General features: G+C 46.6%; 17 non-coding genes across 17 annotated transcripts; 7 read left to right on the top strand and 10 right to left on the bottom strand.

Moving 5' to 3' along the window:
- The first annotated feature begins 13,941 nt into the window (after positions 1-13,941).
- LOC135037386 (U1 spliceosomal RNA) lies at positions 13,942-14,105 on the top strand. Its single transcript, XR_010231941.1, has one exon. It is a non-coding gene; the product is annotated as a U1 spliceosomal RNA (small nuclear RNA).
- Positions 14,106-14,257: 152 nt separating this feature from the next.
- Positions 14,258-14,420, top strand: LOC135037413 (U1 spliceosomal RNA). The gene has a single exon (XR_010231967.1). It is a non-coding gene; the product is annotated as a U1 spliceosomal RNA (small nuclear RNA).
- Positions 14,421-15,094: 674 nt separating this feature from the next.
- Positions 15,095-15,258, top strand: LOC135037395 (U1 spliceosomal RNA). Its single transcript, XR_010231950.1, has one exon. It is a non-coding gene; the product is annotated as a U1 spliceosomal RNA (small nuclear RNA).
- A 152-nt stretch (positions 15,259-15,410) lies between these two features.
- On the top strand, positions 15,411-15,573 carry LOC135037409 (U1 spliceosomal RNA). Its single transcript, XR_010231963.1, has one exon. It is a non-coding gene; the product is annotated as a U1 spliceosomal RNA (small nuclear RNA).
- A 675-nt stretch (positions 15,574-16,248) lies between these two features.
- LOC135037394 (U1 spliceosomal RNA) lies at positions 16,249-16,412 on the top strand. Its single transcript, XR_010231949.1, has one exon. It is a non-coding gene; the product is annotated as a U1 spliceosomal RNA (small nuclear RNA).
- A 152-nt stretch (positions 16,413-16,564) lies between these two features.
- On the top strand, positions 16,565-16,727 carry LOC135037408 (U1 spliceosomal RNA). Its single transcript, XR_010231962.1, has one exon. It is a non-coding gene; the product is annotated as a U1 spliceosomal RNA (small nuclear RNA).
- Positions 16,728-17,402: 675 nt separating this feature from the next.
- LOC135037388 (U1 spliceosomal RNA) lies at positions 17,403-17,566 on the top strand. Its single transcript, XR_010231943.1, has one exon. It is a non-coding gene; the product is annotated as a U1 spliceosomal RNA (small nuclear RNA).
- A 357-nt stretch (positions 17,567-17,923) lies between these two features.
- Positions 17,924-18,086, bottom strand: LOC135037415 (U1 spliceosomal RNA). The gene has a single exon (XR_010231969.1). It is a non-coding gene; the product is annotated as a U1 spliceosomal RNA (small nuclear RNA).
- A 152-nt stretch (positions 18,087-18,238) lies between these two features.
- LOC135037389 (U1 spliceosomal RNA) lies at positions 18,239-18,402 on the bottom strand. The gene has a single exon (XR_010231944.1). It is a non-coding gene; the product is annotated as a U1 spliceosomal RNA (small nuclear RNA).
- Positions 18,403-19,073: 671 nt separating this feature from the next.
- On the bottom strand, positions 19,074-19,236 carry LOC135037412 (U1 spliceosomal RNA). The gene has a single exon (XR_010231966.1). It is a non-coding gene; the product is annotated as a U1 spliceosomal RNA (small nuclear RNA).
- Positions 19,237-19,388: 152 nt separating this feature from the next.
- LOC135037397 (U1 spliceosomal RNA) lies at positions 19,389-19,552 on the bottom strand. Its single transcript, XR_010231952.1, has one exon. It is a non-coding gene; the product is annotated as a U1 spliceosomal RNA (small nuclear RNA).
- A 670-nt stretch (positions 19,553-20,222) lies between these two features.
- Positions 20,223-20,385, bottom strand: LOC135037404 (U1 spliceosomal RNA). Its single transcript, XR_010231958.1, has one exon. It is a non-coding gene; the product is annotated as a U1 spliceosomal RNA (small nuclear RNA).
- A 152-nt stretch (positions 20,386-20,537) lies between these two features.
- On the bottom strand, positions 20,538-20,701 carry LOC135037392 (U1 spliceosomal RNA). The gene has a single exon (XR_010231947.1). It is a non-coding gene; the product is annotated as a U1 spliceosomal RNA (small nuclear RNA).
- Positions 20,702-21,376: 675 nt separating this feature from the next.
- LOC135037403 (U1 spliceosomal RNA) lies at positions 21,377-21,539 on the bottom strand. The gene has a single exon (XR_010231957.1). It is a non-coding gene; the product is annotated as a U1 spliceosomal RNA (small nuclear RNA).
- A 152-nt stretch (positions 21,540-21,691) lies between these two features.
- On the bottom strand, positions 21,692-21,855 carry LOC135037393 (U1 spliceosomal RNA). Its single transcript, XR_010231948.1, has one exon. It is a non-coding gene; the product is annotated as a U1 spliceosomal RNA (small nuclear RNA).
- Positions 21,856-22,529: 674 nt separating this feature from the next.
- Positions 22,530-22,692, bottom strand: LOC135037411 (U1 spliceosomal RNA). The gene has a single exon (XR_010231965.1). It is a non-coding gene; the product is annotated as a U1 spliceosomal RNA (small nuclear RNA).
- Positions 22,693-22,844: 152 nt separating this feature from the next.
- Positions 22,845-23,008, bottom strand: LOC135037385 (U1 spliceosomal RNA). Its single transcript, XR_010231940.1, has one exon. It is a non-coding gene; the product is annotated as a U1 spliceosomal RNA (small nuclear RNA).
- Positions 23,009-54,550: the final 31,542 nt, after the last annotated feature.

Raw genomic sequence — 54,550 nt, 5'->3', positions numbered from 1 at the left:
TGGACTTCAGGGTAATCTCCTGTTTGCAGTCAGCACACTCTTTGAGGGTAGCCGTATCCTGGGACGGAAGGGCTACCTTCTTGGATAAGCGTGTTAATGCTTTGTCCACCCTAGGGGAGGATTCCCATCGTAACCTATCCGTTGATGGGAAAGGATACGCCATAAGAATCCTTTTGGAAATCTGCAGTCTTTTATCTGGAGATTTCCAAGCTTTTTCACATAACTCGTTCAGCTCGTGTGAGGGGGGAAAGGTTACCTCAGGCTTCTTTCCCTTGTACAAATGTACCCTCTTGTCAGCGACAGGGGGTTACTCTGTGATGTGCAAAACATTTTTTATTGCCATAATCATAAATCGAATGGATTTTGCCAATTTTGGCTGTAACTTTGCATCATCGTAATCGACACTGGAGTCAGAATCCGTGTCGGTATCTGTGTCAACAAACTGGGATAGTGGGCGCTTATGAGACCCTGACAGTCCCTGCAACATAGGATCAGGCATGGGTTGAGACCCTGACTGTCCCAAAGCTTCTGCCTTGTCTAATCTTTTGTGCAATGAGTTTACACTAGCATTTAAAACATTCCACATATCCATCCAATCAGCTGTCGGCGGAGACACCACATTCATTTGCTCCCGCTCCTCTCTAATATAGCCTTCTTCCTCAGACATGTCGACACGCGTGTACCGACACACCACACACACAGGGAATGCTTTTTCTGAAGACAGTTTCCCCACAAGGCCCTTTGGAGAGACAGAGAGGGAGTATGCCAGCACACACCCCAGCGCTATATAACCCAGGAATAAAACAGTAACTTAATGTTTGCCCAGTAGTGCTGCTGTATGTAATTTGCGAATTATGTGCCTCCCCCCCCCTCTTTTCAACCCTCTTGTCTAACGTGGTATAAGCAGGGTAGAGTCCGGGGAGCTTCCTCTCAGCGGTGCTGTGGAGAAAAAATGGCGCTGGTGAGTGCTGAGGGAGAAGCCCCGCCCCCTCGGAGGCGGGCTTCTGTCCCGCTTAAACTGTAAAATTGGTGGGGGCTCCTACATATATACAGTGCCCAGCTGTATATATGTTATATTTTTGCGAAAGAGGTTTATATTGCTGCCCAGGGCGCCCCCCCTGCGCCCTGCACCCTTACAGTGACCGGAGTATGTGAGGTGTATGGGAGCAAAGGCACACAGCTGCAGTGCTGTGCGTTACCTCAGTGAAGATCATGAAGTCTTCTGCCGCCTCTGAAGTCTTCTTTTCTTCTCATACTCACCCGGCTTCTATCTTCCGGCTCTGCGAGGGGGACGGAGGCGCGGCTCTGGGACGGACGGCGAGGGTGAGATCCTGCGAACCAATCCCTCTGGAGCTAATGGTGTCCAGTAGCCTAAGAAGCAGGACCTTGCAACTCAGAGAGTAGGGCTGCTTCTCTCCCCTCAGTCCCTCGATGAGGGAGTCTGTTGCCAGCAGTGCTCCCTGAAAATTAAAAACCTAACAAAATACTTTCTGTCAGAAAGCTCAGGAGAGCTCCTGAAAAGCACCCAGTCTCCACTGGGCACAGTATCAAACTGAGGTCTGGAGGAGGGGCATAGAGGGAGGAGCCAGTGCACACCCAGAACTAAAGTCTTTCTTAAAGTGCCCATGTCTCCTGCGGAGCCTGTCTATCCCCATGGTCCTTACGGAGTCCCCAGCATCCTCTAGGACTTTAGAGAAAATAGGATTTTAATACCTACTGGTAAATCCTTTTCTCTTAGTCCGTAGAGGATGCTGGGCACCCGTCCCAGTGCGTACTGTGTCTGCAGTTATTAAATGGCCCTTAACTCCAGAACATTTATGTGGAGACAACTTTCCTGACTTGACCATCTTCCTTGGATGTTTTCCCCCTGTGTGACCGCTCCCCAGCCTCGGAGGGTTGCATCCGTGGTCCCTAGGATCCCGTCCTGGATCCCAAACCATCGCCCCTCTAGGTGGTGAGAACTGTGCAGCCACCAATGGAGTGAGATTCTGGTCTTGGAAGACAGTATTATCCTCCGGTGCATGTGTAGGTGGGATCCGGACCACTTGTCCAACAGGTCCCACTGGAACACTCTGGCATGGAGCCTGCCAAACTGAATGGCCTCGTAGGCCGCAACCATCTTCCCCAGCAACCAAATGCATTGATGGATTAACACTCTTGCTGGTTTCAGAATTAGTTTGACCAGACTCTGGATCTCCAGAGCCATTCCACTAGAAGAAAACCTCTTCTGTGTCCAGTATCACTCCCAAAAACAATAACCGCGTCATTAGGACCAACTGCGATTTTGGCAAGTTTAGGAGCCAACCATGTTGTTAAAGAACTGTCAGGGAGAGTAGATGTTTTGCACCAACTGGTACCTGGATCTCGCCTTTATCAGGAGATCATCCAAGTACGGGATAATTGTGACTCCTTGCTTGCGAAGGAGAACCATCATTTCCGCCATCACCCTGGTGAAAATCCTCGGAGCCGTGGACAGACCAAACGGCAACGTCTGAAATTGGTAATGACAATCCTGAATTGCAAACCTCAGGTAGCTTGATGCAGTGGCTAAATGGGAACATGTAAGTAGGCATCCTTTATGTCTACCAAAACCAGGAAATCTCCTTTATCCCCCGGACTGGAGATCACTACCCTGAGAGATTCCATCTTGAAATTGAATTTCTTTAGGTAGAAATTAAGGGATTTCAGATTTAAGATTGGTCTGACTGAGCCGTCCGGCTTCGGGACCACGAAGAGGCTTGAATAAAAACCTTCTCCCTGCTGACTAAGGCTGATTTGAACAATCGGTGAGGGGGAACTTCTTGAAACCCCAGTTTGTACCCTTGGGACACTATTTGTAAAACCCACGAGTCCAGGTCCGAATGAATCCAGAACTGACTGAAGAGTTTTAGACGTGCCCCCCAGTGGTGGAACTAGCGAGCAGTGGGCCCATGTGCGACAAAATGGCTTGGCCCCCCCCCCCCCATCCCTTCCCATCCAAGTCCACCCCCTCACCCCTGGAGAGGATCTGGTGAGGGGGGCCTGCTCAGGGAAGTGGATACCTAGCAACAGTGCCGTAACTAGACATTTTAGCAGTGTGTGCAAGAAACGGCATTGGAGCCCCACCCCTGCATGCAAAACAGGGGCAGTGCGCGCTGTAGGCGCGCGCAAAAAAACATAGTGGCGTGGCTTCGTGGTTAAGGGGTGTGGCCACAAAATAATACCAATTCATAAAACGGTGCACAGTAGTCTCCATTATTCGAATTACGCCGCACAGTAGCACCACTACACCAGGTAGAGACCCTTTTACACCTTACGGCGGACAGATTCCTCTTTTTACACATTACAGCAGACAGCGTCCTCTTTTTACACATTACAGCAGACAGCGTCCCCTTTTTACACATTACGGCAGACAGCATCCCCCTTTTTTACAAAACGGCAGACAGCGTGCCCTTGTTACACATAGCGGCAGACAGCGTACATTTTTTTCACATAACGGCAGACAGCCTGCCCTTGTTAAACATAGCGGCAGACAGCGTACACTTTTTACACATAACGGCAGACAGCCTGCCCTTGTTAAACATAGCGGCAGACAGCGTACACTTTTTTCACATAACAGCAGTCAGCCTGCCCTTGTTACACATAATGGCAGACATCGTACACTTTTTACACATTACAGCAGACAGCTTGCCCTTGTTACACATTACAGCAGACAGCTTGCCCTTGTTACACATTATGGCAGACAGCGTGCCCTTGTTACACATTACGGCAGACAGCATCCCCCTTGTTACACATTACGGCAGGCAGATTCCCCCTTGTTACACATTGCGGCAAGCAGATTCCCCCTTTTTACACATTGCGGCAAGCAGCTTCCCCCTTTTTACACATTGCGGCAGGCAGATTCCCCCTTTTTACACATTGCGGCAGGCAGTCCCCCTTTTTACACATAGCTGCAGGCAGATTCCCCCTTTTTACACATAGCGGCAGGCAGATTCCCCCTTTTTACACATTGCGGCAGGCAGTCCCCCTTTTTACACATAGCTGCAGGCAGATTCCCCCTTTTAACACATAGCTGCAGGCAGATTCCCCCCTTTTACACATAGCTGCAGGCAGATTCCCCCTTTTTACACATAGCGGCAGGCAGATTCCCCCTTTTTACACATAGCGGCAGGCAGATTCCCCCTTTTTACACATAGCGGCAGGCAGTCCCAAGAAAGAAAGAGAAGAAAGAAAGAAAGAAAGAAAGAAAGAAAGAAAGAAAGAAAGAAAGAAAGAAAGAAAGAAAGAAAGAAAGAAAGAAAGAAAGAAAGAAAGAAAGAAAGAAAGAAGAATTATACTTACCCTCTCCGCTGGCTCAGGCTCCTCGTGCAGCTTGACGATTCCCGGGCAGTAGAGAAGGAGGAGGAGGGAGGTGGAGGAGGGAGCCGCAGCAGCGCTGTCTTATTGGTGGAGGCGCTGCTGCTGCTGCCCCTCTGCTTCACTATAGGCTGTTCTCGGAAGACAGCCTATAGTGAAGCAGAGGGGCAGCAGCGCCTCCACCAGTAACAAAGCGCTGCTGCAGCTCATTCCTTCACCTCCCTCCTCCTCCTCCTCCCCCCCGTGCCGCTGCTCCTCTCATCTCCAAGCGACCCTCCTCCCTCTTCGTGTGTTACAGAGGCGGCAGCGTGTCTGGTGCTGCGGCTGCTGCCCGTAGTGCCCTGGCCTGATCTGTTCGTTACGACGGGCGGGCGGCGGGAGTCGCAGGACGCAGACCTGACGGGAGCGCTGGTGTGCGGCTGCGGCATGATACAATGAGTCATTGTGACTCATTGTAATGCCGGCGGCTGTGGGCCCTTGAGTGCGGCGGGGCCCCAGTGCAATGCACTGCCTGCCCTGCCAGTAGTTTCGCCCCTGGTGCCCCCCACTGGTGTGGGCTCCTGCAAGAGAGCCCCAGCGTCATGCAGTGGATTTGGCAGAAGCAGAGGACTCTGCTCCTGCGATCTTGAAGAGTCAGCATCAGCATTCCCTTGGTGAATCCACAATGCCCTCCTATCCGAGACTGCCATGAAATTGGCCCGTGAGCACTTGTGCCCGGTGTAGGATTTTTAAATATGTGTAGTTTACTGTATGCAAGGGTTTAAAACCTTTTAGGAACTGAGATCTAAGGTGTATTACATGTAGTTTAAAAAAAACAAAAAAGGTTTATTTTATGGCAGTAGTTTCCAAACTGGGGTTCTTGCACTGGTAGCATAGTTTGGTGGTCCAGGACCAATTAAAATTATTTATACTTTATTAAATTGGCAAAACCATTCCCTCACAACATAACTGAACCTGAGGATGACATGCTATAAACACAATTTACTTAATTTTACATTTTTTTCTGAATTTCTCAAAAAAAAAAACTTTGGCCTAGGGGTGCCGTGAAACAAATTTTGATACTATTTATTTATATAGTGCTCTTTCTCCAACAGGACTTGATATATGGCTTCTGGAACTGAACACAGGATTCTAAATGTGGCTGTACCAAGGACCTATACAGTGGCATTACAGGTTGAGTATCCCTTATCCAAAATGCTTGGGACCAGAGGAATTTTGGATATCGGATTTTTCTGTATTTTGGAATAATTGCATACCATAACGAGATATTATGGTGATGGGACCTAAATCTAAGCACAGAATGCATTTATGTTTCATATATACCATATACACACAGCCTGAAGGTCATTTTAGCCAATATTTTTTATAACTTTGTGCATTAAACAAAGTGTGTGTACATTCACAGAATTCATTTATGTGTCATATACACCTTATACACACAGTCTGAAGTTCATTTAATACAATATTTTTAATAACTTTGAGTATTAAACAAAGTTTGTGTACACTGAGCCATCAAAAAACAAAGGTTTCACTATCTCAGTCTCACTCAAAAAAGTCCGTATTTCGAAATATTCCGTATTTCGGAATATTTGGATATGGGATACTCAACCTGTATTACTTTTTTCTGCTACTGGTTCTTTACCTATGCAAACAAGCATCTGACTTGCCTTTCCTATTGCTTTGTTACATTGCTCACCTGAAATAGTAATACTTAGATAGCTTTCCTCTTGCCATTATAATGCCCTTAATATTATAGTTAGCCTTTGTATTTTTGAGACGTGTATGATTTTGCATTTTTTGGCATTAAATGTTGCCATGTTCTTGACCATTCCTCTAGTCCAGGGGCGGAACTGCCAGAGACAACGGAGTCAGTTGCCGCCGGGCTCCAGCCCTAAAGGGGCTTCCTCCATTGCCCTCCGGCTGTTACGTGCCCTTCCTACTAAATAGACAAAGGCGCTACCAGCAGGGTCTCGCAGTTTGTACATTCCATGCCGTAACACCCTTCTTTCCACCTTTTTCAAGACCCAGCCCAGCAGCCTCGCCGCTGCCACCACCGCTAGCTGCAGCACTGCCAGCGGTGGGGTGCCCCTGCTTCTTCTCACACCACAGATAGCTGGGCAGCACTGCAACTGCCTGCCTGATTGCTCCGCCCCCTTCCGGCTCCCAAGCACCTCTGCTGCCCAGTGATCCAGGAGCCTGCTGCTAGGAAGAAGTGGCCGAGCTTCAGCAAGCGAGTCTGGACACTGGCGGAGGAAGCCATGATAACCAGATAATGGGGAGTGGAGAGCCAGTTCCAAGGTAATACTTTATACAGCTGGTTGAGATCCTGGTCGGTGGATATGGATTCCAAGAAAACCCTGGAGGTGCTTCCTTTCAAGGGAGACACTCTCTTTGGAGAAGACCTCAATAAGATTGTAGCTGATCTGGCTACTGCTAAAACAGCTTGCCTACCTAGTATGACTCCTACCACGCAGAAGGCTAAAAGTACTTTCCCTTGGCCCTTTCATCCTCAAGGTAAAGCGTACCCAAGGTCAGGCATACCCAAAGCAAGCTCATGCTTCCAGACCTGCCAAGCCCAGACTGAAGCAAGCCTGGGCTGCCCATCAGCCTGCTTCCAAAACGGACAAGCCTGCCGCATGACGGTGCAGGCCTCCCTCTGGGGGATCCCAGGGTGGGGGGCCCGACTTCTAGGTTTGGCATAATTCTAAGCTAGAGAATTCTGTTTGGAGCTCACCTTGTACTTTGTGAAGAAATAATCAGCATTGTGGCTGAGCAGATACATGTAGTGTGTGGCTGCAAACTGCATGGATCTCCTGCGTTGTAATGCTGATACTTTTTTTTTCAAAGTACCAATAGCTTCATATAATGTTCACAATTTTTATGCAGGATCAAATAGCTCAATAGGTAGGGTGTTTGATTAGAATTCAACAGGTTATAGGTTTGAATCCTGGGTATGGTAGTTTGAGATGTGTTATTTAATAAAGTATGTTGTTCTGACTGCCGGCATCCTATCACCTGGGATATCATACTAAATAAATGGAGTTGATCAATTTTTTTTTATTTTTTTTTTAAACTAGGGACAATTTCCAGATACTTTTCTTTATAACTGAGATTGCCCCCTGGAACTTCACATCAGTTGACAACTATGCATGAGTGGGCAGTGCTTGCTCTGGATCTGCCCACCCATTTATGTGCCGTCATAAAAGAAAGCACAACTGACAGTTATCCTGGGCGTACACTACACAATTATCTGTCAGGCTATCTATCAAGTCTGGATGGATGGAATGAAAATCTGGTAATGTATAGGAGCAAATGTCAATTAACCATTTGCTCCCAAACACTAGAAAAGTGGTCAAAAATGGTCATTACACAAATTGGTTAAACCCAAAATTTAACCAATTTGTTTAGGGGACCATTTTTGTCCATTTTCTAGTGTTTGAGAGTAAATCGTTGATGGTCATTTGCTCACATAGATAACCGGATTTCTATTCCAACCAGCCAGTGTTGGAGATATGGTCTGCCAGATTACATAATGCATACCAGAGCCATAACTAGACTTTTTGGTGCCCTGTGACAGATAATTATATGCCCCCCCCCCCCCCCCATTTTTGCAATATGGACAAAAGGCGCATGCCTTGTGGGGAAGGGGCATAACAAGATTGGTCTCAGAGAAAGCACATGAGATATGAAGATATATCTAGTATACTTGACACTCAATGGTTTGTGGTATTGCCGGGGTGCCCTCCTTAAATGCATATACAGTCACACATGGCGTGTTTGTGCAAATGGCATATCAGCAGTCAGCACTAACTGGTGACATGCCATTTGTACAAGTAAGCCATGTGTGACTAATATATAAACATACTTTATTAAATAACACCTCAAACTATCATACTTAGGATTCAAACCTATAACCTGTTGAATTCTAATCAAATACCCTACCCATTGAGCTACTTGATCCTGCATCTATTCTAACCTCCAAAAACAGATTCAGTTGCATTTTCCAGCGTGTTTTGTTTGCGCCTTTGCAAATGTCTTACATCGACAAACTTATTTAGTACTATTTTGCAAATAGGGTTACATTGTCGCAACATTGTGTTCCCTAATTGCTTGATTTTTTTAAATGCAACAATTGATAAAGACACCTGATAATTGCTCTGTGGAGTCTTATTTTGTGTCTACTTCTTATCTACATTTAATTCCCTACCTCTAATCAAGGCATTTTTAAATGCTGGGGGCTGCCAGGACGTGAGGCCTACCTAGACTTTAGATCTGAATTTGAATGTACTTGTGAACTAACTTAATTTCCTACTTCTAAATTCATTCCTAAATTCACTACTTACATTAATCCTGTAGTTGGGCATTTTGAGCCTTCAATTGTGGGCATTGTTTTGTGTCCAGACCAGCAGCTGGTGGTGTGCATTTGCTGGAAAGGCATCGAAGACCTCCGATATGCTGCATCTCCTGATGTGTGTCTCCCTCAAGTGGCTGTCAGCAAATGCATGCTAGACACCCCATTCCAAGCTGATTGTGACATCACGGAACATGCATCATAGAACAGGCATGCTAGAATATGGGTCTTCAACCTGCGACCCTCCAGCTGCTGTGGAACTACATATACCAGCATGCCCTGCCTCAGTTTTAGCATACCTTAATAGCAAAACTGTGGCAGGGCATGCTGGGATGTGTAGTTTCACAGCAGCTGGAGAGCCACAGGATGAAGACCCATGTGCTAGAGCCAAGCCGCAGGTACATTGAATGCTAGCAAGCTGATGTTTAAATCATTTTTGTTCCGCAGCATTCCAATGCGGAAGATTCCATGGAACCAGAGATTATTCCATTGAGAAGGACATGCTGCCTGGATGACTGCACTGTGCAAATTAAATCACGGAGCCAGTTGGCTTGTGGGTGGCTCTGGTGACTGGGTGGTTGGGTGGGCGGTGTGTCGGAGGTGGAGCACATGCAAATGAATGTGTATCATCCAGCTAGTGAGAGTGAAAACTCATGCAGGAGTGTGCCTGCTTGTCAGTGGGTTATGCACCTTGCCAGGCGTCAAATCTACATGGAGCAGCTGGAGGGGACAAGAGCAGGTTTGCAAAATATAGATAGAAGAGCATATATGCTGGCGCATTCTCCATGATTGTGTCAGCTTATGTTTTGGTGCACTGCACTTTCCTTCACTAAGTTTTAGCCATTTTGGTTAAACGCAAGTGTAGTTGCTTCTCGCCCTTTTGGCTGTGATCTTGTATCGTGGTTGAAGAGTCTGCTGGAGGGATTGTTTTCTTCATTGGCGAGAGACTGAAGATATTCCAGGATGGAAGGCTTGGGAACACTATCCGTTTTTCAGTTGTGGAAGAGTTGAAAGACCGGATTGGACTACATTCTATAGTAAAGGATATCTTTGTATTTATTAATCCTCTCTTTATATGTGTCTGTCTTTCAATAAAGCTTCGGGCTTGTGATTCCTTCACCCTCTTACACTCCACACCCATAGCCTTATTAACTGTTGTATTATTGTATTGTTTAAATGTATAGTGCAGTTCATGATTTATAGTGTAGGCTGGCCTGTGCTGTAGTTCTTGAACTGTACTATACCGACAGCATTTGTATTGTGTTTTGGCTGTGCTGCAACACAGTACTTATGTGCGTAATGTTTATGTATGTTTTTTTGCTTCTTTATGTCAATAAAGACTGCTTTTTCAATCCAATATCTGAAAACAATCAATGTTTATCTTTGATGGCAATAGAAGTGGTATGATATTTGATGCTTTTGAATGGCAATATCTGATATGTCCCCTATCTGGGAACCATATATTAAATGGCTTTTCAGAAAAGGGAGATGGGAGAAGAGCTTTCAGTACTTGTAGGACCGATGCTCATTTCCTATTCTAGCCTCCAAAAACAGATTCAGTTGCATTTTCCAGCGTGTTTTGGATGCGCCTTTGCAAATGTCTTACATCGACAAACTTATTTAGTACTATTTTGCAAATAGGGTTACATTGTTGCAACATTGTGTTCCCTAATTGCTTGATTTTTTAAATGCAACAATTGATAAAGACACCTGATAACTGCTCTGTGGAGTCTTATTTTGTGTCTACTTCTTATCTACATTTAATTCTCTACCTCTAATCAAGGCATTTTTAAATGCCGGGGGCTGCCTGGACGTGAGGCCTACCTAGACTTTAGATCTGAATTTGAATGTACTTGTGAACTAACTTAATTTCCTACTTCTAAATTCATTCCTAAATTCACTACTTACATGAATCCTGTAGTTGGGCATTTTGGGACTTCGATTGTGGGCAATGTTTTGTGTCCAGACCAGCAGCAGGTGGTGTGCATTTGCTGGAAAGGCATCGAAGACCTCCGATATGCTGCATCTCCTGATGTGTGTCTCCCTCAAGTGGCTGTCAGCAAATGCCTGCTAGACACCCCATTCCAAGCTGATTGTGACATCACGGTACATGCATCATAGAACAGGCATGCTAGAACATGGGTCTTCAACCTGCGACCCTCCAGCTGCTGTGGAACTACACATCCCAGCATGCCCTGCCTCAGTTTTAGCATACCTTAATAGCAAAACTGTGGCAGGGCATGCTGGGATGTGTAGTTTCACAGCAGCTGGAGGGCCACAGGATGAAGACCCATGTGCTAGAGCCAAGCCGCAGGTACATTGAATGCTAGCAAGCTGAATATTTAAATCCTTTTTGTTCCGCAGCATTCCAATGTGGAAGATTCCATGGAACCAGAGATCCTTCCATTGAGAAGGACATGCTGCCTGGATGACTACACTGTGCAAATTAAATCACGGAGCCAGTTGGTTTGTGGGTGGCTCTGGTGACTGGGTGGTTGGGTGGGTGGTGTGTCGGAGGTGGAGCACATGCAAATGATTGTGTATCATCCAGCTAGTGAGAGCGAAAACACATGCAGGAGTGTGCCTGCTTGTCAGTGGGTTATGCACCTTGCCAGACGTCAAATCTACATAGAGCAGCTGGAGGGGACAAGAGCAGGTTTGCAAAATATAGATAGAAGAGCATATATGCTGGCACATTCTCCATGATTGTGTCAGCTTATGTTTTGGTGCACTGCACTTTCCTCCACTAAGTTTTAGCCATTTTTGTTAAGCTCAAGTGTAGTTGCATCTCGGCCTTTTGGCTGTGATCTTGTATCGTGGTTGAAGGGTCTGCTGGAGGGAGGGATTGTTTTCTTCATTGGCGAAAGACCACAGATATTCCAGGATGGAAGGCTTGGGAACACTATCCGTTTTTCAGTTGTGGAAGAGCACAGAGGTCGGATTAGACTACATTCTATAGTAAAGGATACCTTTCTATTTATTGCCCCTCCCCTTATATGTGTCTGTGTTACAATAAAGCTTCGGTCTTGTGATTCCCTCACCCTCTTACACTCCACACACATAGCCTTATTAACTGTTGTATTATTGTATAGTTTAAATGTATAGTGCAGTTCATGATTTATAGTGTAGGCTGGCCTGTGCTGTAGTTCTTGAACTGTACTATACCGACAGCATTTGTATTGTGTTTTGGCTGTGCTGCAACACAGTACTTATGTGTGTAATGTTTATGTATGTTTTTTTGCTTCTTTATGTCAATAAAGACTGCTTTTTCAATCCAATATCTGAAAACAATCAATGTTTATCTTTGATGGCAATAGAAGTGGTATGATATTTGCTGCTTTTGAAAGGCAATATCTGATATGTCCCCTATCTGGGAACCATATATTAAATGGCTTTTCAGAAAAGGGAGATGGTAGAAGAGCTTTCAGTACTTGTAGGACCGATGCACATTTCCTATTCTAGCCTCCAAAAACAGATTCAGTTGCATTTTCCAGCGTGTTTTGGATGCGCCTTTGCAAATGTCTTACATCGACAAACTTATTTAGTACTATTTTGCAAATAGGGTTACATTGTTGCAACATTGTGTTCCCTAATTGCTTGATTTTTTAAATGCAACAATTGATAAAGACACCTGATAACTGCTCTGTGGAGTCTTATTTTGTGTCTACTTTTTATCTACATTTAATTCTCTACCTCTAATCAAGGCATTTTTAAGTGCTGGGGGCTGCCAGGACGTGAGGCCTACCTAGACTTTAGATCTGAATTTGAATGTACTTGTGAACTAACTTAATTTCCTACTTCTAAATTCATTCCTAAATTCACTACTTACATGAATCCTGTAGTTGGGCATTTTGGGACTTCGATTGTGGGCATTGTTTTGTGTCCAGACCAGCAGCAGGTGGTGTGCATTTGCTGGAAAGGCATCAAAGACCTCCGATATGCTGCATCTCCTGATGTGTGTCTCCCTCAAGTGGCTGTCAGCAAATGCCTGCTAGACACCCCATTCCAAGCTGATTGTGACATCACGGTACATGCATCATAGAACAGGCATGCTAGAACATGGGTCTTCAACCTGCGACCCTCCAGCTGCTGTGGAACTACACATCCCAGCATGCCCTGCCTCAGTTTTAGCATACCTTAATAGCAAAACTGTGGCAGGGCATGCTGGGATGTGTAGTTTCACAGCAGCTGGAGGGCCACAGGATGAAGACCCATGTGCTAAAGCCAAGCCGCAGGTACATTGAATGCTAGCAAGCTGAATATTTAAATCCTTTTTATTCCGCAGCATTCCAATGTGGAAGATTCCATGGAACCAGAGATCCTTCCATTGAGAAGGACATGCTGCCTGGATGACTACACTGTGCAAATTAAATCACGGAGCCAGTTGGCTTGTGGGTGGCTCTGGTCACTGGGTGGTTGGGTGGGTGGTGTGTCGGAGGTGGAGCACATGCAAATGATTGTGTATCATCCAGCTAGTGAGAGAGAAAACTCATGCAGGAGTGTGCCTGCTTGTCAGTGGGTTATGCACCTTTCCAGACGTCAAATCTACATGGAGCAGCTGGAGAGGACAAGAGCAGGTTTGCAAAATATAGACAGAAGAGCTCTCCAGCCTAGTTTGCTGTCTGTTTCCACTTCTCTTTTCTTGAGCCGCTCCCTTCTATGCCCTTGCGCACTATCCTGACTTCTCCCATCTGCTTACTTTGTGCCTTCCAACGCACAATGCGAACTACAGGTAGTGCTGCAGGGCCCACACCCTTTTACTTGCCATACAGAGCATCTCTGGAGCTGTTACAGTGCCCAGCTTCTGCAAGAAATCAGCTTGAATGCTTCAGGGGCTGGGGCATAGCCAACATGAGCCCCACACCGAAGGAGGGTGGAGGTGTTTAATGCAAACTATAGGTCATCCAAGCGCCGCAAAAGGCCGCCATGCCCTGCACGCCCCTTTTCTCTTTTCATATGCAGACGAGGGTTGAAGCCAACTTTGACCCACTGCTTGGATGACATCACCATATGCAAATCCATCTGCTGCAGGCCTTCCCGCAGGAATGCTTGCACTAGTTGTTGCATTTGGTTTGTTGTTTGGGGGTGCTTCAGTATTAGGCAGCCTTCTGCCCTCCCATGTTCATCTGAAAATATGTGTTCTCCCTGCAGTTGTTGTCCCCAGATGAGAGTTCCCTTGTGCTGCCTCAGTTGAATCTTCTTTACTTGACAGAGATGTGCCTGAGCAGCGGCCCTCCCCAGCCCTATCCCAAATCATACTTATTTTGCATAGGAGATACCATGGTCATGAAGATTGTTCTCCCAGGGTGAGGTTCATTCATTGCATTCTGGGTATGCTGACCCCTGTGATTTCCCCAAATTTGGGAAACTTGACTGCATTATTTGTGGTAGTGGGGGACTGTGTTTGTGCTTTCCTCTGGTCAGCTCTGGTAAAAGTCAGATTTCTTTGTCTCAGATCTTCCTCTAGCCTTGTTCTTCTTTCGAGAGTTCCCTTGTGCTGCCTCAGTTGGATCTCCTTTACTTGACAGGGGGGTGCCCAAGCAGCGACCCTCCCCAGCTCTAGCCCAACTCCTATTTACCTGCCAGGTGAGATACTATGATCATGAAGGTGCTTCTCCCAGGGCAAGGGTCACTCATTGCACTCTGGGTGTGCTGCCCCTGTGATTTCCCCAAATGTGGGAAACTTGACTGCATAATTTGTGTTTCTACTGGTCGGCTTTCATATAATTCAGATCTCTTTGTCTCAGGTCTCTCTCCAGCCTAGTTTGCAGTCTGTTTCCACTTCTTCTTTTTTGAGCCCCTCCCTTCTATACCCTTGTGCACTATCCTGACTTCTCCTCCTGTCTGCTTACTTTGTGCCTTCCAATGCACAATGCAAACTACAGGTAGTGCTGCAGGGCCCACAAACTTTTACTTGCATTACAGAGCAGCTCTGGAGCTGTTACAGTGCCAAGCTGCTGCAAGAAATCAGCTTGAATGCTTCAGGGGCTGGGGCATTGCCAACATGAGCCCCACACCGAAGGAGGGTGGGGGTGTTTAATGCGAACTAAGGGTCATCCAAGCGCCGCAAAAGGCCGCCATTCCCTGCATACCCCTTTTCTCTTTTCATATGCAGATGAGGGTTCCAGCCAACTTTGGCCCACTGCTTGGATGACATCACTGTATGCAAATCCGGCTTCTGCAGACCTTCCCCCAGGAATGCTTGTACTAGTTGTTGCATTTGGTTTGTTGTTTGGGGGTGCTTCAGTATTAGGCAGCCTTCTGCCCTCCCATGTTCATCTGAAAATATGTGTTCTCCCTGCAGTTGTTGTTCCCAGATGAGAGTTCCCTTGTGCTGCCTCAGTTGAATCTCCTTTACTTGACAGAGATGTGCCTGAGCAGCGGCCCTCCCCAGCCCTATCCCAAATCATACTTATTTTGCATAGGAGATATCATGGTAATGAAGACTGTTATCCCAGGGTGAGGTTCATTCATTGCATTCTGGGTATGCTGACCCCTGTGATTTCCCCAAATGTGGGAAACTTGACTGCATTATTTGTGGTAGTGGGGGACTGTGTTTGTGCTTTCCTCTGGTCAGCTCTGGTAGAAGTCAGATTTCTTTGTCTCAGATCTTCCTCTAGCCTTGTTCTTCTTTCGAGAGTTCCCTTGTGCTGACTCAGTTGGATCTCCTTCACTTGACAGGGAAGTGCCCGAGCAGCGACCCTACCCAGCTCTAGCCCAACTCCTACTTACCTGCCAGGTGAGATACTATGATCATGAAGGTGCTTCTCCCAGGGCAAGGCTCACCCATTGCACTCTGGGTGTGCTGCTCTTGCGATTTCCCCAAATGTGGGAAACTTGACTGCATAATTTGTGTTTCCACTGGTCGGCTTTCATATAATTCAGATCTCTTTGTCTCAGGTCTCTCTCCAGCCTAGTTTGCAGTCTGTTTCCACTTCTTTTTTTTTGAGCCCCTCCCTTCTATACCCTTGTGCACTATCCTGACTTCTCCTCCTGTCTGCTTACTTTGTGCCTTCCAATGCACAATGCAAACTACAGGTAGTGCTGCAGGGCCCACAAACTTTTACTTGCATTACAGAGCAGCTCTGGAGCTGTTACAGTGCCAAGCTGCTGCAAGAAATCAGCTTGAATGCTTCAGGGGCTGGGGCATTGCCAACATGAGCCCCACACCGAAGGAGGGTGGGGGTGTTTAATGCGAACTAAGGGTCATCCAAGCGCCGCAAAAGGCCGCCATTCCCTGCATACCCCTTTTGCTCTTTTCATATGCAGATGAGGGTTCCAGCCAACTTTGGCCCACTGCTTGGATGACATCACTGTATGCAAATCCGGCTTCTGCAGACCTTCCCCCAGGAATGCTTGTACTAGTTGTTGCATTTGGTTTGTTGTTTGGGGGTGCTTCAGTATTAGGCAGCCTTCTGCCCTCCCATGTTCATCTGAAAATATGTGTTCTCCCTGCAGTTGTTGTCCCCAGATGAGAGTTCCCTTGTGCTGCCTCAGTTGAATCTCCTTTACTTGACAGAGATGTGCCTGAGCAGCGGCCCTCCCCAGCCCTATCCCAAATCATACTTATTTTGCATAGGAGATATCATGGTAATGAAGACTGTTATCCCAGGGTGAGGTTCATTCATTGCATTCTGGGTATGCTGACCCCTGTGATTTCCCCAAATGTGGGAAACTTGACTGCATTATTTGTGGTAGTGGGGGACTGTGTTTGTGCTTTCCTCTGGTCAGCTCTGGTAAAAGTCAGATTTCTTTGTCTCAGATCTTCCTCTAGCCTTGTTCTTCTTTCGAGAGTTCCCTTGTGCTGACTCAGTTGGATCTCCTTCACTTGACAGGGAAGTGCCCGAGCAGCGACCCTACCCAGCTCTAGCCCAACTCCTACTTACCTGCCAGGTGAGATACTATGATCATGAAGGTGCTTCTCCCAGGGCAAGGCTCACCCATTGCACTCTGGGTGTGCTGCTCTTGCGATTTCCCCAAATGTGGGAAACTTGACTGCATAATTTGTGTTTCCACTGGTCGGCTTTCATATAATTCAGATCTCTTTGTCTCAGGTCTCTCTCCAGCCTAGTTTGCAGTCTGTTTCCACTTCTTTTTTTTTGAGCCCCTCCCTTCTATACCCTTGTGCACTATCCTGACTTCTCCTCCTGTCTGCTTACTTTGTGCCTTCCAATGCACAATGCAAACTACAGGTAGTGCTGCAGGGCCCACACCCTTTTACATGCTTTACAGAGCAGCTCTGGAGCTGTTACAGTGCCCAGCTGCTGCAAGAAATCAGCTTGAATGCTTCAGGGGCTGGGGCATAGCCAACATGAGCCCCACACCGAAGGAGGGTGGAGGTGTTTAATGTGAATTAGGGGTCATCCAAGCGCCGCAAAAGGCCGCCATGCCCTGCACATCCCTTTTTTCTTTTCATATGCAGACGAGGGTTGAAGCCAACTTTGACCCACTGCTTGGATGACATCACCATATGCAAATCCATCTGCTGCAGGCCTTCCCCCAGGAATGCTTGCACTAGTTGTTGCATTTGGTTTGTTGTTTGGGGGTGCTTCAGTATTAGGCAGCCTTCTGCCCTCCCATGTTCATCTGAAAATATGTGTTCTCCCTGCAGTTGTTGTCCCCAGATGAGAGTTCCCTTGTGCTGCCTCAGTTGAATCTCCTTTACTTGACAGAGATGTGCCTGAGCAGCGGCCCTCCCCAGCTCTATCCCCAAATCATACTTATTTTGCATAGGAGATACCATGGTCATGAAGATTGTTCTCCCAGGGTGAGGTTCATTCATTGCATTCTGGGTATGCTGACCCCTGTGATTTCCCCAAATGTGGGAAACTGGACTGCATTATTTGTGGTAGTGAGGGACTGTGTTTGTGCTTTCCTCTGGTCAGCTCTGGTAAAAGTCAGATTTCTTTGTCTCAGATCTTCCTCTAGCCTTGTTCTTCTTTCGAGTTGCTCCCTCGGTGTGGGGCTCATGATGGCTATGCCCCAGCCCCTGAAGCATTCAAGCTGATTTCTTGCAGCAGCTGGGCACTGTAACAGCTCCAAAGCTGCTCTGTAAGGCAAGTAAAAGGGTGTGGGCCCTGCAGCACTACCTGTAGTTTGCATTGTGCGTTGGAAGGCACAAAGTAAGCAGACAGGAGAAGTCAGGATAGTGCGCAAGGGCATAGAAGGGAGCAACTCAAGAAAAGAGAAGTGGAAACAGACTGCAAATTAGGCTGGAGAGAGACCTGAGACAAAGAGATCTGAATTATACGAGAGCCGACCAGGTGAAACACAAATTATGCAGTCATGTGTCCAACATTTGGGGAAACCGCAGGAGCAGCACACCCAGAGTGCAATGGGTGAGCCTTGCCCTGGGAGAAGCACCTTCATGATCATAGTATCTCACCTGGCAGGTAAGTAGGAGCTGGGCTAGAGCTGGGGAGGGTCGCTGCTCGGGCACCCCCCTGTCAAGTGAAGGAGATCCAACTGAGGCAGCACAAGGGAACTCTCGAAAGAAGAACAAGGCTAGAGGAAGATCTGAGACAAAGAAATCTGACTTTTACCAGAGCTGACCAGAGGAAAGCACAAACACAGTCCCTCACTACCACAAATAATGCAGTCCAGTTTCCCACATTTGGGGAAATCACAGGGGTCAGCATACCCAGAATGCAATGAATGAACCTCACCCTGGGAAAACAATCTTCATGACCATGGTATCTCCTATGCAAAATAAGTATGATTTGGGATAGAGCTGGGGAGGGCCGCTGCTCAGGCACATCTCTGTCAAGTAAAGGAGATTCAACTGAGGCAGCACAAGGGAACTCTCATCTGGGGACAACAACTGCAGGGAGAACACATATTTTCAGATGAACATGGGAGGGCAGAAGGCTGCCTAATACTGAAGCACCCCGAAACAACAAACCAAATGCAACAACTAGTGCAAGCATTCCTGGGGGAAGGCCTGCAGCAGATGGATTTGCATATGGTGATGTCATCCAAGCAGTGGGTCAAAGTTGGCTTCAACCCTCATCTGCATATGAATAGAGAAGAGGGGCGTGCAGGGCATGGCGGCCTTTTGCGGCGCTTGGATGACCCCTAGTAAGCATTAAACACCTCCACCCTCCTTCGGTGTGGGGCTCATGTTGGCTATGCCCCAGCCCCTGAAGCATTCAAGCTGATTTCTTGCAGCAGCTGGGCACTGTAACAGCTCCAGAGCTGCTCTGTAAGGCAAGTAAAAGGGTGTGGGCCATGCAGCACTACCTGTAGTTCGCATTGTGCGTTGGAAGGCACAAAGTAAGCAGACGGGAGAAGTCAGGATAGTGCGCAAGGGCATAGAAGGGAGCGGCTCAAGAAAAGAGAAGTGGAAACAGACAGCAAACTAGGCTGGAGAGAGACCTGAGACAAAGACATCTGAATTATACGAGAGCCGACCAGGGGAAACACAAATTATGCAGTCAAGTTTCCCACATTTGGGGAAATCACAGGGGCAGCACACCCAGAGTGCAATGGGTGAGCCTTGCCCTGGGAGAAGCACCTACATGATCATAGTATCTCACCTGGCAAGTAAGTAGGAGTTGGGCTAGAGCTGGGGAGGGTCGCTGCTCGGGCACCCCCCTGTCAAGTGAAGGAGATCCAACTGAGGCAGCACAAGGGAACTCTCGAAAGAAGAACAAGGCTAGAGGAAGATCTGAGACAAAGAAATCTGACTTTTACCAGAGCTGACCAGAGGAAAGCACAAACACAGTCCCCCACTACCACAAATAATGCAGTCAAGTTTCCCACATTTGGGGAAATCACAGGGGTCAGCATACCCAGAATGCAAAGAATGAACCTCAATCTGGGAGAACAATCTTCATGACCATGGTATCTCCTATGCAAAATAAGTATGATTTGGGATAGAGCTGGGGAGGGCCGCTGCTCAGGCACATCTCTGTCAAGTAAAGGAGATTCAACTGAGGCAGCACAAGGGAACTCTCATCTGGGGACAACAACTGCAGGGAGAACACATATTTTCAGATGAACATGGGAGGGCAGAAGGCTGCCTAATACTGAAGCACCCCCAAACAACAAACCAAATGCAACAACTAGTGCAAGCATTCCTGGGGGAAGGCCTGCAGCAGATGGATTTGCATATGGTGATGTCATCCAAGCAGTGGGTCAAAGTTGGCTTCAACCCTCGTCTGCATATGAAAAGAAAAAAGGGATGTGCAGGGCATGGCGGCCTTTTGCGGCGCTTGGATGACCCCTAATTCACATTAAACACCTCCACCCTCCTTCGGTGTGGTGCTCATGTTGGCTATGCCCCAGCCCCTGAAGCATTCAAGCTGATTTCTTGCAGCAGCTGGGCACTGTAACAGCTCCAGAGCTGCTCTGTAAAGCATGTAAAAGGGTGTGGGCCCTGCAGCACTACCTGTAGTTTGCATTGACGTTGGAAGGCACAAAGTAAGCAGACAGGAGAGGTCATAATAATGCGCAAGGGCATAGAAGGGAGCGGCTCAAGAAAAGAGAAGTGGAAACAGACAGCAAACTAGGCTGGAGAGAGACCTGAGACAAAGAGATCTGAATTATACGAGAGCCGACCAGGGGAAACACAAATTATGCAGTCAAGTTTCCCACATTTGGGGAAATCGCAAGAGCAGCACACCCAGAGTGCAATGGGTGAGCCTTGCCCTGGGAGAAGCACCTTCATGATCATAGTATCTCACCTGGCAGGTAAGTAGGAGTTGGGCTAGAGCTGGGTAGGGTCGCTGCTCGGGCACTTCCCTGTCAAGTGAAGGAGATCCAACTGAGTCAGCACAAGGGTACTCTCGAAAGAAGAACAAGGCTAGAGGAAGATCTGAGACAAAGAAATCTGACTTTTACCAGAGCTGACCAGAGGAAAGCACAAACACAGTCCCCCACTACCACAAATAATGAAGTCGAGTTTCCCACATTTGGGGAAATCACAGGGGTCAGCATACCCAGAATGCAATGAATGAACCTCACCCTGGGATAACAATCTTCATTACCATGATATCTCCTATGCAAAATAAGTATGATTTGGGATAGGGCTGGGGAGGGCCGCTGCTCAGGCACATCTCTGTCAAGTAAAGGAGATTCAACTGAGGCAGCACAAGGGAACTCTCATCTGGGGACAACAACTGCAGGGAGAACACATATTTTCAGATGAACATGGGAGGGCAGAAGGCTGCCTAATACTGAAGCACCCCCAAACAACAAACCAAATGCAACAACTAGTACAAGCATTCCTGGGGGAAGGTCTGCAGAAGACGGATTTGCATACAGCGATGTCATCCAAGCAGTGGGCCAAAGTTGGCTGGAACCCTCATCTGCATATGAAAAGAGAAAAGGGGTATGCAGGGAATGGCGGCCTTTTGCGGCGCTTAGATGACCCTTAGTTCGCATTAAACACCCCCACCCTCCTTCGGTGTGGGGCTCATGTTGGCAATGCCCCAGCCCCTGAAGCATTCAAGCTGATTTCTTGCAGCAGCTTGGCACTGTAACAGCTCCAGAGCTGCTCTGTAATGCAAGTAAAAGTTTGTGGGCCCTGCAGCACTACCTGTAGTTTGCATTGTGCATTGGAAGGCACAAAGTAAGCAGACAGGAGGAGAAGTCAGGATAGTGCACAAGGGTATAGAAGGGAGGGGCTCAAAAAAAAAAGAAGTGGAAACAGACTGCAAACTAGGCTGGAGAGAGACCTGAGACAAAGAGATCTGAATTATATGAAAGCCGACCAGTGGAAACACAAATTATGCAGTCAAGTTTCCCACATTTGGGGAAATCACAGGGGCAGCACACCCAGAGTGCAATGGGTGAGCCTTGCCCTGGGAGAAGCACCTTCATGATCATAGTATCTCACCTGGCAGGTAAGTAGGAGTTGGGCTAGAGCTGGGGAGGGTCGCTGCTTGGGCACCCCCCTGTCAAGTAAAGGAGATCCAACTGAGGCAGCACAAGGGAACTCTCGAAAGAAGAACAAGGCTAGAGGAAGATCTGAGACAAAGAAATCTGACTTCTACCAGAGCTGACCAGAGGAAAGCACAAACACAGTCCCCCACTACCACAAATAATGCAGTCAAGTTTCCCACATTTGGGGAAATCACAGGGGTCAGCATACCCAGAATGCAATGAATGAACCTCACCCTGGGATAACAGTCTTCATTACCATGATATCTCCTATGCAAAATAAGTATGATTTGGGATAGGGCTGGGGAGGGCCGCTGCTCAGGCACATCTCTGTCAAGTAAAGGAGATTCAACTGAGGCAGCACAAGGGAACTCTCATCTGGGAACAACAACTGCAGGGAGAACACATATTTTCAGATGAACATGGGAGGGCAGAAGGCTGCCTAATACTGAAGCACCCCCAAACAACAAACCAAATGCAACAACTAGTACAAGCATTCCTGGGGGAAGGTCTGCAGAAGCCGGATTTGCATACAGTGATGTCATCCAAGCAGTGGGCCAAAGTTGGCTGGAACCCTCATCTGCATATGAAAAGAGAAAAGGGGTATGCAGGGAATGGCGGCCTTTTGCGGCGCTTGGATGACCCTTAGTTCGCATTAAACACCCCCACCCTCCTTCGGTGTGGGGCTCATGTTGGCAATGCCCCAGCCCCTGAAGCATTCAAGCTGATTTCTTGCAGCAGCTTGGCACTGTAACAGCTCCAGAGCTTCTCTGTAATGCAAGTAAAAGTTTGTGGGCCCTGCAGCACTACCTGTAGTTTGCATTGTGCATTGGAAGGCACAAAGTAAGCAGACAGGAGGAGAAGTCAGGAGAGTGCACAAGGGTATAGAAGGGAGGGGCTCAAAAAAGAAGAAGTGGAAACAGACTGCAAACTAGGCTGGAGAGAGACCTGAGACAAAGAGATCTGAATTATATGAAAGCCGACCAGTAGAAACACAAATTATGCAGTCAAGTTTCCCACATTTGGGGAAATCACAGGGGCAGCACACCCAGAGTGCAATGAGTGACCCTTGCCCTGGGAGAAGCACCTTCATGATCATAGTATCTCACCTGGCAGGTAAGTAGGAGTTGGGCTAGAGCTGGGGAGGGTCGCTGCTTGGGCACCCCCCTGTCAAGTAAAGGAGATCCAACTGAGGCAGCACAAGGGAACTCTCGAAAGAAGAACAAGGCTAGAGGAAGATCTGAGACAAAGAAATCTGACTTTTACCAGAGCTGACCAGAGGAAAGCACAAACACAGTCCCCCACTACCACAAATAATGCAGTCAAGTTTCCCAAATTTGGGGAAATCACAGGGGTCAGCATACCCAGAATGCAATGAATGAACCTCACCCTGGGAGAACAATCTTCATGACCATGGTATCTCCTATGCAAAATAAGTATGATTTGGGATAGGGCTGGGGAGGGCCGCTGCTCAGGCACATCTCTGTCAAGTAAAGAAGATTCAACTGAGGCAGCACAAGGGAACTCTCATCTGGGGACAACAACTGCAGGGAGAACACATATTTTCAGATGAACATGGGAGGGCAGAAGGCTGCCTAATACTGAAGCACCCCCAAACAACAAACCAAATGCAACAACTAGTGCAAGCATTCCTGCGGGAAGGCCTGCAGCAGATGGATTTGCATATGGTGATGTCATCCAAGCAGTGGGTCAAAGTTGGCTTCAACCCTCGTCTGCATATGAAAAGAGAAAAGGGGCGTGCAGGGCATGGCGGCCTTTTGCGGCGCTTGGATGACCTATAGTTTGCATTAAACACCTCCACCCTCCTTCGGTGTGGGGCTCATGTTGGCTATGCCCCAGCCCCTGAAGCATTCAAGCTGATTTCTTGCAGAAGCTGGGCACTGTAACAGCTCCAGAGATGCTCTGTATGGCAAGTAAAAGGGTGTGGGCCCTGCAGCACTACCTGTAGTTCGCATTGTGCGTTGGAAGGCACAAAGTAAGCAGATGGGAGAAGTCAGGATAGTGCGCAAGGGCATAGAAGGGAGCGGCTCAAGAAAAGAGAAGTGGAAACAGACAGCAAACTAGGCTGGAGAGCTCTTCTGTCTATATTTTGCAAACCTGCTCTTGTCCTCTCCAGCTGCTCCATGTAGATTTGACGTCTGGAAAGGTGCATAACCCACTGACAAGCAGGCACACTCCTGCATGAGTTTTCTCTCTCACTAGCTGGATGATACACAATCATTTGCATGTGCTCCACCTCCGACACACCACCCACCCAACCACCCAGTGACCAGAGCCACCCACAAGCCAACTGGCTCCGTGATTTAATTTGCACAGTGTAGTCATCCAGGCAGCATGTCCTTCTCAATGGAAGGATCTCTGGTTCCATGGAATCTTCCACATTGGAATGCTGCGGAATAAAAAGGATTTAAATATTCAGCTTGCTAGCATTCAATGTACCTGCGGCTTGGCTTTAGCACATGGGTCTTCATCCTGTGGCCCTCCAGCTGCTGTGAAACTACACATCCCAGCATGCCCTGCCACAGTTTTGCTATTAAGGTATGCTAAAACTGAGGCAGGGCATGCTGGGATGTGTAGTTCCACAGCAGCTGGAGGGTCGCAGGTTGAAGACCCATGTTCTAGCATGCCTGTTCTATGATGCATGTACCGTGATGTCACAATCAGCTTGGAATGGGGTGTCTAGCAGGCATTTGCTGACAGCCACTTGAGGGAGACACACATCAGGAGATGCAGCATATCGGAGGTCTTCGATGCCTTTCCAGCAAATGCACACCACCTGCTGCTGGTCTGGACACAAAACAATGCCCACAATCGAAGTCCCAAAATGCCCAACTACAGGATTCATGTAAGTAGTGGATTTAGGAATGAATTTAGAAGTAGGAAATTAAGTTAGTTCACAAGTACATTCAAATTCAGATCTAAAGTCTAGGTAGGCCTCACGTCCTGGCAGCCCCCAGCACTTAAAAATGCCTTGATTAGAGGTAGAGAATTAAATGTAGATAAAAAGTAGACACAAAATAAGACTCCACAGAGCAGTTATCAGGTGTCTTTATCAATTGTTGCATTTAAAAAATCAAGCAATTAGGGAACACAATGTTGCAACAATGTAACCCTATTTGCAAAATAGTACTGAATAAGTTTGTCGATGTAAGACATTTGCAAAGGCGCATCCAAAACACGCTGGAAAATGCAACTGAATCTGTTTTTGGAGGCTAGAATAGGAAATGTGCATCGGTCCTACAAGTACTGAAAGCTCTTCTACCATCTCCCTTTTCTGAAAAGCCATTTAATATATGGTTCCCAGATAGGGGACATATCAGATATTGCCTTTCAAAAGCAGCAAATATCATACCACTTCTATTGCCATCAAAGATAAACATTGATTGTTTTCAGATATTGGATTGAAAAAGCAGTCTTTATTGACATAAAGAAGCAAAAAAACATACATAAACATTACACACATAAGTACTGTGTTGCAGCACAGATAAAACACAATACAAATGCTGTCGGTATAGTACAGTTCAAGAACTACAGCACAGGCCAGCCTACACTATAAATCATGAACTGCACTATACATTTAAACAATACAATAATACAACAGTTAATAAGGCTATGGGTGTGGAGTGTAAGAGGGTGAGGGAATCACAAGCCCGAAGCTTTATTGAAAGACAGACACATATAAAAGGAGGATTAATAAATACAAAGATATCCTTTACTATAGAATGTAGTCCAATCCGGTCTTTCAACTCTTCCACAACTTAAAAACGGATAGTGTTCCCAAGCCTTCCATCCTGGAATATCTTCAGTCTCTCGCCAATGAAGAAAACAATCCCTCCAGCAGACTCTTCAACCACGATACAAGATCACAGCCAAAAGGGCGAGAAGCAACTACACTTTTGTTTAACCAAAATAGCTAAAACTTAGTGGAGGAAAGTGCAGTGCACCAAAACATAAGCTGACACAATCATGGAGAATGCGCCAGCATATATGCTCTTCTATCTATATTTTGCAAACCTGCTCTTGTCCCCTCCAGCTGCTCCATGTAGATTTGACGTCTGGCAAGGTGCATAACCCACTGACAAGCAGGCACACTCCTGCATGAGTTTTCACTCTCACTAGCTGGATGATACACATTCATTTGCATGTGCTCCACCTCCGACACACCACCCACCCAACCACCCAGTCACCAGAGCCACCCACAAGCCAACTGGCTCCGTGACTTAATTTGCACAGTGCAGTCATCCAGGCAGCATGTCCTTCTCAATGGAATAATCTCTGGTTCCATGGAATCTTCCGCATTGGAATGCTGCGGAACAAAAAGGATTTAAACATTCAGCTTGCTAGCATTCAATGTACCTGCGGCTTGGCTCTAGCACATGGGTCTTCATCCTGTGGCCCTCCAGCTGCTGTGAAACTACACATCCCAGCATGCCCTGCCACAGTTTTGCTATTAAGGTATGCTAAAACTGAGGCAGGGCATGCTGGGATGTGTAGTTCCACAGCAGCTGGAGGGTCGCAGGTTGAAGACCCATGTTCTAGCATGCCTGTTCTATGATGCATGTTCCGTGATGTCACAATCAGCTTGGAATGGGGTATCTAGCAGGCATTTGCTGACAGCCACTTGAGGTAGACACACATCAGGAGATGCAGCATATCGGAGGTCTTCGATGCCTTTCCAGCAAATGCACACCACCTGCTGCTGGTCTGGACACAAAACAATGCCCACAATCGAAGTCCCAAAATGCCCAACTACAGGATTCATGTAAGTAGTGAATTTAGGAATGAATTTAGAAGTAGGAAATTAAGTTAGTTCACAAGTACATTCAAATTCAGATCTAAAGTCTAGGTAGGCCTCACGTCCTGGCAGCCCCCAGCATTTAAAAATGCCTTGATTAGAGGTAGGGAATTAAATGTAGATAAGAAGTAGACGCAAAATAAGACTCCACAGAGCAGTTATCAGGTGTCTTTATCAATTGTTGCATTTAAAAAATCAAGCAATTAGGGAACACAATGTTGCAACAATGTAACCCTATTTGCAAAATAGTACTAAATAAGTTTGTCGATGTAAGACATTTGCAAAGGCGCATTTAAAACACACTGGAAAATGCAACTGAATCTGTTTTTGGAGGCTAGAATAGGAAATGTGCATCGGTCCAACAAGTACTGAAAGCTCTTCTACCATCTTCCTTTTCTGAAAAGCCATTTAATATATGGTTCCCAGATAGGGGACATATCAGATATTGCCTTTCAAAAGCAGCAAATATCATACCACTTCTATTGCCATCAAAGATAAACATTGATTGTTTTCAGATATTGGATTGAAAAAGCAGTCTTTATTGACATAAAGAAGCAAAAAAACATACATAAACATTACACACATAAGTACTGTGTTGCAGCACAGCCAAAACACAATACAAATGCTGTCGGTATAGTACAGTTCAAGAACTACAGCACAGGCCAGCCTACACTATAAATCATGAACTGCACTATACATTTAAACTATACAATAATACAACAGTTAATAAGGCTATGTGTGTGGAGTGTAAGAGGGTGAGGGAATCACAAGACCGAAGCTTTATTGTAACACAGACACATATAAGGGGAGGGGCAATAAATAGAAAGGTATCCTTTACTATAGAATGTAGTCCAATCCGACCTCTGTGCTCTTCCACAACTGAAAAACGGATAGTGTTCCCAAGCCTTCCATCCTGGAATATCTTTGGTCTTTCGCCAATGAAGAAAACAATCCCTCCCTCCAGCAGACCCTTCAACCACGATACAAGATCACAGCCAAAAGGCCGAGAAGCAACTACACTTGAGCTTAACAAAAATGGCTAAAACTTAGTGGAGGAAAGTGCAGTGCACCAAAACATAAGCTGACACAATCATGGAGAATGTGCCAGCAGATATGCTCTTCTATCTATATTTTGCAAACCTGCTCTTGTCCCCTCCAGCTGCTCTATGTAGATTTGACGTCTGGCAAGGTGCATAACCCACTGACAAGCAGGCACACTCCTGCATGAGTTTTCTCTCTCACTAGCTGGATGATACACAATCATTTGCATGTGCTCCACCTCCGACACACCACCCACCCAACCACCCAGTCACCAGAGCCACCCACAAACCAACTGGCTCCGTGATTTAATTTGCACAGTGTAGTCATCCAGGCAGCATGTCCTTCTCAATGGAAGGATCTCTGGTTCCATGGAATCTTCCACATTGGAATGCTGCGGAACAAAAAGGATTTAAATATTCAGCTTGCTAGCATTCAATGTACCTGCGGCTTGGCTCTAGCACATGGGTCTTCATCCTGTGGCCCTCCAGCTGCTGTGAAACTACACATCCCAGCATGCCCTGCCACAGTTTTGCTATTAAGGTATGCTAAAACTGAGGCAGGGCATGCTGGGATGTGTAGTTCCACAGCAGCTGGAGGGTCGCAGGTTGAAGACCCATGTTCTAGCATGCCTGTTCTATGATGCATGTACCGTGATGTCACAATCAGCTTGGAATGGGGTGTCTAGCAGGCATTTGCTGACAGACACTTGAGGGAGACACACATCAGGAGATGCAGCATATCGGAGGTCTTCGATGCCTTTCCAGCAAATGCACACCACCTGCTGCTGGTCTGGACACAAAACAATGCCCACAATCGAAGTCCCAAAATGCCCAACTACAGGATTCATGTAAGTAGTGGATTTAGGAATGAATTTAGAAGTAGGAAATTAAGTTAGTTCACAAGTACATTCAAATTCAGATCTAAAGTCTAGGTAGGCCTCACGTCCTGGCAGCCCCCAGCATTTAAAAATGCCTTGATTAGAGGTAGAGAATTAAATGTAGATAAGAAGTAGACACAAAATAAGACTCCACAGAGCAGTTATCAGCTGTCTTTATCAATTGTTGCATTTAAAAAATCAAGCAATTAGGGAACACAATGTTGCAACAATGTAACCCTATTTGCAAAATAGTACTAAATAAGTTTGTCGATGTAAGACATTTGCAAAGGCGCATCCAAAACACGCTGGAAAATGCAACTGAATCTGTTTTTGGAGGCTAGAATAGGAAATGAGCATCGGTCCTACAAGTACTGAAAGCTCTTCTCCCATCTCCCTTTTCTGAAAAGCCATTTAATATATGGTTCCCAGATAGGGGACATATCAGATATTGCCTTTAAAAAGCAGCAAATATCATACCACTTCTATTGCCATCAAAGATAAACATTGATTGTTTTCAGATATTGGATTGAAAAAGCAGTCTTTATTGACATAAAGAAGCAAAAAAACATACATAAACATTACACACATAAGTACCGTGTTGCAGCACAGCCAAAACACAATACAAATGCTGTCGGTATAGTACAGTTCAAGAACTACAGCACAGGCCAGCCTACACTATAAATCATGAACTGCACTATACATTTAAACAATACAATAATACAACAGTTAATAAGGCTATGGGTGTGGAGTGTAAGAGGGTGAAGGAATCACAAGCCCGAAGCTTTATTGAAAGACAGACACATATAAATGGAGGATTAATAAATACAAAGATATCCTTTACTATAGAATGTAGTCCAATCCGGTCTTTCAACTCTTCCACAACTGAAAAACGGATAGTGTTCCCAAGCCTTCCATCCTGGAATATCTTCAGTCTCTCGCCAATGAAGAAAACAATCCCTCCAGCAGACTCTTCAACCACGATACAAGATCACAGCCAAAAGGGCGAGAAGCAACTACACTTGCGTTTAACCAAAATGGCTAAAACTTAGTGAAGGAAAGTGCAGTGCACCAAAACATAAGCTGACACAATCATGGAGAATGCGCCAGCATATATGCTCTTCTATCTATATTTTGCAAACCTGCTCTTGTCCCCTCCAGCTGCTCCATGTAGATTTGACGCCTGGCAAGGTGCATAACCCACTGACAAGCAGGCACACTCCTGCATGAGTTTTCACTCTCACTAGCTGGATGATACACATTCATTTGCATGTGCTCCACCTCCGACACACAGCCCACCCAACCACCCAGTCACCAGAGCCACCCACAAGCCAACTGGCTCCGTGATTTAATTTGCACAGTGCAGTCATCAAGGCAGCATGTCCTTCTCAATGGAATAATCTCTGGTTCCATGGAATCTTCCGCATTGGAATGCTGCGGAACAAAAATGATTTAAACATTCAGCTTGCTAGCATTCAATGTACCTGCGGCTTGGCTCTAGCACATGGGTCTTCATCCTGTGGCTCTCCAGCTGCTGTGAAACTACACATCCCAGCATGCCCTGCCACAGTTTTGCTATTAAGGTATGCTAAAACTGAGGCAGGGCATGCTGGTATATGTAGTTCCACAGCAGCTGGAGGGTCGCAGGTTGAAGACCCATATTCTAGCATGCCTGTTCTATGATGCATGTTCCGTGATGTCACAATCAGCTTGGAATGGGGTGTCTATCATGCATTTGCTGACAGCCACTTGAGGGAGACACACATCAGGAGATGCAGCATATCGGAGGTCTTCGATGCCTTTCCAGCAAATGCACACCACCAGCTGCTGGTCTGGACACAAAACAATGCCCACAATTGAAGGCTCAAAATGCCCAACTACAGGATTAATGTAAGTAGTGAATTTAGGAATGAATTTAGAAGTAGAAAATTAAGTTAGTTCACAAGTACATTCAAATTCAGATCTAAAGTCTAGGTAGGTCTCACGTCCTGGCAGCCCCCAGCATTTAAAAATGCCTTGATTAGAGGTAGGGAATTAAATGTAGATAAGAAGTAGACACAAAATAAGACTCCACAGAGCAATTATCAGGTGTCTTTATCAATTGTTGCATTTAAAAAAATCAAGCAATTAGGGAACACAATGTTGCGACAATGTAACCCTATTTGCAAAATAGTACTAAATAAGTTTGTCGATGTAAGACATTTGCAAAGGCGCAAACAAAACACGCTGGAAAATGCAACTGAATCTGTTTTTGGAGGTTTGAATAGATGCAGGATCAAGTAGCTCAATGGGTAAGGTATTTGATTAGAATTCAACAGGTTATAGGTTTGAATCCTGGGTATGATAGTTTGAGGTGTTATTTAATAAAGTATGTTTATATATTAGTCACACATGGCTTACTTGTACAAATGGCATGTCACCAGTTAGTGCTGACTGCTGATATGCCATTTGCACAAACACGCCATGTGTGACTGTATATGCATTTAAGGAGGGCACCCCGGCAATACCACAAACCATTGAGTGTCAAGTATACTAGATATATCTTCATATCTCATGTGCTTTCTCTGAGACCAATCTTGTTATGCCCCTTCCCCACAAGGCATGCGCCTTTTGTCCATATTGCAAAAATGGGGAGGGGGGGGCATATAATTATCTGTCACAGGGCACCAAAAAGTCTAGTTATGGCTCTGGTATGCATTATGTAATCTGGCAGACCATATCTCCAACACTGGCTGGTTGGAATAGAAATCCGGTTATCTATGTGAGCAAATGACCATCAACGATTTACTCTCAAACACTAGAAAATGGACAAAAATGGTCCCCTAAACAAATTGGTTAAATTTTGGGTTTAACCAATTTGTGTAATGACCATTTTTGACCACTTTTCTAGTGTTTGGGAGCAAATGGTTAATTGACATTTGCTCCTATACATTACCAGATTTTCATTCCATCCATCCAGACTGGATAGATAGCCTGACAGATAATTGTGTAGTGTACGCCCAGGATAACTGTCAGTTGTGCTTTCTTTTATGACGGCACATAAATGGGTGGGCAGATCCAGAGCAAGCACTGCCCACTCATGCATAGTTGTCAACTGATGTGAAGTTCCAGGGGGCAATCTCAGTTATAAAGAAAAGTATCTGGAAATTGTCCCTAGTTTATAAAAAAAATTAAAAAAAATTGATCAACTCCATTTATTTAGTATGATATCCCAGGTGATAGGATGCCGGCAGTCAGAACAACATACTTTATTAAATAACACATCTCAAACTACCATACCCAGGATTCAAACCTATAACCTGTTGAATTCTAATCAAACACCCTACCTATTGAGCTATTTGATCCTGCATAAAAATTGTGAACATTATATGAAGCTATTGGTACTTTGAAAAAAAAAGTATCAGCATTACAACGCAGCAGATCCATGCAGTTTGCAGCCACACACTACATGTATCTGCTCAGCCACAATGCTGATTATTTCTTCACAAAGTACAAGGTAAGCTCCAAACAGAATTCTCTAGCTTAGAATTATGCCAAACCTAGAAGTCGGGCCCCCCACCCTGGGATCCCCCAGAGGGAGGCCTGCACCGTCATGCGGCAGGCTTGTCCGTTTTGGAAGCAGGCTGATGGGCAGCCCAGGCTTGCTTCAGTCTGGGCTTGGCAGGTCTGGAAGCATGAGCTTGCTTTGGGTATGCCTGACCTTGGGTACGCTTTACCTTGAGGATGAAAGGGCCAAGGGAAAGTACTTTTAGCCTTCTGCGTGGTAGGAGTCATACTAGGTAGGCAAGCTGTTTTAGCAGTAGCCAGATCAGCTACAATCTTATTGAGGTCTTCTCCAAAGAGAGTGTCTCCCTTGAAAGGAAGCACCTCCAGGGTTTTCTTGGAATCCATATCCACCGACCAGGATCTCAACCAGCTGTATAAAGTATTACCTTGGAACTGGCTCTCCACTCCCCATTATCTGGTTATCATGGCTTCCTCCGCCAGTGTCCAGACTCGCTTGCTGAAGCTCGGCCACTTCTTCCTAGCAGCAGGCTCCTGGATCACTGGGCAGCAGAGGTGCTTGGGAGCCGGAAGGGGGCGGAGCAATCAGGCAGGCAGTTGCAGTGCTGCCCAGCTATCTGTGGTGTGAGAAGAAGCAGGGGCACCCCACCGCTGGCAGTGCTGCAGCTAGCTTTGGTGGCAGCGGCGAGGCTGCTGGGCTGGGTCTTGAAAAAGGTGGAAAGAAGGGTGTTACGGCATGGAATGTACAAACTGCGAGACCCTGCTGGTAGCGCCTTTGTCTATTTAGTAGGAAGGGCACGTAACAGCCGGAGGGCAATGGAGGAAGCCCCTTTAGGGCTGGAGCCCGGCGGCAACTGACTCCGTTGTCTCTGGCAGTTCCGCCCCTGGACTAGAGGAATGGTCAAGAACATGGCAACATTTAATGCCAAAAAATGCAAAATCATACACGTCTCAAAAATACAAAGGCTAACTATAATATTAAGGGCATTATAATGGCAAGAGGAAAGCTATCTAAGTATTACTATTTCAGGTGAGCAATGTAACAAAGCAATAGGAAAGGCAAGTCAGATGCTTAGGTAAAGAACCAGTAGCAGAAAAAAGTAATACAGGTTGAGTATCCCATATCCAAATATTCCGAAATACGGAATATTCCGAAATACGGACTTTTTTGAGTGAGACTGAGATAGTGAAACCTTTGTTTTTTGATGGCTCAGTGTACACAAACTTTGTTTAATACTCAAAGTTATTAAAAATATTGTATTAAATGAACTTCAGACTGTGTGTATAAGGTGTATATGACACATAAATGAATTCTGTGAATGTACACACACTTTGTTTAATGCACAAAGTTATAAAAAATATTGGCTAAAATTACCTTCAGGCTGTGTATATATGGTATATATGAAACATAAATGCATTCTGTGCTTAGATTTAGGTCCCATCACCATAATATCTCGTTATGGTATGCAATTATTCCAAAATACAGAAAAATCCGATATCCAAAATTCCTCTGGTCCCAAGCATTTTGGATAAGGGATACTCAACCTGTAATGCCACTGTATAGGTCCTTGGTACAGCCACATTTAGAATCCTGTGTTCAGTTCCAGAAGCCATATCTCAAGTCCTGTTGGAGAAAGAGCACTATATAAATAAATAGTATCAAAATTTGTTTCACGGCACCCCTAGGCCAAAGTTTTTTTTATTGAGAAATTCAGAAAAAAATATAAAATTAAGTAAATTGTGTTTATAGCATGTCATCCTCAGGTTCAGTTATGTTGTGAGGGAATGGTTTTGCCAATTTAATAAAGTATAAATAATTTTAATTGGTCCTGGACCACCAAACTATGCTACCAGTGCAAGAACCCCAGTTTGGAAACTACTGCCATAAAATAAACCTTTTTTGTTTTTTTTAAACTACATGTAATACACCTTAGATCTCAGTTCCTAAAAGGTTTTAAACCCTTGCATACAGTAAACTACACATATTTAAAAATCCTACACCGGGCACAAGTGCTCACGGGCCAATTTCATGGCAGTCTCGGATAGAAGGGCATTGTGGATTCACCAAGGGAATGCTGATGCTGACTCCAAGAAGCCTCTTCAAGATCGCAGGAGCAGAGTCCTCTGCTTCTGCCAAATCCACTGCATGACGCTGGGGCTCTCTTGCAGGAGCCCACACCAGTGGGGGGCACCAGGGGCGGAACTACTGGCAGGGCAGGCAGTGCATTGCACTGGTGCCCCACCGCACTCAAGGGCCCACAGCCGCCGGCATTACAATGAGTCACAATGACTCATTGTATTATGCCGCAGCCGCACACCAGCGCTCCCGTCAGGTCTGCGTCCTGCGACTCCCGCCGCCCGCCCGTCGTAACGAACAGATCAGGCCAGGGCACTACGGGCAGCAGCCGCAGCACCAGACACGCTGCCGCCTCTGTAACACACGAAGAGGGAGGAGGGTCGCTTGGAGATGAGAGGAGCAGCGGCACGGGCGGGAGGAGGAGGAGGAGGGAGGTGAAGGAAGGAGCCGCAGCAGCGCTTTGTTACTGGTGGAGGCGCTGCTGCTGCTGCCCCTCTGCTTCACTATAGGCTGTCTTCCGAGAACAGCCTATAGTGAAGCAGAGGGGCAGCAGCAGCAGCGCCTCCACCAATAAGACAGCGCTGCTGCGGCTCCCTCCTCCACCTCCCTCCTCCTCCTTCTCTACTGCCCGGGAATCGTCAAGCTGCACGAGAAGCCTGAGCCAGCGGAGAGGGTAAGTATAATTCTTCTTTCTTTCTTTCTTTCTTTCTTTCTTTCTTTCTTTCTTTCTTTCTTTCTTTCTTTCTTTCTTTCTTTCTTTCGTCTCTTTCTTTCTTTGTTGGGACTGCCTGCCGCTATGTGTAAAAAGGGGGAATCTGCCTGCAGCTATGTGTAAAAGGGGGGAATCTGCCTGCAGCTATGTGTTAAAAGGGGGAATCTGCCTGCAGCTATGTGTAAAAAGGGGGACTACCTTCCGCAATGTGTAAAAAGGGGGAATCTGCCTGCCGCTATGTGTAAAAAGGGGGAATCTGCCTGCAGCTATGTGTAAAAAGGGGGACTGCCTGCCGCAATGTGTAAAAAGGGGGAATCTGCCTGCCGCAATGTGTAAAAAGGGGGAAGCTGCTTGCCGCAATGTGTAAAAAGGGGGAATCTGCTTGCCGCAATGTGTAACAAGGGGGAATCTGCCTGCCGTAATGTGTAACAAGGGGGATGCTGTCTGCCGTAATGTGTAACAAGGGCACGCTGTCTGCCATAATGTGTAACAAGGGCAAGCTGTCTGCTGTAATGTGTAACAAGGGCAAGCTGTCTGCTGTAATGTGTAAAAAGTGTACGATGTCTGCCATTATGTGTAACAAGGGCAGGCTGACTGCTGTTATGTGAAAAAAGTGTACGCTGTCTGCCGCTATGTTTAACAAGGGCAGGCTGTCTGCCGTTATGTGTAAAAAGTGTACGCTGTCTGCCGCTATGTTTAACAAGGGCAGGCTGTCTGCCGTTATGTGAAAAAAATGTACGCTGTCTGCCGCTATGTGTAACAAGGGCACGCTGTCTGCCGTTGTGTAAAAAAGGGGGATGCTGTCTGCCGTAATGTGTAAAAAGGGGACGCTGTCTGCTGTAATGTGTAAAAAGAGGACGCTGTCTGCTGTAATGTGTAAAAAGAGGAATCTGTCCGCCGTAAGGTGTAAAAGGGTCTCTACCTGGTGTAGTGGTGCTACTGTGCGGCGTAATTTGAATAATGGAGACTACTGTGCACCGTTTTATGAATTGGTATTATTTTGTGGCCACACCCCTTAACCACGAAGCCACGCCACTATGTTTTTTTGCGCGCGCCTACGGCGCGCACTGCCCCTGTTTTGCATGCAGGGGTGGGGCTCCAATGCCGTTTCTTGCACACACTGCTAAAATGTCTAGTTACGGCACTGTTGCTAAGTATCCACTTCCCTGAGCAGGCCCCCCTAACCAGATCCTCTTCAGGGGTGAGGGGGTGGACTTGGATGGGAAGGGATGGGGGGGGGGCCCAAGCCATTTTGTCGCACATGGGCCCACTGCTCGCTAGTTCCACCACTGGGGGGCACGTCTAAAACTCTTCAGTCAGTTCTGGATTCATTCGGACCTGGACTCGTGGGTTTTACAAATAGTGTCCCAAGGGTACAAACTGGGGTTTCAAGAAGTTCCCCCTCACCGATTGTTCAAATCAGCCTTAGTCAGCAGGGAGAAGGTTTTTATTCAAGCCTCTTCGTGGTCCCGAAGCCGGACGGCTCAGTCAGACCAATCTTAAATCTGAAATCCCTTAATTTCTACCTAAAGAAATTCAATTTCAAGATGGAATCTCTCAGGGTAGTGATCTCCAGTCCGGGGGATAAAGGAGATTTCCTGGTTTTGGTAGACATAAAGGATGCCTACTTACATGTTCCCATTTAGCCACTGCATCAAGCTACCTGAGGTTTGCAATTCAGGATTGTCATTATCAATTTCAGACGTTGCCGTTTGGTCTGTCCACGGCTCCGAGGATTTTCACCAGGGTGATGGCGGAAATGATGGTTCTCCTTCGCAAGCAAGGAGTCACAATTATCCCGTACTTGGATGATCTCCTGATAAAGGCGAGATCCAGGTACCAGTTGGTGCAAAACATCTACTCTCCCTGACAGTTCTTTAACAACATGGTTGGCTCCTAAACTTGCCAAAATCGCAGTTGGTCCTAATGACGCGGTTGTTGTTTTTGGGAGTGATACTGGACACAGAAGAGGTTTTCTTCTAGTGGAATGGCTCTGGAGATCCAGAGTCTGGTCAAACAAATTCTGAAACCAGCAAGAGTGTTAATCCATCAATGCATTCGGTTGCTGGGGAAGATGGTTGCGGCCTACGAGGCCATTCAGTTTGGCAGGCTCCATGCCAGAGTGTTCCAGTGGGACCTGTTGGACAAGTGGTCCGGATCCCACCTACACATGCACCGGAGGATAATCCTGTCTTCCAAGACCAGAATCTCACTCCATTGGTGGCTGCACAGTTCTCACCACCTAGAGGGGCGATGGTTTGGGATCCAGGACGGGATCCTAGGGACCACGGATGCAACCCTCCGAGGCTGGGGAGCGGTCACACAGGGGGAAAACATCCAAGGAAGATGGTCAAGTCAGGAAAGTTGTCTCCACATAAATGTTCTGGAGTTAAGGGCCATTTAATAACTGCAGACACAGTACGCACTGGGACGGGTGCCCAGCATCCTCTACGGACTAAGAGAAAAGGATTTACCAGTAGGTATTAAAATCCTATTTTCTCTAAAGTCCTAGAGGATGCTGGGGACTCCGTAAGGACCATGGGGATAGACGGGCTCCGCAGGAGACATGGGCACTTTAAGAAAGACTTTAGTTCTGGGTGTGCACTGGCTCCTCCCTCTATGCCCCTCCTCCAGACCTCAGTTTGATACTGTGCCCAGTGGAGACTGGGTGCTTTTCAGGAGCTCTCCTGAGCTTTCTGACAGAAAGTATTTTGTTAGGTTTTTAATTTTCAGGGAGCACTGCTGGCAACAGACTCCCTCATCGAGGGACTGAGGGGAGAGAAGCAGCCCTACTCTCTGAGTTGCAAGGTCCTGCTTCTTAGGCTACTGGACACCATTAGCTCCAGAGGGATTGGTACGCAGGATCTCACCCTCGCCGTCCGTCCCAGAGCCGCGCCTCCGTCCCCCTCGCAGAGCCGGAAGATAGAAGCCGGGTGAGTATGAGAAGAAAAGAAGACTTCAGAGGCGGCAGAAGACTTCATGATCTTCACTGAGGTAACGCACAGCACTGCAGCTGTGTGCCTTTGCTCCCATACACCTCACATACTCCGGTCACTGTAAGGGTGCAGGGCGCAGGGGGGGCGCCCTGGGCAGCAATATAAACCTCTTTCGCAAAAATATAACATATATACAGCTGGGCACTGTATATATGTATGAGCCCCCACCAATTTTACAGTTTAAGCGGGACAGAAGCCCGCCTCCGAGGGGGCGGGGCTTCTCCCTCAGCACTCACCAGCGCCATTTTTTCTCCACAGCACCGCTGAGAGGAAGCTCCCCGGACTCTACCCTGCTTATACCACGTTAGACAAGAGGGTTGAAAAGAGGGGGGGGGGCACATAATTCGCAAATTACATACAGCAGCACTACTGGGCAAACATTAAGTTACTGTTTTATTCCTGGGTTATATAGCGCTGGGGTGTGTGCTGGCATACTCCCTCTCTGTCTCTCCAAAGGGCCTTGTGGGGAAACTGTCTTCAGAAAAAGCATTCCCTGTGTGTGTGGTGTGTCGGTACACGTGTGTCGACATGTCTGAGGAAGAAGGCTATATTAGAGAGGAGCGGGAGCAAATGAATGTGGTGTCTCCGCCGACAGCTGATTGGATGGATATGTGGAATGTTTTAAATGCTAGTGTAAACTCATTGCACAAAAGATTAGACAAGGCAGAAGCTTTGGGACAGTCAGGGTCTCAACCCATGCCTGATCCTATGTTGCAGGGACTGTCAGGGTCTCATAAGCGCCCACTATCCCAGTTTGTTGACACAGATACCGACACGGATTCTGACTCCAGTGTCGATTACGATGATGCAAAGTTACAGCCAAAATTGGCAAAATCCATTCGATTTATGATTATGGCAATAAAAAATGTTTTGCACATCACAGAGTAACCCCCTGTCGCTGACAAGAGGGTACATATGTACAAGGGAAAGAAGCCTGAGGTAACCTTTCCCCCCTCACACGAGCTGAACGAGTTATGTGAAAAAGCTTGGAAATCTCCAGATAAAAGACTGCAGATTTCCAAAAGGATTCTTATGGCGTATCCTTTCCCATCAACGGATAGGTTACGATGGGAATCCTCCCCTAGGGTGAACAAAGCATTAACACGCTTATCCAAGAAGGTAGCCCTCCCGTCCCAGGATACGGCTACCCTCAAAGAGTGTGCTGACCGCAAACAGGAGATTACCCTGAAGTCCATTTATACACATTCAGGTACCTTACTCAGACCGGCAATTGCGTCGACCTGGGTGTGTAGTGCTGTAGCGGCATGGACAAATGCCTTATCTGAGGGGATGGATAGCCTAGACAAGGATACTATTTTATTGACCCTGGGGCATATAAGAGATGCTGTCCTATATATGTGTGTATGCAAACTACCGGTGGTGCTGCAGGGCCCACACCCTTTTACTTGTCTTGTAGATCAGCTCTGAAGCTGTTACAGTGCCCAGCTGCTGCAAGAAATCAGCTTGAATGCTTCAGGGGCTTGGGCATGGCCAACATGAGCCCCACACCGAAGGAGGGTGGGGGTGTTTAATGCAAACTTGGGGTTATCCAAGCGCCGCAAAAGACCGCCATGCCCCACATGCCCCTTTTCTCTTTTCATATACAGATGAGGGTTCCAGCCAACTTTGGCCCACTGCTTGGATGACATCACTGAATGCAAATCCGTCTGCTGCAGACCTTCCCCCAGGAATGCTTGCAATAGTTGTTGCATATGGTTTAATGTCTGAGGGTGCTTCAGTATTAGGCAGCCTTCCGCCCTCCCATGTTCATCTGAAAAGATGTGGTCTCCCTGCAGTTGTTGTCCCCAGACGAGAGTTCCCTTGTGTTCCTCAGTTAAATCTCCTTAACTTGACGAGGGTGTGCCCGAGCAGCCGCCCTCCCCAGCCCTTTCCCAACACATACTTATCTTGCATATGAGATCTCTTGATCATGAAGATAGTTCTCACAGGTTGAGGTTCATCCTGGCCCCGCTCCCCGCTGGAGAGCGCTGATGGGGACAGCAGCGGGCTTCAGCAGCAGGGTGAGTATGTGTGGCCAGAGACCTCCCTTCCCATGTGCAGGCCTGCAGAGTGTGCCGCGCAGGATGGGGCATGTGACACTCTCCCTCCCTGGGGCTCTTCCAGATGTAGCTCCTCAGCAGTATTTTTCCCGGGCTGCGCAGCGCTCTCCCCGACTGGCATCCGCCCTGGAACACTGCCTTCCTCAACGCAACATCAGCAGGGGGCCCGGGCCTCATCACCATCCCAGGTCTTTCTCATGTATGTATCATGTATGTGTGTGTGATATATGTATGAATCATATATGTTTGTGATATATATATATATATATATATATATATGTATCTATCTATCTATCTATCTATCTATTTATCTATCTATCGTATGTGTGTGTATATATGTATCTATCATGTATGTATGTATGTATGTATCTATCTATCTTGTATGTATGTGTTCTATCTATCTATCTATCTATCTATCTATCTATCTATCTATCTATCTATCTATCTATCGTGTGTGTGATATATGTATGTATCTATCATGTATGTGTTATATGTATGTATCACACCTTCCTCTATACATATACATACATACATACATACATACACACACCTATATCTGTACGTACACTGATATACACACACCAACATCTATACATAAACACGCTGACCCCTAAACGTACACCAACGTACCCACATGTGAATCTATACATACATGTGCTGACACCTGGACATACACTGATGTACCCACACCTAACATCTATACATACACATGCTAACAACTGGACGTATACAGACGTACCCACATTTGCATCCATGCATATATAGATGTAGGTGTGTGTACGTCAGTGTACGTCCAGGTGTCAACGCGTGTATGTATAGATGCAGGTGTGGGTACGTCTGTGTATGTCCAGGTGTCAGAATGTGTATGTATAGATGCAGGTGTGGGAACGTCAGTGTAGGTTCAGGTGTCAGCGCGTGTATGTATAGATGCAGGTGCTTGTATGTCCAGATGTCAGTGCATGTATGTATAGATGCAAGTGTGGGTACGTCGGTGTATGTCCATTTGTCAGCGCGTGTATATATAGATGCAGGTGCTTGTATGTTGGTGTATGTCCAGGTGTCAGCATGTGTATGTATAGATGCAGGTGTGGGAATGTTGGTGTATGTCCAGGTGTCAGGGCGTGTATGTATGGATATTAGGTGTGGGTACATCAGTGTATGTCCAGGTGTTAGCGCATGTATGTATAGATGCAGGATAATAATCGCACAGCGTGCCCCCCGCCAACCACAAACCTCCCCCACCCCCCTGTATGACATAAACACCGCTAATTCCACTTACACACAATAATTTCAGTTTGCGACCAGGAGTCGGCAATGTATGTGCACCCAAATGAAGCCACTGTACATGCCCTGCAGGCTGCTATGTACTGCACAGGTGCAACAAATTTAAATGCCCTATCTTTAAAATGGGGCATATTTTACTAAATTAAAAAAAACTGTAACTTTCTGTAAAACCTTAACCCCAAAAGGCACTACACTAACATCGGGGTGTAGAGTTGGATGTTGATCCAAGGCACCAACAGGCTAAAGCTTTGACTGTTCCCAGGATGCCTTGCACCGCCTCCTCTATAACCCTGCCCAGTGGCGTAACTAGACCTTTGTGGGCCCCATAGCAAAATTCTGAATGGGCCCACCAGCACTCAACAAGAATGAGTGGCGTTTGGGGTCAGAAAAGTAGAGGGGAAGGGGTCTGACAGAGTAGGGGGCAGGACATGAATGAATAGAAACTGAGGTGTCCATTATATAAAGAAATACAGTATGTGTGTCTGTTTGTATATCACACACACACATATAAGGGAAATTCAAATGCATTCAATTATTGCGCCCATTACACTCTGGTTTAGGTGCACAAAGCACCTAAACCTGAATAAAGTAATGGGCGCGATCGTGAAAAGACACCGTTTGGTTGCCCAAATGGGTCTCTTTGCACACATTTCAGCTTGTTTCCCCTGGGGGTAGCGAGCTGAAATAAACATGTCGCACCCGTTGGCAGCAACATTAGAATAGCTGCTGACGGGCACGATTGAGGGAGGAAAGGGACATTTGAATCCAGCCCATAGATAGAATTTGGGGGTAATTTTGATCCTATAGTATTAAGCTCAATAACCAATTTCTACTTCTTTCCAGTCTATTCTGAACACCTCACACCTCCCAATATTATTTTTAGTCCTAAAATTTGCACCAAGGTCCCTGGATGACTAAGCTAAGCGACCCAAGTGGGCAGCACAAACACCTGGCCCATCTAGGAGTGGCACTGCAGTGTCAGACAAGATGGCACTTAAAAAAATAGCCCCAAACAGCACATGATGCAAAGATAAATAAAAAAAGAGGCGCAAGATGAAATTGTAGTGTGTCTCTCCTGCTCAGTGTCAGTTCTCAGTAGTATCCTCATCAGTGCTCAGTATCACTGCTCATTGTCTTGTGCTGCATTGTGGTGCTCAGTATACTAGAGTACATTACTAATAGTCCAGTGCTGCATCTTGCTGCTCAGTGTCAGTTCTAGTATCCTCATCAGTGCTCAGTATCACTGCTCATTGTTTTGTGCTGCATTGTGGTGCTCAGTATACTACAGAACATTACTAATAGTCCAGTACTGCATCTGGCTGCTCTGTGTCAGTTCTAGTAATCTCATCAGTGCTCCGTATCACTGCTCATTGTCTTGTGGTGCTCAGTATACTACAGTACATTACTAATACTCCAGTGTCTTGTGCCGCATATGGCTGCTGTAGGGTGCTGTGGTAGTGTCCTGTCACTGTGCATATGTCATCATTCCAGTCACAGTGACATACCCTCCAACTGTACCTTTTTAATAGGTATTTTCTCTGACGTCCTAGTGGATGCTGGGACTCCGTAAGGACCATGGGGAATAGCGGCTCCGCAGGAGACAGGGCACAAGAATAAAAGCTGTAGGATCAGGTGGTGTGCACTGGCTCCTCCCCCTATGACCCTCCTCCAAGCCCCAGTTAGATTTTTGTGCCCGAACGAGAAGGGTGCAGGCTAGGTGGCTCTCCTGAGCTGCTTAGAATAAAAGTATATTTTAGGTTTTTTATTTTCAGTGAGTCCTGCTGGCAACAGGCTCACTGCATCGTGGGACTAAGGGGAGAAGAAACGGACTCACCTGCGTGCAGAGTGGATCGGGTTTCTTAGGCTACTGGACATTAGCTCCAGAGGGACGATCACAGGTTCAGCATGGATGGGTCCCGGAGCCGCGCCGCCGGCCCCCTTACAGAGCCAGAAGAGCGAAGAGGTCCGGTGAAATCGGCGGCAGAAGACGATCCTGTCTTCAGACTAAGGTAGCGCACAGCACCGCAGCTGTGCGCCATTGCTCTCAGCACACTTCACACTCCGGTCACTGAGGGTGCAGGGCGCTGGGGGGGAGCGCCCTGAGACGCAATATAACATGATATACCTTAGATTGGCTAAAGAATACATCACATATAGCTCTGGGGCTATATGGATGTATTTTAACCCCTGCCATTTTTTACAGAAAAAGCGGGAGATAAGGTGGTCGTGAAGGGGCGGAGCCTATCTCCTCAGCACACAAGCGCCATTTTCCCTCACAGCTCCGCTGGAAGGACGGCTCCCTGACTCTCCCCTGCAGACTTGCTACTGAATCAGGGTAAAAAAGAGAAGGGGGGGCACTATTGGCAGCTAAAAACTATATAAACAGCAGCTATAAGGGATTAACACTTATATAAGGTTATCCCTGTATATATATATAGCGCTTGGTGTGTGCTGGCAGACTCTCCCTCTGTCTCTCCAAAGGGCTTGTGGGGTCCTGTCCTCTATCAGAGCATTCCCGGTGTGTGTGCTGTGTGTCGGTACGTGTGTGTCGACATGTATGAGGAGGAAAATGATGTGGAGGCGGAGCAATTGCCTGGGTTAGTGATGTCACCCCCTAGGGAGTCGACACCTGACTGGATGATCGTATTTAAAGAATTAAGTGATAATGTCAGCACTTTGCAAAGAACGGTTGATGACATGAGACAGCCGGCAAATCAATTAGTGCCTGTCCAGGCGTCTCAGACACCGTCAGGGGCCCTAAAACGCCCGTTACCTCAGTGGGTCGACACAGATCCAGACACAGATACTGAGTCTAGTGTCGACGGTGAGGAGACAAACGTAATGTCCAGTAGGGCCACACGTTACATGATCACGGCAATGAAGGAAGCATTGAACATTTCTGACACTACAAGTACCACAAAGAAGGGTATTATGTGGGGTGTGAAAAAACTACCAATAGTTTTCCCTGAGTCAGATGAGTTAAATGAGGTGTGTGATAAAGCGTGGGTTTCCCCCGACAAAAAACTGCTAATTTCTAAAAAATTATTGGCACTATATCCTTTCCCGTTAGAGGTTAGGACACGTTGGGAAACACCCCCTAGGGTAGATAAAGCGCTCACACGTTTATCTAAACAAGTAGCGTTACCGTCTCCTGATACGGCCACCCTCAAAGAACCAGCAGATAGAAGGCTGGAAAATATTCTTAAAAGTATATACACACATACTGGTGTTATACTGCGACCAGCAATCGCTTCAGCCTGGATGTGCAGTGCTGGCGTCGCGTGGTCGGATTCCCTGACTGAAAATATTGATACCCTGGATAGGGACAATATACTGTTAACTATAGAGCATTTGAAGGATGCATTACTATATATGCGTGATGCACAGAGGGATATTTGCACCCTGGCATCAAGAGTAAGTGCTATGTCCATTTCTGCCAGAAGAGCGTTATGGACGCGACAGTGGTCAGGCGATGCGGATTCCAAACGACATATGGAAGTATTGCCGTATAAAGGGGAGGAGTTATTTGGGGCTGGTCTATCGGACCTGGTGGCCACGGCAACGGCTGGAAAATCCACCTTTTTACCCCAGGTCACTTCACATCAGCAGAAAAAGACACCGTCTTTTCAAACTCAGTCCTTTCGTTCCCATAAGTACAAGCGAGCTAAAGGCCATTCCTTCCTGCCCCGGGGCAGAGGAAGGGGAAAAAGACTGCACCATGCAGCCGCTTCCCAGGAGCAGAAGCCATCCCCTGCTTCTGCCAAGTCTTCAGCATGACGCTGGGGCTTTACAAGCAGACTCAGACATGGTGGGGGCCCGTCTCAAGAATTTCAACGCGCAGTGGGCTCACTCGCAAGTGGACCCCTGGATTCTACAGGTGGTATCGCAGGGGTACAAACTGGAATTCGAGGCGTTTCCCCCTCGCCGGTTCCTGAAGTCTGCTCTACCAAAGTCTCCCTCCGACAGGGAGGCAGTTTTGGAAGCCATTCACAAGCTGTATTCCCAGCAGGTGATAATCAAGGTACCCCTCCTACAACAGGGAAAGGGGTATTATTCCACGCTGTTTGTGGTACCGAAGCCGGACGGCTCGGTGAGACCAATTTTAAATCTAAAATCCCTGAACACTTACATAAAGAGGTTCAAATTCAAGATGGAATCACTCAGAGCGGTGATAGCAAACCTGGAAGAAGGGGACTATATGGTGTCTCTGGACATCAAGGATGCTTATCTCCACGTCCCAATCTACCCGTCTCACCAAGGGTACCTCAGGTTTGTAGTACAAAACTGTCATTATCAGTTTCAGACGCTGCCGTTTGGGTTGTCCACGGCACCTCGGGTCTTTACCAAGGTAATGGCCGAAATGATGATTCTTCTTCGAAGAAAAGGCATCTTAATTATCCCTTACTTGGACGATCTCCTGATAAGGGCAAGGTCCAGGGAACAGTTAGAAATCGGAGTAGCACTATCTCAGGTAGTGTTACGTCAGCACGGGTGGATCCTAAATATTCCAAAATCGCAGCTGATTCCAACGACACGTCTACTGTTCCTAGGAATGATTCTGGACACAGTCCAGAAAAAGGTGTTTCTCCCGGAGGAGAAGGCCAGGGAGTTATCCGAGCTAGTCAGGAACCTCCTAAAACCAGACCAGGTGTCAGTGCATCAGTGCACGAGGGTCCTGGGAAAAATGGTGGCTTCTTACGAAGCGATTCCATTCGGAAGATTCCATGCAAGAACGTTTCAGTGGGATCTACTGGACAAATGGTCCGGATCGCATCTTCAGATGCATCAGCGGATAACCCTGTCGACAAGGACAAGGGTGTCTCTTCTGTGGTGGCTGCAGAGTGCTCATCTACTAGAGGGCCGCAGATTTGGCATTCAGGATTGGGTCCTGGTGACCACGGACGCCAGCCTGAGAGGCTGGGGGGCAGTCACACAGGGAAAAAATTTCCAGGGCTTGTGGTCAAGCATGGAAACATCTCTTCATATAAACATTCTGGAACTAAGGGCCATTTACAATGCCCTAAGTCAAGCGAAACCCCTGCTTCAGGGTCAGGCGGTATTGATCCAATCGGACAACATCACGTCAGTCGCCCACGTAAACAGACAGGGCGGCACGAGAAGCAGGAGGGCAATGGCAGAAGCTGCAAGGATTCTTCGCTGGGCGGAAAATCATGTGGTAGCTCTGTCAGCAGTGTTAATTCCGGGAGTGGACAACTGGGAAGCAGACTTCCTCAGCAGACACGACCTTCACCCGGGAGAGTGGGGACTTCACCCAGAAGTCTTCCACCTGATTGTAAACCGTTGGGAAAAACCAAAGGTGGACATGATGGCGTCACGTCTAAACAAAAAACTAGACAGATATTGCGCCAGGTCAAGGGACCCTCAGGCAATAGCGGTGGACGCTCTGGTGACACCGTGGGTGTACCAGTCAGTGTATGTGTTCCCTCCTCTGCCTCTCATACCAAAAGTACTGAGAATCATAAGAAGGAGAGGAGTAAGAACGATACTCGTGGTTCCGGATTGGCCAAGAAGGACTTGGTACCCGGAACTTCAAGAGATGCTCACGGAAGACCCGTGGCCTCTACCTCTAAGAAAGGACCTGCTCCAACAGGGGCCTTGTCTGTTCCAAGACTTACCGCGGCTGCGTTTGACGGCATGGCGGTTGAACGCCGGATCCTGAAGGAAAAAGGCATTCCAGATGAAGTCATCCCTACCCTGGTCAAAGCCAGGAAGGATGTAACCGCAAAACATTATCACCGCATTTGGCGAAAATATGTTGCGTGGTGTGAGGCCAAGAAGGCCCCTACAGAGGAATTTCAACTGGGTCGTTTCCTCCATTTCCTGCAAACAGGACTGTCTATGGGCCTAAAATTAGGGTCCATTAAGGTTCAAATTTCGGCCCTGTCGATTTTCTTCCAGAAAGAACAGGCTTCAGTACCTGAAGTTCAGACATTTGTAAAAGGGGTACTGCATATACAACCTCCTTTTGTGCCTCCAGTGGCACCTTGGGAACTCAATGTTGTTTTGAGGTTCCTTAAGTCACATTGGTTTGAACCACTCACCACTGTGGACTTAAAATATCTCACATGGAAGGTGACGATGCTGTTAGCCCTGGCTTCAGCCAGGCGTGTGTCAGAATTGGCGGCTTTATCATATAAAAGACCTTACTTAATTTTTCATTCTGACAGGGCAGAATTGAGGACTCGTCCTCAATTTCTCCCTAAGGTGGTTTCTGCTTTTCACATGAACCAACCTATTGTGGTGCCTGCGGCTACTAGGGACTTGGAGGACTCCAAGTTACTTGACGTTGTCAGGGCCCTGAAAATATATGTTTCCAGGACGGCGGGAGTCAGAAAGTCTGACTCGCTGTTTATCCTGTATGCACCCAACAAGCTGGGTGCTCCTGCTTCTAAGCAGACTATTGCTCGTTGGATTTGTAGTACAATTCAACTTGCACATTCTGTGGCAGGCCTGCCACAGCCAAAATCTGTGAAAGCCCATTCCACAAGGAAAGTGGGCTCATCTTGGGCGGCTGCCCGAGGGGTCTCGGCTTTACAACTTTGCCGAGCAGCTACTTGGTCAGGGGCAAACACGTTTGCTAAATTCTACAAATTTGATACCCTGGCTGAGGAGGACCTGGAGTTCTCTCATTCGGTGCTGCAGAGTCATCCGCACTCTCCCGCCCGTTTGGGAGCTTTGGTATAATCCCCATGGTCCTTACGGAGTCCCAGCATCCACTAGGACGTCAGAGAAAATAAGATTTTACTTACCGATAAATCTATTTCTCGTAGTCCGTAGTGGATGCTGGGCGCCCATCCCAAGTGCGGATTGTCTGCAATACTTGTACATAGTTATTGTTACAAAAATCGGGTTATTATTGTTGTGAGCCTTCTTTTTAGAGGCTCCGCTGTTATCATGCTGTTAACTGGGTTCAGATCACAGGTTGTACAGTGTGATTGGTGTGGCTGGTATGAGTCTTACCCGGGATTCAATATCCTTCCTTATTATGTACGCTCGTCCGGGCACAGTATCCTAACTGAGGCTTGGAGGAGGGTCATAGGGGGAGGAGCCAGTGCACACCACCTGATCCTAAAGCTTTTATTCTTGTGCCCTGTCTCCTGTGGAGCCGCTATTCCCCATGGTCCTTACGGAGTCCCAGCATCCACTACGGACTACGAGAAATAGATTTATCGGTAAGTAAAATCTTATTTTTTCATGGTCTGTACCTATTTTTGGCTCTCCAAACTTCCATTGAAAGTATAGGAAAAGGGGCGTGACAACGCCCCCTTTACATGTGACCACGCCCCTTTTTCTAATTTGTACCGATTTTTGTGTGTAAAATGTTGGAGGGTATGCAGTGATATCTGGTATCTATCTAGTGGTATCTAATTCCAGACATTACCACCGTCTAATTCCAGATATATTACTGGCATATAATTCCACACATTAAAAAATGGAGAACAAAAAGGTGGAGGGTAAAATAGGGAAAGATCAAGATCCACTTCCACCTAGTGCTGAAGCTGCTGCCACTAGTCAAGGCAGAGACAATTCAATGCCATCAACATTATGTAATGATTATACGATACATTATATATCATATCATTGTATGGTTGTAAAATACAACTTAAAAACTTTAATGAATAAATACATAAAGTAGCTTTTATGTAACCTTTTTAAACCTATTAGCATAGACCGAATCTCATCGTGTGTATAGGCCTTTAGTTCAACAACAGCATGGGACCAGTTAGTGTGTTTTGACCACTGCACAGCACCTGGTGTTATATAGTAAGCACCACTATGGCATAGTATACAGCATTATGGGCCTGATATGAGTGTGACCAGCGGTGATGTGGAATGCAGTAGGAGGTGCTGTTTAGTAAGCACCACTTCTATATTCACCATGCAGTATATTGTGTGAATATAGAAGTGTTGGCTGTGTTATGTATTAGAGTAATTATTGCAGCTCCCAGCTAAAATTGCAACAATGTAATTTAGTGACAAGCTGCAGAGATTAACCCTTTCTGTGGCTGCTGCACAACCTCTATTCATATCGCTGAATTCAATTAGGGAGATGTTCTCACCCCAAGAGCAAGCGCAGGTATATGCCACACTTATGGTAACATTGGATTTGCAGATATTTTCTTGCAGGGGTGTTTCTAAACAATTTGGCTTCAAATGCGTGCCCCCCGCCACCATTGGCATTAAAAATTGTGCCCCTCCCCCATATATATATATATATATATAAAAAAAAACTATATTTGCGTGAGCGCTCCGGACGGGATGGGGGGGCGTGACCTCGCAAAAATGGGTATGGTCTCCATAAAATGGGCGTAGCCTTGCAGGCAAAGACTACCTTACACCCCAGTTCTTGACCCTGCACCAACAGACCTCGGCCACCACAGGGAAAAAAGTACAGTAATTTCCACCATGTTAAGCCCCACACATTAATGCCCTTTGGAACATATTATGTCACTCACCACAATATCTGTGATACACTATGCCCTACAGTAAAGCTTCTAATTACTTTTACAAAAACTGCTCAATGCCAAGAGTTTCACGTGCTGGGTGTCATGCTCATTGCCAGGGGTTTCACTCTCTGGGTGTCATGCTCATTGCCAGGGGGAACGCAGTAGGAGGTGTTATATAGTAAGCACCACTATGGCATAGTATATATCATTATATATATTGTGAGCACTGGTGATGTTGAGTGCAGTAGAGCTGCTGCTGGGTAATTACAATTGACTACAACCACCAATATATTCTGCTGCACTATATATATGCAAAGCTAATTCTGCTGGGTAATTACAACTGACTACAACCACCAATATATTCTGCTGCACTATATCTATATTTGCAAAGCTAATTCTGCTGGGTAATTACAATTGACTACATCCACCAATATATTCTGCTGCACTATATCTATATATGCAAAGCTAATTCTGCTGAGTAATTACAATTGACTACAACCACCAATATATTCTGCTGCACTATATCTATATATGCAAAGCTAATTCTGCTGGGTAATGCAAATTGAAACATTAATGCATAGTATGTGATTTTGAAGTACTTTTTTAAAGTTTTGAATGATATAGACCCAGTTTAATCTTTGTGGAATGCCTGGTTGTTGTTTTTAAGGTAATTTATTGCCTGGCATTTGAGGGGGTGGGGTGTGGTTACAGATTTCAATTATTGGTTTCACTTGTAATAGTCTTCTACTTAAGTCCAATGGTGTAGGCTGTGCATTTATTGATCTAAGCGTGCATTTTTATCAAAGCGTGATAAAATTGACACATAACAGCAGTGTTCAATCAGCGTTCAATCGAAGTGAAAAAGAAGGAAAACAGAAGCACACCAATCTAACAAAACAAAGAAAACTGAAGAACTAATAACAAATGTGAGTCACTTACTCCTCAGATCACTCACCTCCTGATTGTTGCATCTGATTACATAGCACATAACTACCTTACTTGGACATTTCATAAACCATCCATTTCACCTACAAATGCCTGTATCTGTATTATTGTAATTTTGTTTTTTAAGCACAGCTGCACCAATGCAATTTTACCTGCAAACACTTAAAACATCTAACATAATTACCATTGCTTCTTAAACCTCTCACAATCCTTTCATTTCTTACACTCCAAATTCTTTTCTGCACCCACTTTATCTACGCTTTTGACTCATTTCATACTAAATCTACACCCCTTGAGCCTACACTGCTTTTCTCACCTGCATTTCTGCAATTCTTCTGCTCAGATTGCCTTACAGTCTCCTCTCCTACTTCCACTTTCCCTCAACCTATTTACCTACTTAACACTATGTCAAGGTTTTCTTATACTCCCCACATCACTCAGTGTCTACCTAATAATGTATCTTTAGCCTTCCCCCCTAGTCTCCTCCACCTCCTCCTCTCTCCCCTCCTCTGTCTCCCCTCCATCCCTCTGTTTTCTTCCCCCACCTTTCCTGTTACCCCACTTTCATTCACCTCTGCCCCATGGTCCTGCTACCCCACAACTCAGCCCTGCTCCCTCTCTCCCTTCCCTGTCACCTCCCCACACCCCCATCCACATCACACTGACCTCCCTCCCTGCCCACCTCCTGCAGTTTCCCCTCCTAGCTCAGGCACCCGTACCATCACTACTCTCTCATCATCCCTGCCCTCAAAGTTAATCCCACCTCATCGCTACAGCAACCCTGAAAATCTAATTCACATCTCTCCCACAAACTCATACCCCCTATCCTGTGCCCTCTGGAATGCCAGATCTGTTTATAACAAACTGGTCCCCACTCATGACCTTTTCATTTCCAACTCCCTACACCTACTAGCCATTACTGAAACTTGGATTACGCCCTCTGACACTACTTCTGCTGCTGCTCTCTCTGCTGGGGGCCTTACATTCACACACACACCCCGACCTGGGGGTCGCCATGGGGGTGGTGTTGGGGTCCTTTTACCTTCTAGTTACTCCTACCAACTCATACCACCAGAACCATCCCTTATATTCTCTACATTTGAGGTCCACGCCATATGCCTCTTCCAACCAGTCCATCTTAGAGTAGCTGTCATTTACCGCCCCCCTGGCACTGCTTCCAAATTAATCGACAACTTTGCTTCCTGGCTTCCTCACTTCCTCTCTTCTGACATTCCCACCATTATCCTAGGCGATTTCAACATCCCTATTGACATCCCCACACAATCCCCTGCCTCTAAACTCCTTAACCTCACCTCTTCACTTGGTCTCTCCCAGTGGACCTCCTCACCCTCCCATGTGAATGGGAGCTCACTGGATCTGGTCTTCACTCACCGCTGTGATATTTCTGATTTTTCCAACTCCCCATTTCCCCTCTCTGACCACCACCTGCTCTCCTTCAACCTATCTCTCTCGACTTCCCCATCTCTACCTCCTAAGGCCACCATCACTAAGCGTAACATTGAAGCTATTGACACCACATTCCTTTCCTCCCTGTTTGACTCACTTCTCTCTCCTATTCTCTCTCTCTCATGCCCTGAACAAGCCACTTCCACATACAATGCTTCCCTTACTTCTGCTCTTGACTCTGTTGCTCCACCAACCACTATTCACCCTCACAAATTAACACCTCAACCCTGGCACACCAAATGCACCAGATATCTGCAAAAATGCTCACGTACGGCTGAGCGACACTGGAGGAAATCACGCTCTAAGGCAGACTTCCTCCATTTCAAACTTATGCTCTCATCCTTCAGTGCTGCCCTTTCTCTTGCTAAACAGTCATACTTCAAGAACCTCATCTCCTCCCAGTCTTCCAACCCCCGGCGCCTCTTTGCCACTCTCAACTCACTCCTCTGCCCACCTCCACCTCGTCTCCCTTCCTCACTCTCTGCTCTTGACTTTGCCACTTACTTCACATCCAAAATTGACTCCATACGTCAGGACATCACATCACACCAGACTATCAGTAACCAGCCTTCTCCCAACCCTTACGAACCCTCCCCATCCCTCGCACCAACTCTGTCATCTTTCTCCCATGCATCTGGAGAGGAAGTCATGGCCCTCATTTGTTCCTGTCCCCTCACCACCTCCCCACTTGACCCAATCCCCTCCTGCCTCCTTTGCCACCTCTCTTCTTCTGCTTTTTCCCATCTTTCCCACCTTCTCAATCTCTCCCTCTCATCAGGCACTGTCCCCTCTGCCTTCAAGCACGCTCTCATCTCTCCTATTCTTAAAAAACCTACCCTTGATCCAAACACTCTCTCCAACTACCGACCCATCTCTCTCCTCCCTTTTGCCTCCAAACTCCTTGAGCGTATTGTCTACAACCGCCTTACTTCCTTTCTTTCCTCACACTCACTGCTTGACCCATTCCAGTCTGGCTTCCGTCCTCTCCACTCCACTGAAACTGCCCTTACAAAAGTATGCAATGACCTCCATTCTGCTAAATCTAAGGGACACTACTCTCTACTTATTCTACTTGATCTCTCTGCTGCTTTTGACACTGTGGACCATCCTCTCCTACTGCAAATCCTTCACTCCATTGGTCTGCGTAACACAGCCCTCTCTTGGTTGTCGTCCTACCTTTCTGACCGTTCATTCTCTGTCTCCTCTCATGACTCCACCTCCCCCTCACTTCCACTAACTGTAGGGGTACCCCAAGGTTCTGTCCTTGGTCCTCTTCTCTTCTCTCTCTATACGTCCTCACTAAGTAAGCTCATTAGTTCTTTTGGTTTCCAATATCATCTCTATGCTGATGACACTCAAATCTATCTTTCCTCTCCAGACCTCTCCCCTACTCTCCTCACTCGTATCTCCAACTGTCTCTCTGCTATCTCTTCCTGGATGTCCCAGCTCTTTCTTAAACTTAACATGTCTAAGACCGAGCTGATCATCTTCCCTCCCTCCCGCATAACCTCACCTCCTACAATCTCATTATCTATTGATGGCACTACTATCTCCTCTACCCCCCAAGTGCGCTGTCTTGGAGTAATCCTTGACTCCTCCCTCTCCTTCAAACCACACATTCAGCACCTCTCACAAACCTGCCGTTTTCATCTAAAAAATATTTCCAGGATCAGACCCTTTCTGACCCAGGATGCTACTAAGTAAGACTCTTATCCACTCACTGGTCATCTCCAGACTGGACTGCTGTAATCTCTTCCTGACTGGCATTCCTGACAAATACCTCTCTCCACTCCAATCTATCCTCAATGCTGCTTCCCGGCTCATTTTCCTCACCAAACGCACTACGTCCACCTCTCCTCTCTTACTAGTCCTTCACTGGCTCCCCTTCCCTTTCAGAATCCATTTCAAGCTTTTCACACTTGCTTACAAAGCCCTCACCCACTCCTCTCCCATCTACATCTCTGATCTTATCTCGCTTTACACTCCCACCCGTCCTCTTCGCTCTGCTAATGCACACCGACTCCTGCCTACGGATTACTTCCTCCCACTCCTACCTCCAAGATTTTTCACGTGCTGCACCACTTCTCTGGAATTCCCTACCTCTCCCCCTCAGACTCTCCACCTCTCTACAAAACTTCAAACGGGTTCTCAAGACCCACTTCACCAAACCCAGCCAAATCTCATCCTAAACCTCTGTTCCACGCTCTCTATGTACCCCATCTGTCTCACCCCTGTCTGTCTACCCCTCCCTTTTAGAATGTAAGCTCTCACGAGCAGGGCCCTCTTCCCTCATGTGCTTACTCTTTTCTTACTTTAATAATCTTCAGCTGCACCAAATCCAGCAGTCTTCTGCCACCTGATACTTATTCCAGTGTCATCTGCTGATGTAGCTATGTTTATTTACCCTGTACTTGTCCTATATTGTCGTCAACTGTAAGTTGCTGTTTTCCTGTTTGATTATTTATTTATGTACTCTGTAATTGGGCACTGCGGAACCCTTGTGGCGCCATATAAATAAAGGATAATAATAAATAATATAATATATAGCAGTACGGTACAGTAGGCTACTGCTCTACCTACCTCTGTGTCGTCAAGTATACTATCCATCCATACCTGTGGTGCATTTTAGAAAAAAACATGTCTCGGCAGAGCAATCTATAAATCCATAATTTTTCAGACAGCAACAGTGGGTATTGTAATAGTCACCCAATCCATCACTTTTATAGGGTTACATGCAC

Source organism: Pseudophryne corroboree, unplaced genomic scaffold, assembly GCF_028390025.1.
Source record: "Pseudophryne corroboree isolate aPseCor3 unplaced genomic scaffold, aPseCor3.hap2 scaffold_672, whole genome shotgun sequence".
Lineage (NCBI taxonomy): Eukaryota > Metazoa > Chordata > Amphibia > Anura > Myobatrachidae > Pseudophryne > Pseudophryne corroboree.
This window is presented reverse-complemented; position numbering and strand designations above follow the sequence as displayed.